This window comes from Rhinopithecus roxellana, chromosome 10, assembly GCF_007565055.1.
Source record: "Rhinopithecus roxellana isolate Shanxi Qingling chromosome 10, ASM756505v1, whole genome shotgun sequence".
Lineage (NCBI taxonomy): Eukaryota > Metazoa > Chordata > Mammalia > Primates > Cercopithecidae > Rhinopithecus > Rhinopithecus roxellana.
Window position 1 is genome coordinate 5,059,539 of NC_044558.1, and position 72,089 is coordinate 5,131,627.

Here is a 72,089-nt window from a genome sequence, read left to right on the forward strand (position 1 = left end):
CTGAACAGACTATTAAAAATTGCAAACCCCGTTCCTGGCATTCCCAATTCTGCCCTCTGCTTTGTTTGATACCAAAATACTCTACATTCCCTGACACAGTCTAGGTTTTCCTTATTTGTTTATTCTCCACCTTCCCCAGATAGAATGTAAGCTCTTTGAAGACAGAGTTGTTGGGCTCTTCTGGTCACAGTTTTCCCTGTGTCCTCAAATGATAGCATCTGGCACTTAGTATCTGCTCAGTCAATATCTGTTTAAAAGGTGACTATCACATAGACTGACTTGATCAACTCAACTAAACGACTCAAAACATAGTTTTAACACTTGCTTCTCATTCAGGAACTTAGAAATGTAATTGCATACATTTTATTGCGAATTATGAGCTCATTCTACAATAGGTTACGATGATCTGCAAACCTGACGACAGAAACTAAGGGAATGATCAAGACCTTCGGAGTCAGGAGGAATCCTGGCCTCACCATGTCCAGCTACGTGAACTTGGGCAAATTAGTTTACCTCCATGAGCTTTAGTTTTCTTCTCAGCTGAAAAGTGGACGTAGCAATATCTATTTCAGAGGATAGATGTGGGCATTATGTAAAGCACTCTTCAATAAATAGAAATGTATTTATTACAGTGTTCTTGGAGTCATGTTAATATCACATAGCTCAAACCACAGCAAGGAAGCAGGTGCTAGTCCTGCCCTGACAATAGCAACTATAAAGGGGGTGCCTTGTAAATGAATGATTATTTTCCTGAAAGTTTCTTAAACCCACACTCACTGTCTGTGATTACCTCCCATATCACTGGGACAAGAGTTAAGAGTTCTGCAGCCAAATGCCTGTAAGATACGCCTGCCAATGGAAATTTTATGCGGAGTGGTGACAGTAAGGAAGACCCAGCCACGTACCTTGAGGGTGCCTCCAGATTTATCTTCAGGCCATGCGACACTTTATTGCTATCAATTCCTTAGATTCAGGGTCTCCATTTTCATCAGCACGGCTAGATGGCCTGTAAGGTCTTTCCTTTTTCAGGACACTTAGGAGTTGGAGCAGGAAGGAGCAGGGCAGAGCCTTCTAAGCAGGTGCTGCTGCATGCCTGGAATCCCACTGTGGCTTTATTCCTTAGTGTGGGTACTCTCTTAGTCTGCAGGGACTCCTGGGAAGTTGACAGTCATTTACATCTTAATGTGAATAAGTTTTTTTTTTTTAAAGCTCCTTTCGTAAGAGCAAGTGAGATGAGGAAAGAGGGAAATAAGAAAGAGAAAAGGAGAAGTAACTGAGGAAAAGCTGCCAGCCATGAAGAAAACAGCTGATGAAAGGGGCTCAAGCTAGCTTCATTTCGTGCAGGTCTAGTTCTAAGTCTAGGGGCAGAAGTCTTAGATTTGGCTGGACACCCAGCCTCCTCTGTGACCTGTCAGGATTTTTAACTTCACAATAACTCCTAAGCGGACTGCTGTCCACTGGCCACAACTTACTGAAACTTTCTCCATATTCAGCATTTATTAAAGACTGGAGGTTCCAAGGTAAGTGTGGAAGCAGAAGAAACTGTGTCCGTAAGTTGAAGCCTTACGTAAACAAACAAAACACAGAATGAAGGGAACAGTATTCTGATCCAGGGTATACAGTCTGTGTGAACTTGACTGCTGCTGCAGACACAGTTTCCTTGCAATTAGATTTCAGTGCAACCTAAGAAAAACAAATTTTTAATCTATAGCTTATAATAATAATTGTACTGTGCAATCGAGTGTAATGTAATGAATACTTTTGACCAATAATTCATGATTTAATTAATTAATTAATTATACGTCAAACATAGGGCAGGTGCCTGCTTCAGCAAGCAAGCCAGACAAGACCCTTGCTTTCCTGGAATTTGAGGCTGGGGGCAAGGGGATACAGATAGCAAACAAGTAAATATAAATATGAACATTTTAGAAAGTAATAAATGCCATCAAGAAAATAAAAAGTACTGTGATGGGGAGGGCCTGTGTGTGATGAAGCAGGTCAGGAAAATCTTTTCTGGGAACATGACATTGGCTTTCATACCTGAATTATGAGAACGGTCCAGACATGTATGCACGGGGGAAAGAGCAGGCACAAAGGCCCTGAGGCAGGAAGCAGTCTAGTTGGTGTCACTGAGGACTTGAAAGGTCAGTGTACTCAGGATCTAGAGAAGGAGGTGGGAAGCAGCAGAAGGTGGGGTCAGAGGGGTGGAGCAAATTGTTAAGACCTTGTCAGCTATTAGTAAGAAGTGTCACAGACAACGAGACGAGAGTAAGTGTTTTTAGAGTAAGGGAATGAAATGATGTTCCTGTTTCACGGAATATGTCCCAATTTCACAATGAGCTTGGAAAAACAATATATTCCAGTTTGCTGGTTCCTTTGTTTTAAAGATGGTTAGTAAATATCTGTTGAGCTCATGAACACGTGGATGAATGAAGGAACTGATCACAAGAGTGGCAAAGTTAGAGTGGAAAGGGCATTGCCCTCCACCTGAAGTTAAACAAGGCAGTGGTACCACTTGCTGGTTAGGTGGCCTTGGGCAATTCACAACCCAGTTTTGAACCTCAACTTCCTCGCTGGTAGAATGGGGTAATACCTCCCTGAGCTGCTCTCCAGAAGTGTGACAAGGATGAAATGAGAAAATGTGCAAAATGCGTATACAAAGAGTGATGGATGATAAGGGAGATGAGCACCACAGTTTTTGGGTTGTGTTAAAGCCACAGCGACGTGCCTCGATTTTAACCTGGAAGCCCCTAATATTCGTGAATTGTCTTCAAGTTTTGTTTGGAGCCTGTTGCACTCCTCAGTCTACACTGTTCTCAGTTGAGTGCTTTGCTGCCCTCTGTGTAAAGCGATGCTGCATTTATTTACTCCTTAAAGCCTCATGGGAGAGACCCCAGCTCCTGCACACAATAAAAATCCCTTATCCTCGCCTTGGCACCAAACAGTTGACAAATGCTTGCAGAGATGTTATCTCCTTGTATGCTGGCAAGTCCGTAAAGGAGTCAGGTCACGTTTGATTTCGCCTGCTAGAACTCCCCATCAACCCCGCTTCATTTCACGAGACTCACATCCACAGTCTTTCCAGGTTGAAAAGCCTGAAACCTTCTGGTTCGTCCTCCTAGGGAGACTCTTCCTAAGTAGGGTGATGGGATTATATTTCCTGGGAAAAAGTTTCTGTAAACTCTCCCTAATTACCTGCTGAGTTTGGCAACTTGTCAGGAAGCCCTTCTCTAATCTAAATCCTCCGGCTGTAATTGTAGCCTCTGACCCCTGGTTCTGCCTTCAGATGCAATCTGGAACCGCATCGCCTCTGGCACCAACATATCTGTGTCAACTTACCTTGCAGGTTGTCAGGATGAGAAGGAGACTTGGTGACCAGGGAACCTGAAGCTAGCAGGATGTGGCCCCAGAGTGGGGGACCGCTGAGGCTCCTTCAAAGGTTCATGGCAGTATTGTATACCACCGCGTCCTTCTCAACTTCACCACTTACTCCCCAAACCCCCAGGACCAGTGTTTAAGGACACGGAAAACTTTCAATGCCAATAGTAGGGTCTGAACCAGAACTGATTTGCAGGGTAACTGTGAGTGGACCCTTGTGGATTCCTACTAGTGTAGGGCTTCAGAAGGAGGAAGCTCAAAAGAGCCACTAAGTGAAGCAGAGCCTGGGCTGGCATCTTGGGGCTGAGCAGTTTGCTCCCTAGGGTGTGGGGCAGTGCAGTGGCAGATCTCTCACTTGCAAACTGTAAGGCAGGTGCTGCCCCTGTCTGAGTGTTGATGCTCTCATCTGCTAAATGGGGATAAGAATCATGGGTGATTTCGGAGGATTAAATACACTTCTGAGTGGTGCCTGGGCTCCCCTCCCTGCTATTGCTTTGGGTTCTGCCTCTCCAACTTCCAGCCAGAGTTGGAGTTTGGAGTAGATGGGCTCAGAAGATGACGAAAGAAAGGCCTCTTAGAAAGCAAATGGCTCTCACAAACCAGACTTCGCTGAGCTATTTTCAGTGAATCAGGCCCCCATGAGTTACATTACTCTTGAAATGCAGAAAGGTGTGAAAATCAAGGCATATGATGAAGGCAAATACTTCTTGGGATCTGCCAGCTCAAGCTCCTGCAAAAAGTAAATCCATGAGAGACGCTGGACCAAACCCCATCCACTGCAGCTCAATTGGCCTGTGGACATGCAGGGGAAAGGCAGGACTGCCTTCACCAGGCGCTCCTGGTGCCCCACACCCATGGCTACCCAGGGTCAAGATGTACTAGGGGAGATGAGGTTTCACACTGTGCAAAAGGGTCTACAACACAGTTCCTCTAAATATACATCTGCCAAACGATCTAATTTTCTCAAACATTGATTTATCATCTTGATCAGTAGAGATGCATGTGCATCCCTAATCGGGGGTCACAGCCTTAGTAATATTTAAGAGTTTTTTGTTTTTCTTGGTGCAGGTAGGCAGTGGACCTACCTTCAACTCCTTTCTTCAAGCTTTCTTCAATGCATTTGCATTCCCTGAGCACACACTTATTTTGTGAGAGGTAGAATGGGGATGGAGAATGGACTAGAGGCCAGTGCTGAGGACAGAGGGGAGTGGAACTGGCATATATGCAGAACAGGTGACATGGTGTCTCAGGGCTGGGCAGATGGTTTACGTGTGCCCTGGAACCTTGGAGTGTGCAGGTGGCATTGACGGGAGGGCACCATGCTGCACTACACGGCTCTCCATCTTGGTTGCTGTCCAATGCGGCTCCCTGCATCTGCCCTCACTCACGAATGAGCACGGGGGATGGCAGGAGTACCCTTTTCCCGAAGCTTAGGTACTTAGGTTCCCTAATGGGGCCTAGGCTTTGCTGGGATATACAGATCACCGTGAAGTGACTGAGAGACTTTGTGGCTTGCCTGCCACGGTCCTTCCCCGTTCCGGTTTAGAATTGCTGGCACTCACCTCACAAGGCTCCCAGCACTCACATTTCCTCACCCCATGCTTATGATAGATTCATTCACATGAACAGTGTGGGGTGGGCAGAGGGGAGGGGAGAATGTCTTTGAGAGTATTCAGAGAAAGCATCCACACTGGGTGGGTGTTGAACTCACCTGCGCGGTCATCCCATCTTCCCCAGGCCAGCTTCTCTCCATGTCCTGCCCGGTGGTTAAGTTAAGGCTTTTGAATTTTGCTATCACAAAAGCAATGCCTCCTTAAAGGACGGAGCAAGGGCTATTTAAGGTAGTCCAGTGCATCCTAGGGTGAGGATTTTGTAAACAACCCAGAGTCAGGAACGACAGAGGCTGACGGATAACCACGCATTAGGTTCCCAGCGGAATCTTGCACTCCTCCCTTTTCCTCCCCGCTTTCCTCACCTTCTCCTCCTCTGTGCAGCCTTTGTTCCAAGCTAGCCCAATCTGTGTCCCCTCCAGTGATTCCGGGATCATAAGATGGTGTGAGAGCCCTTATAGGAGATTCAGCCTCGCGGGGCCTCTTTCACCAGAGGGGCAAAGCCTGAACAATCTGTTACATGAAAGATGGAGGCCGGGCGCGGTGGCTCAAGCCTGTAATCCCAGCACTTTGGGAGGCCAAGATGGGCGGATCACGAGGTCAGGAGATCGAGACCATCCTGGCGAACATGGTGAAACCCCGTATCTACTAAAAAAAAAAAAAAAAAAAAAAAAAAAAAAAAAAAAACTAGCTGGGCGAGGTGGTGGGCGCCTGTAGTCCCAGCTACTTGGGAGACTGAGGCAGGAGAATGGCGTAAACCCGGGAGGCGGAGCTTGCAGTGAGCTGAGATCCGGCCACTGCACTCCAGCCCGGGCGACAGAGCGAGACTCCGTCTCAAAAAAAAAAAAAGAAAAAAGAAAAAAAAAAAAATGGAAAGACTGGCCTTTGTTCATTGTGTTACGGAGTCTTAAGAGAACATCATTTGCAAAGGGGATGAGAAATCCCTTTTATCTTGGCCTGTTTCCCTTAAGCAGTTCTACCACTTTAAGGATACTTATCTACCACTCTAAGGATACTTACCTGGTAAAAATATAAAGAATGCCCACTACCTGCTTCCTGTCTATCTGCAAGAGACAGGCTTCTTCTCACCGCTACCCCCACCCCTACTGAGTGTTCTATATTCTTGCAAATAATTGCTTGCCTACTGGTCCAGAAAATGGAAAACTGTAAGCTAGGCTGATGGCAAAAATTAATTTCATGTGACACCCATGGTAGAAAGCACAGAGCTGAGCCATGTTTGTGTGGACAAGCATATCCTGAAAAGTTAGAAGCAAGCACAGTGGTAGAAGAACAGTCTTTGGCATCAGCCAGAACTGAGTTCAGATCCCGTCTCCATTACTTAAAAAGCTATATGCCTTTGGGCAAATGATCGTCTTTTAAAATATCTTCTTTGCATATTTGTTGTAAAGATTAAAAATAATGTATGTAATGGACCTGAAACATAATACATACTAAATAAATAACAATTAAGACAATCTTGATTGAAGTTGTTTGCAACACATTCCTCAACTGGTTGTTACTATGTATGTGCTGTTAATTAATTCATTTAGGCAGTCAATCAACAAATACTGATGTATAAGAAACACATATTGAACAACAACAATAATATGAATAAGTAAAGAGCTATGCCAGGAACCCAAACTTGTAATTTTGGATGAAAACACTGACCTAGATGTAGACTAAACAGCAATCATTTGATTCATACTATACAGGCCTCCACTGCAGCTGGTGATGGCAAGGGCAAGTTTCAGGATGGAGAAGGCACCTGGTCGTCCTCTCGGGGAAAAGCTCCCGTTAGCACCTCCATTTAGGGGTCATTGGTTTCAGCTATGCATCCAGTGACCTCTAATAATCTAAATTTCCTGAGAGCAGGAGCTCTTATGAAGCCACTGCTTACAGTTCAATGGGTACTGACTGCTCAGAAAATCTGCTCTGCTGCTGAACAGACAGAGGACAGAGAGAAGTGGGAAAGGACTCCCAGTTCTCACTGTGGGCCCTCTGCTCTCTGCTCTCAGATTCGCTCCGATTTGAGTAGTTTAGTATGAAGAGTGGGGTCCTGGCTTCCAGGACTCCCTCTCCCCTTGGCTTACCATGTACCTCGGGGGAAGCCCCTCATCTTCCGAGCCTCAGTGTCCCGGGATGGAAGATGAAGGGGTTGGCAAGGTCATTGCTGTGGTCTCTTATGAGACAAACATTCTGTGACTTACTTTCCAGAGTGGATGTTCATGAAAGGTATGGTTTTGGACACTTACTAGTTGGACTTTTTCTACTATCGATTCCAGGAGGCCAGAGGCTTCTAGATAATGAGTTCTTCGCAGGGAAGTGAACCTGTCACTTTCAGGTCACGCCTTGGGTGTTAATGACGTAAACAAGGCCAGGAAGTCATGGCCTCTTAGCTTAGGTACTCAGTGCCACACAGTGGACCTACAGCTACTGAGCCCGCCAGGACTGAGCGGGGAGGAGTCAATTTCCTGCTTAAACGTGTGATGCTCTGTACCACCCGGTGATCTGTCTCCTTGGGCAGCTCCTAGGAAGCCATAATTCATCTGTTGCTTCTCTCCACTTGTCTACAGATCCCTGAATATGTAGGAATTCAGTTATCACCTTACCCTCATTACTACAGAGTGCCTAGATGGGATAGGCTAGTAGGAAGCTAGCTCCACAGCTGTGCCTCCACACAGCTTCATGCTTGCTCTCCAACCATTCATTCCTAGCACACACCTGACTCCGTGTCACGTGTGTGCTAGGCATCGGCAATTCACTAGTGAACAAAACCAGACACAGGCTCTGCTGTGATGGAGTTTACAGTCTAGCGGGAAGGCAGATATGAATAAAACACATAAACACTGAATCTAAGGAATGGGTAACTGCGAACTAGGGGAAGTGTCATGAAGGGCAAGGAACAGCTCCATGAAAGTCGATGCGGCAGAGGCTGCTGGTTGCTTCCTCAGTATCCAGTCTCCTCTCTTCTTTCTTCATTGGATCCCTATTTGGTTAGGGAGAAAAAGGGGTCCAGCTAGAATGCTACGTTGTTCTTACCCTCCCCTGGAGCAGTTATTGAGCTCATTTGAGGTGAATAAGCTATAGCAAAAATCTTTTCTTTTTCTTTGAGATAGGGTCTCATGCTGTCACTCGGGCTGGACTGCAGTGACATGAACATGGCTCATTGCAGCCTCAGACTCCCCAGTCTCAAGCAATCCTCCCACCTCAGCCTCCCTAGTAGCTGGGGCTACAGGCCTGCCCTACCATACCTGGCTGATTTTTTTTTTTTTTTAAAGAGTAAAATGTTTGGAGCGGGACTTCTGGGGAAGTTCTCTACTAGGGAGTGAATGCAGTGCTGGCCAGGGCCCCAGGAAGGTGAGCCTGAGAAGGAGACCTCTGCACAGGGCACCAGGTGGGCCTGCCTCCGCTGCCTACCTCTGGGCTGCTAGCCTCCTGAGAGAAAAGAACTCCCCCACTGCCGCCTGGTGCTCCTACCCATTTTGGTTAAGCCACCATTGGGAAAGGAATCTTAATTGCTCAGAGATGAATGTAACTCCCAATTGATGCAGTGTTTACATGGAAACCTGACCTAGATGGAGGTGTGAGGGGAGGGTGTCGAGTATCAAGGAGGAGTGGGGGCAAGTGGCCAGGTGCTGGGGCAGAGGGCTGCAGGGTTTGGAGCGGGGGTCAGCCTAGGTAGAGGCCCCACGGGGACAGCAAGCACAGTGTGGAACAGACACTGGAAGCCCAGTGCAGGGAGGATGCAGATCGGAGGGGAAGGGTGGTGTGGAATGGGGCTGGGAAGGGTGGTGTGGGATGGGGCTGGGAAGGGTGGTGTGGGATGGGGCTGGGAAGGGCCGGGCCCCCACCATGCAGGACTGGGCAGTCATGTTAGGGACTCTGGGCATTTTCTTGGAAGCAACAAGAAGACACGAATGAGTCAAAAGCAAAGGGGAGCATGATCAAAACATCACTTAGTGTCCATGATCCTATGTGAGAAGTGAACAATATTGCTCCCAGGAAAATATCCCTACAGAATACTCAACTCTCAGATTTGCTATGAGGATTAAGATAACATACGTAAAAGTACTTTAAAAAAGAAAGCATTACAAATTCAAGTTATTATGCTTTCTATTAATAACAAAACAAGAAAACTTTTTGGACCATCTCAGCTTTTAGCAACAAAAATTAAAAATTGCATTTACTACTTATTGAGTGCTGAGTACCAGATACTGTGCTACACAAATATGATCTATTTTTAAATGTCACAGCAATCTTTAAGATATATATTACTCTCTCCATTTTTCAGGTGAGGAAACTGAGAGTTGAAAAGAACATGTAACTGTCCCCTAGTCACTCAGCTAGCAAATGATAAAAACTGGATTTGGACCTGGGCTGATTTCAGATTTTTTTCTTTTTTTTTTTTTCGAGATGGAGTCTTGCTCTGTCACCAGGCTGGACTGCAGTGGTGCAATCTCGGCTCACTGCAACCTCTGCCTCCCAGGTTCAAGTGATTCTCCTGCCTCAGCCTCCCAAGTAGCTGGGATTACAGGCGCCTGTCACCACGTCCAGCTAATTTTTGTATTTTTAGTGGAGACGGGGTTTCACCATGTTGGCCAGGATGGTCTTGATCTCTTGACCTCGTGATCCACCCGCCTCAGCCTCCCAAAGTGCTGGGATTACAAGTGTGAGCCACCGCACCCGGCCAGATTTCAAATTCTTAAGCAATGCCCCGCAGAGGCACCCGAGTCCCAGATCACCGCCTGGTCATACTGCGTGTGACACTGTCATGTCTTCTGCGATCTGCATGCACACGTTAACTTACTTTATTTTTCAATGGCAGGGCTGTGCTTTTCAGGTGGAACTGATGTCGCTGGCGCACTTGTGAGGTGAAATTGTTTTTCTCATGTGATACTTTCTCACCTTTCCCTGACACTGCTTTTCTTTCCTTCCCAGCACTAAATGCCACTGGCGATTGTACTATGTCTACTTATCTATCAGTTTATGGACGGGTGACCCAACTGGAAGGTGAGCCCCTTCAAGGCAGCTGTCTCCTCCATCTTGTTCCCCTCCTGTGCTCTCCAGAGAGCACCACAGGCACGAGGGGGCACACAGTATATGTGGGTCAAATAGAGGAACAGACAAGGAGGACGTGGGTTTGAAATCATTCATGCATGTGATTTTATCTGTCTCCTTGAGCCTAATGGCCACATCTGCCGAAAGGGACGGGTGAGAGGGACCCCTCGGACTGGAATATGCTCTGTGAAAGTGCTTTTCGTAAAGCGGGGGGAACACCAGAATTCCTCGTGTGGATTTTCCAGAATAAATGGCCTGCCCAACCCCTAACCCCAATTCTCCCCCTCACTTTCTCACCTGTCTTTCTTTTTTCTTTTTTGTCTTTTTTGAGACAGAGTTTCACTCTGTCGCCCAGGCTGGAGTACAATGGGTGCGATCTCAGTTCACTGCAACCTCCACCTCCCGGGTTCAAGTGATTCTCCTGCCTCAACCTCCTGAGTAGCTGGCATTACAGGCATGCGCCACCACGCCCAGCTAATTTTGTATTTTTGGTAGAGATGGGGTTTCACCAGGTTGGTCAGACTGGTCTCGAACTCCCGACCTCAGGTGATCTGCGCGCCTTGGCCTCCCACAGTGTTGGGATTCTAGGTGTGAGCCACCACACCCAGACCTCGCCTCTCTTTCTAACTCCTCCATGGGACTGGGGACTTTCCGAGGGCAGGGAGCGCATCTCGGTCATAGCTGGTGTCCCAGCCGCAGTACTTCTGCAGGCACTCGATGACTGCACAGGAAACAGTGAATGACACCCATGGTCCTGGTGTCTTTGGCATGATGCTCCAACACCTGGGCCAACTGTGGCGCCATGTACAGACCTGTGAGAACCAAACCTGGCTATATCAAAGCTGGCTTGAAGGCAGAGTCAGGTCAGGAAAGACGGAGTGCTCTCCAGGCTGGGCTGACAACTTCAGCCATGCAGGGCCAGGAGGAGAGGGAGGACTAGCAGGGAGGTGGGGAGGGTGGGAAGTTGGGTCCGCCAGGGGGAAGGCTGCAAGCATCCCAGGGTCCTGCCCATTGCTGTCACCCAGGAGTGACAGAAATTCTACCACATCTAACTTCCACTAATACCTAGTTAGGGAGAAGTAGATTAGCAAGGGAAGGGATTGAAGCGGGATTCAAACTAGGTTTGGATTTCCCTTGTACTGCATACCGGCAAGTTTCTTGGCTCACCCAACTTCAGATGCCTCCTCTGCAAAATGGAGACAGCAATACCTTTTTTTGTTGTTGTTGAGACGGAGTCTCGCTCTGTCGCCTGTCGCCCAGGCTGGAGTGCAGTGGCCGGATCTCAGCTCACTGCTAGCTCCGCCTCCTGGGTTTACGCCATTCTCCTGCCTCAGCCTCCCAAGTAGTTGGGACTACAGGCGCCCGCCACCTCGCCTGGCTAGTTTTTTGTATTTTTTTTTTAGTAGAGACGGGGTTTCACCGTGTTAGCCAGGATGGTCTCGATCTCGTGACCTCGTGATCTGCCCGTCTCGGCCTCCCAAAGTGCTGGGATTACAGGCTTGAGCCACCGCACCCGGCCAGCAATACCTTTATTGAGTTGTTATGAAAATCGAATGAGATGATTTGTATAAAACACTGAGCACTGTATCTGAGGCTTAGGTGCACTCAAAAGTCTGTATTAAATTGCGTCACAAACTATAAAATTCTGTGCTAATGAAAGGGATTATCATATAGACAGCGGGAGGCCACCCAAGGACAGGGAAAGGACCCCTCCCCACTCATCTCACTCCTGCCCTACCCAGTGCTTGTCATTACAGCCTCTGGCCCTTTGGGAGCTCAGGTTTAAATGCAGATTTGATCAGCTAGTGTTTAAAGGCATTCATTTAAGTTATTAGCACCTCCACTCTAATCAGATTAACCTCTGCTGCAACAGGAGTCTTGGGCCTGGAAACGTGAAGTGAGGGAGAATGGCAGCGGTAGGGATGCACACACACACACACACACACACACACACACACACACACACACACACACAAGGTCCTTAACCCTTAGATGGCCGTGGAGGACCTGGAGAAGCTGTAAGCGTGGCAGGCAGTGCGTGTAGTTTGAAGAAGAAAGAGGACTTGAATATAGATGGAGCAACGTTGTCTTCAATGGGTGCTGATGCTGTGGGGATGAATAAACTATTGACTTATTTATTTGTCTATTTTAAAAAGCTTTTAGGCATTTACAGGGTCTTGCTCATCCTGTAATTTCTCAATCAAAAGATCTTAAAATGTTAACTTCTCTCCTGGGAAGGGGGAGGGAGATAGAGAGGGAAGACTTATATCTGTGTGTAAGAAGGTCTTTTTTTAAATTAATGGATTTTATTTTTTAGAGCGATGTTACACTTACAGAAAAATTGAGCAGAGAATATGAAGAGTTCCCATACACTCCCAGTCACTCACCTCAGTTTCCCCTATTATTAACATCTGGCATTGGTGTGATGCATTTGTTACAAAGATGAACCAATATCCATGCATTCTTGTCAGCTGAAGTCCACAGGTCCACAGTTAACGTTAGAGTTCACTCTTTGTGTTGTGCGGTCCTACAGACTCTGCCTAATGCGTAATGTTATGTACCCACCATTACAGTCTCATTCAGAAGAGTTTCACTGCCCTGAAAGTCACCATGATGTTAGGGGCCCTCATCCTCAGAGGCTGGGAATCACTGGTTTAGAGCTGGGGCCTTGTTTGGGGTAATGGATTTGCGAGAGAGCCACACGTGGGGATGCAGCTCCTGGAGAAAGATACAGCCCAACTTGTGGGCTTTTGCAGGGCTGGAACTGGGGCTGGTCTCAACACTTGTGGGGTGAAAGAAACAGTTCTGTCCTCTTTTCTTTTTCCTTTCTCCCTGTCTCTCTTTTGTTAATATTTTTTCCTCTTCAGGTTTCAAATCTTTTGATAGGCCCTTTATAAAAGTCTTAGAGGTCCTTTGGCTTTGGTTCCTAACCTTAAGTGTGCATTTGAAATACATACAGCAGTTTAAAAAAATCATGAGTGTAGCGCCGGACACCTCTAGTCCCAGCTACTCGGGAGGCCAAGGTGGGAGGATTGCTTGAAGCCAGGAGTTCAAGACCAGCCTGGACAACATAGTAAGACCCTGCCTCTACAAAAAATTAAAAAAATAAATTAGGTGAGCATGGTGGTACACACCTGTAGTCCCAGCCAAGAAGCAGGCTGCAGCAGGTGGGAGGATCACTTGAGCCCAGGAGTTCGAGATTGCAGTGAGCTATAATTGCACCACTGCATTCCAGCTTGGATGATGGAGTGAGACCCCATCTCTTAAAAAAAATCATCCTGATGCCTGGAACCAACCTTGGTGGAGTTAAGTCAGATCTTCTGGAGATGAGACCCAGGCATAGATGTTTCTTCAGAATCTTCCCAGAGGATTCTAATGGCAGCTAGTGTGGTGAGCCACTGTCCTAGCTCATGTTCCTGCAGTGACTTAGATTCTTGGAGGTGTTGAGGTCCAGACACCTGGGCCTTCTTCAAGGGTCCTACTGTAGGGCAAGAAGAGCTCACAGGTGTCTCTATTGTATAAGCAGTGATAGAGAGAGTATTTTGCATTCTCACACACGTTCACAGAGAGGCAGGTACAGCATGTTGAGGGCTCCCTTGCTCAAAAATACTGAAAAACCAGAAAAACCTGAATCTGCACTAATAGTAGATGATTACATAAAAATGATAACTCCATGCTCTAGAACAAGACACAGCAATGTAAATGAAGTGGGACATACCTGTAGGTATTAGCATGCAGGGTGATAATCAAAGTCTGCAACCAGCCAGGTGCGGTGGCTCACACCTTTAATTCCAGTACTTGGGAGGCCAAGGCAAGGAGGATCACTTGAGCCAAGGGGTTCAAGACCAGCCTGGGCAACAAAGCAAGACCACGCCTATAAAAAATTCACCAGGTATGGCGCTGCATGCCTGTAGTAGCAGCTACTCAGGAGGCTGAGGTGGGAGTATCATCTGAGCACAGGAGGTCGAGGCTGCAGTAAGCCATGATTGTGCTACTGCACTCTAACCTGGGTGACCGAGCAAAACCCTGTTTCAAAAACAAAAACAAAAACACCCCCAAATCCTGTAGCTCCTGCTTGAGCAAGACAAGTCAGAACAGACACCCGACCAGCAGAACAGAACCTGGCCCCACTGACCTACCGGTGCACACAGAGTGAAGATCAGCTTTGCTGACACATGAAAAAAATCTCCAGGGTGTTGTTAAGTGGAAAATGTCAGTACCAGAGCAGCACAAGGAGTGTGATCCCCTTTAGGTAAATAAAAAACAAGCCCTAAAAATAGGCGTACATATACATATTTGACAGTAAATGTAGAGAAAAACAATCCGAGAAGGAGAAGGCTGCAAATACGATGACCTCTTAGCTGGGAATTAGTTCTGGGAGTGGGTTGGGGGTGGCAAAAAGGCTCTGTAACATTTTGCCTTATTTAATTCCATATTATTAAAAACTTTTTATGGTGATCACATGCTCATACAGTGTAAGTGCAATGAAAAAATGAATAATGTTTTTATGAGAAGAAAAATGCCTGTGGGGGCCAAAGTTCCAGGCTGCAGTCCTGGTTTTGTTACTTATTAACAGGCCTTGCGCCTAATCTTCTATATCTCAGTTTCCCCATCCGTGAAATGGGGACAATGCTGTTTCCTACTTCACACGGTTGCAGTAAAGGTTAGGTGAAGGGAGATACATGGTCTTGGATATGGTTAAAAATGAGTAACTAAAGAGCATGGAGAAGGTTAACTTATTCCACCAGATACATGTGGAAATAATTCACTTTTCAGCAATTCCCACTGAGAATGAGTGAAAATGATGGATATGAAAAGCATGTAAATTAGAGCTCTATACCAGAGAGAGGAATTATTAACCACACTTCCTATTTCTCATTAAGCTCCTCTATTCCTATTCATTTATTCATTCACCTGTGAATCCATTCATCAAATGTAGATGAAGCAAGTGTTACAGGTTGAATTAGGTCTCCCAAAAAGTTACGTTGAAATCCTAACCCCCGGAACCTCGTAATGTCACCTTATTTGGTAATTAGGGTTGTTGCAAATGTGATTATTTAAGATAAGGCCACACTACAGTAGGATGGGCCCTTAACCCTATATGACTGGTATCTTCGTAAGAAGAGAAGAGCCTGTAATCCCAGCACTTGGGGAGGCCGAGGCGGGAGGATCATGAGGTCCAGAGATCAAGACCATCCTGGCTAACACAGTGAAACCTCTTCTCTACTAAAAAACACAAAAAATTAGCCAGGCGTGGTGGCGGGCGCCTGTGGTCCCAGCTACTTGGGAGGCTGAGGCAGGAGAATGGCGTAAACCCGGGAGGCGGAGCTTGCAGTGAGCCGAGATCGCGCCACTGCACTCCAGCCTGGGCAACAGAGCGAGTCTCCGTCTCAAAAAAAAAAAAAAAAAAAAAAAAAAAAAAAAAAAAAACAGAGAAGAGACACAGAGGCATTGATAAACAGGGAGAATGCCGTGTGATGAGGGAGACAGAGTGAACTCTCTGCAATTGCAAGGCAACAAATGCCAGAGATTACTGGCCGTCCCCAGAGCTAGGAAGAGGCAACGAAGGACTCAACCCTACAGGTTTCAAAGGGAGCACAGCCCTGCGAGCACCTGGATTTTGCTCTTCTTGCCTCCAGAAGAGTGAAACAATAAATTTCTGTTTTCTTAAGCTACCCAGTTTGTGGCCATGTGTTGCATCAGTCCTCGGAAACTAATGGAGCAAGCAACGTGGGGAGGGGCATGAGCATATTTGGGCTTTGGAATCAGAGAGATCTGGGTTTAAATTCTGTGTCCATCATACTAGCTGTGTCATCCCAGATACACTATGTAAGGTGGCTGAATCCTGCTTTCCTTATCTGTAGGGATGGAGAAAAGACCACCACCCATATGTCACGGAATCATATGGACTATTAAATGAAATAGCCGGGCGCGGTGGCTCAAGCCTGTAATCGCAGCACTTTGGGAGGCCGAGACGGGCGGATCACGAGGTCAGGAGATCGAGACCATCCTGGCTAACCCGATGAAACCCCGTCTCTACTAAAAAAATACAAAAAACTAGCCAGGCGAGGTGGCGGCGCCTGTAGTCCCAGCTACTTGGAGGCTGAGGCAGGAGAATGGCGGGAACCCGGGAGGCGGAGCTTGCAGTGAGCTGAGATCCGGCCACTGCACTCCAGCCTGGGCGACAGAGTGAGACTCCGTCTCAAAAAAGAAAAAAAAAAAAAATTTGAAGTTACATGCAGACAGTACTTAGCACACTCCTTGGTACATAGGAGACACTGAGTAAAATGTTAGTTCCCCTTTAAACGTTTACTATAGTCCAAGCCCTGAGTTAAATATGTCACAAAGTTTAAAAGAGTACCATTTGCACCCTAGAAAGAACTAGAGTTGGAGAAAAGCCAAATAAATTGATTTTTTTTTTTTTTTTTTTTGTCTCTCCCTGACGTTTCCCGTCTATATGTCTGTTAGGGATGGTGAAATCCTCCGCATGGTGTATCAAGAGAGGAAACCAGCACGAACTCTGTTAGGCCAGACAACTTACATGGCAGCCCCGAGGTGGGGACTATTTTATTCTCATTTCCACCACACGGACATACATAATTTCTACTACAGTCTAACCTGGATTCAGGATTCACTGCAGTGTGTTCCCAGCTCAAGTCTGCCCCAGCCTCTAGATGCACCACGACCCTCCAACAATGCTTGGGCAAACCCTGTGTTCAGATGCCCTTCCCATCTCAGGGCCTTTGCCCCTGCGGCCTTTCTACAGTCTACGGAACGCTCATGTGCCATTTCTAATTCCCTTGGCCTTTCCTCTTCATCCAGCCTCTGCATGGTGGCCATCTGCACAGGCTTCCCACAGCCTCGTTCCGGTTCCCATTACAGCATCTCACGCAGCTGACCTGTGCCTCTGTTTCCCCTTCTGGGGCCTGGGCTTCCTGGGGAATCTATTCACTCAAGCACAACTGGTGGGGCCACCCTCGAGCTAAGGGATACAAGAGATTGGGGATAAATGCTTCACCCTGCGTTCTCAGGTCCGTGGGTCAACACACATTTCATAAACTCCTCAGAGGAATCCCACGGGATCTAGCATCCTTTGCCCTTCCTAGTGGCCAACTAAATAAAGCATTCTTGTATAAATGTTCCCTTCTTCTCTGCTCCCTAGAATCATGTTTTCAAACAAATATTTGTCTCAAACTCTGCTTTCAGGAAATCCCGAAGAAAGACACAAGTTGCTGTCATTTTTCAAGGCGTAGGTCAAATATCCAGAAATGGAAGCCATCACCCCAACCCACTGCCATTTCCACGGCACACGGTACAGAACACTGCAGAGACGAGCTCAGTCTCCAGGTCTCAGGAGGCTCCAGAGTCTTGGGCGCTCAGGCACTCAGGCCTTGCGGCTCCACCTTGCACCCTGTGCACTCCTTCATGGAGCCTTCACCACACTCCTTTTTAACTGCACCTAGTGAGTTCCACCAGCAGAGCCCATCCAAAGAAGAGCCGGTATCGTATTCATTGTTGATTCCCAGTGCCTCATCCAGCAGTGTCACCGCAGGCACTCAAAGAGTCTGCTAAATGTATTCCTTGGGTTATAATAAAAAACTTGGGGTGTGCCCTCAGTAGCCTTGGCTCTGGTTTAAGCCCTCTGAGGCCCCTGCCTTCCCCTTGTGTGTCCCCTCCCCTCCCCCAACCCCCACCCTCAGGGTCTTGGGAGGTTCCGACACCCAACCTCAGGGTGATTGTTAATGTCTTCCTTCTACTCCACCACTTGGCGACTTCCACTACAGAATATCTAGTCACCTCTGTTTCTCTGTTCCTATCAGGGACTACACTTCACAAGAAGGGCTCCTGAGAGTCTCCAGCTCCTTTCTTCCATGAGCTTGAGTCAGAAACTTGGAAGGGCTTGTGTTGCCTGTGAAAGCATTTCTTCCTGAGAAGGTGCTGCCTACATAATGTAAAATGAAATACAAGTATCAACATAATTCCAGTTGTTCATGATATAATGTTAAAGGAAATGATGAACATACAAAACCATACATGCATACATGGTTTCATCTTTTTTTTTTTTGAGACAGGGTCTCAATCTGTCGCCCAGGCTGGAGTGCAGTGGCACGATCATGGCTCACTGCAGCCTTGACCACCCAAGGCTTAGGTGATCCTCCTGCCTCAGCATCCCCACCCACCCCCAACCCCTGCCCCACGGTAGCTGGGACTACAGGCACATACCACCACACCTGGCTAATTTTTGTATTTTTAATAGAGACAGGGTTTCGCCACCTTGCCCAGGCTGCTCTCAAACTCCTGGACTCAAGCAATCCACCCACCACGGCCTCCCAAAGTGCAGGGATTACAGGCATGAGCCACAGCACCCAGCCCATGGTATGATCTTAACATACCTACTGCTAAAAAATTACATGTGTAGAAAAAAACTTTTTACAACTCCTGCAAAGTGAACATAAAATAATAAAATAATAAAATAACAAAAATAAATAATAATTACTGGAAAATAATCACATCAAAATGCTGTATTTGGTGGCAAGATTATGTGTTTTTCTTCCTTACTGTTTTGATATTTTCTATTACTTTAAAAAATAGGTTCTACATGTTTATGGTACAAAAAATAGATATTTAATGAAAAGAAAGTCCCCCTTCCATCCCTCTTCCTCATCTACCTGGCTCCTTTCTTCAGAGGCAACCACAGTTACCAGCTGCTTGATACACACACACACACACACACAGACACACACACACACACACACACCATGCATTTATACACAGTATATTTTATACAAGTGGTAGCATATTATATACATTGTTCTGTACCTTGTCTTTTTTATTTATCTTAGCAATTTTTCTGAATCAGGACAAAAAGCTGGTATACAGTTTTTAATAGACCATGCGTACTATTCCATTGTATGGCTATATCAAAATTTAATTAAATGGAGCATGGCAGCTCACACCTGTAAGCCCAGCACGTTAGGAAGCTGAGGCAGGCAGGTCTTTTGAGCTCAGGAGTATGAGAACAGCCTGGGAAACATGCAAAAGCCCATCTCTACAAAAAATACAAAACTTAGCTGGATGTGGTGGTGGGCACCTGTAGTACCAGCTACTTGTGGGGCTGAGGTAGGAGGATGGCTTGAGCCTAGGAGGTTGAGGCTGCAGTGAGCCGAGATCACATCACGGCACTCTAACCTGGGTGACAAAGCAAGACCCTGTCTCAAAATAAAACATTAATTAATGTTTCTGTAAATAGTAATTTTTCGTATGTGCAAGCATATTTGCAGGATAGATGCCTAGAAATGAAACTCTTGACTCAAAGGATATGTGAATTTGTGATTTTGATAGTTTGGCAAATGTCCCTGCATAGAGGATGCATTGATTTATACTCCCATCAACAGTATGTGAATGCTGTCACACGTTTTTTTGTTTTTGTTTTTTTTTTTCTGAGACAGAGTTAAATCTTGTTGTCCAGGCTGGAGTGTAATGGCACAGTCTTGGCTCACTGCAACCTCTGCCTCCTGGATCTCAAGGGATTCTACTGCCTTAGCCTCCTGAGTAGCTGGGATTACAGGTGCCTACCACCACACCCAGCTAATTTTTTGTATTTTTAGTAGAGATGGGGTTTCCCCATGTTGACCAAGCTGGTCTTGAACTCCTGACCTTAGGTAATCCACCCGCCTTGGCCTCCCAAAAGTCCTGGAATTACAGGTGTAAGCCACCACGCCCGGCCCACATTATTATTAGTACAGTAGGTTATCAAACTTTAAAGGAAATCCTTACCAACTTTACAGGTGAAAAAAACGATGTTTCTTTGTAGCTTTAATTTGCCTTTGTTTTAACGAGGTTGACATCTTCTCAAATGTTCAGGAGCTATTTGGGTTTCTTTGTTGTGAACTATTCCTGTTCTTTGTTCATGTTTCTATTGGATAGTGGCTTTTCTCTTATTTTTAGTTCTTTATATGTTAAGGAATGTAGCATTTTCCTATTGTATGAATTATAAATATTTTTCTCAGTTTGTTCTTTATCTTTTGACTTTATTGAGAAATTATTATTAGTATTATTTTATTTTTGCTTTCCAGAAGTTGTAAAAGGTTTTAATAGGTTAAGATTCATTATTCTTTTTTTAATGTGTTGGAGTTTTGTGCCATACTTTCGCTCACATGAAGTTATAAACTCTTCTCATGTTTTCTAGTAATTTTATGATTTCATTTAAATCTTCATCTATCACAATCTCCTTTGGCACTAGATTCTTCAGATGGATATCCAGTTGAACCAACATTATTTATTGAATATACAAAATTCTCACACATACTTAAATCTATTTGTGAATTTTCTATTTGGTTTAGTGGTCTTTCTACTCACCTTGTTTTTATTATTGAGGACTTATAATAGGTTTTTATACATGGTAGTTTTAACTTTCCTTGTTACTTTCATTTTTCCAAAATTTTCCTGACTATTCTTGGTAATTTTTCCACATGAAATTTAGAACCAGCTAGTTTAGTTCCCAAAAAATACCCTTTTGGTATTTTTATTGGGCTCACATTAAATTTATAGATTAACTGTCTTTGACAGCTTTATGATGTTGAGAATCTAAGAACATGATGTTTCTTTGCATTGTTAAGCTTTCTTTTGCGTCCTTCCGTACCATTAACATTTTAAATTACAGGTCCTGCATATTTCTTAAGTTTATTCTTAGGAATTTTATTTTTTGTTGCCATTTTAAAATGGGATCTTTTCATTCTTTATATCTTCTAACCAGCTATTTTTGTAGATGTGAGTGCTTTTTGATTTCCACATGTATAAATGGAATTTATTGAATTCGGTTTGAGTTTTGTAATGGTTTTATTTGATTTTTTTTTTCTGAATATACCAGGGAACTGTAAACTATAGCCTATGGGTCAAATCCCGCCATGGCATGTTTTTATACAGCCAAGAACTAAGACTGGTTTTTACATTTTAAAAGGGTGGTTAAAAAAAAAGAAGAGGAAGGCCAGGCGCGGTGGCCCACGCCTGTAATCCCAGCACTTTGGGAGGCCAAGGCGGGTGGATCACAAGGTCAGGAGATCGAGATCATCCTGGCTAATATGGTGAAACCCCGTCTCTACTAAAAATACAAAAAATTAGCCGGGCGTGGTGGCGGGCGCCTGTAGTCCCAGCTACTTGGGAGGCTGAGGCAGGAGAATGGTGTGAACCCAGGAGGCGGAGCTTGCAGTGAGCCCAGATCGTGCCACTGCACTCCAGCCTGGGAGACAGAGTCAGACTCCGTCTCGGAAAAAAAAAAAAAAGAAGAGGAAGAAGAAAGACATGTGACAGCAACCATAGGCAGCCCACCAAGTCTACAGTCTTTGCTATTTGGACATTTCAAGTAAATGTCTGACAACCCTTGACATATACAATAATGTCACTTACAGGTAATGATAGTTGATCTCTATCTTTCTAATTTTATGTCAGATTTCTGTTTCTTCTTTAATTACCTTTTCTGGTTCCTGGATAGTGAACATCCTTGTCCTGTTCTGAGATTAATAGGATTCCTTTTCATATTTTTGCACTTAGGAAGATACTTGACTTTTAGGTGTGATAGATGTATGCTCTCATATAAAGAAAATACTCATTTATTCTTATTTTCTTAAGCATTTTACAGAAGAAAAGATATTTAATTTTATTTTTCAGCATCCATGTAGAATTTTATCTTTTAATCTATTAAAATGAAGAATTATATCAAAGATTTAAAAATATTGAATTATCCTTACAAATTCTGGGATCAACACTTTCCTTAGATATTCATAAGTGAAAATTGTTTGCTGATTTTTATTTAAAGGTTGTCAGGTTTACTTGATCCATAAATATAATTTGAAGGCTTTTCTTTCTAAAAGTCAAAGATACAGGTACCAATAATTTAAAGAGGCAATTAACTACAAGATTTATTATAAGAAAGAGAACTCCCTGTTCCACTTCCTGTCTCATCTCCTAGTCCCTAGAAGCAACAACTTTGATTCTTTCGGTAAAGCCATTTCTTTCAGTATTTACTTTCACATATTTAAATAGTAGTTTATACTTCCATCTTGAATTTCTACTTATGAATTACTTATTAAATTCTTATAATAGAAGGTGAGAAATTAGCTTTCTTTTTACTCCGACTCTACCACAACACTTTTGGCTTCACTACCCTTCCAATACAGTTACAATTTTCCTTAGATCAATATTCAAAATGAACATCATTATATATTATGCATTCATAGTTTAACCATATAACACTTTATGACCTAGTTTACTTTTATACATATTTTTTGTTTTGTTTTTTCAATAGTTATTAATTGCCTTTTAGTTTTTTTCTTTGTTTAGTTTTCTGTGTACCTATTGCTAATTTACCCCTGTGCTTCTCAGCCTGTACAAATATATCAGGGATTTCATCAATTTCATCTTCTGGAAGACATTGCTCTCTCGGAGCCTTCTAACCAGTTCCGCAATTTACTGGTTACTTTTTAGGCTTGGTGCACAGGTATAATCCTAGGATATGCCTGCAGAAGCATCCTGGGAATTTCCTTTGACTTTCTCTTTTGGTGGATTCCCTCTTTCCCTGATCCAGTGAATATTTGTTAGAATACAAGTTGACTTCTATAATTGGTAACTAAAATAACAGTCAAATAAACAAGATAGAAGTTTATTTCTCTCTTATGTAATAGTCTGGGCATAAGCAACTCAGGACTGGTAGGTGGTCTGTTTTACTGTTCCATCTCAAGGCTGTTGCTCTGACACATATGACTCAACATGTCTCACTGACTTGTTTTTACTTTAGCTTAGTAGAGGGAGAGAAAGAGAGGACATGGAGGGCATAGCCCTTTAAGCTCAATACTTAGAACGTAGCTCACTTCATATCCATGATCATATCTCATTGACAAAGAACCTAGTCACATGCTACATCTAGCTGCAAGGAAGCCTGGGAAGTGTCATCTTTATCAGCACAGCCGGATGCTCTGTTTAGACATAGTGAAGTCTATTATTACAATGAAAGAAAGAAAGGTATTGAGAGAAAAGTGACAGTATTTGCCATGGTACGCTTTCCTTAGTTTACTTTCCCTTTTTAGAGCACCTCCTAGTATTTCTTGAGAAAGAACACAGGGGAAGTAAAGGTTTTGAGACCTTGCATGTGAGAAATATCTTAATTATTTTCTTCACTTAATTGATAGTCTGGATAGATATAAAATTCTTGGTTGAAAATTATTGTTCTTCAAAATTATGAAGTCATTTTTCAATGTTTTCCTAAATTTCAGGTGTTGCTCTTGAGAAATCTGATGTTAGTCTTTTTATTGAGCCTTGGTTTGTAGTAATCTGTTTTTTTAATTTCTAAAAACTAAGGATATTCTCTAATTCCTCAGGAGCTCTGAAATACAATAATATAACTTGCTGTAAATTTATTTTCGTCTATGTGCTAGTCACTCAACAAGACTTTTCAATATGGAAACCCATGCCTTTCAATTCTAGAAACATTTTTCTAGAATTATTTCTTCGATAATTTCTTTTTTTTTTTTTTTTTTAATTTTTTTTTTTGAGACGGAGTCTCACTCTGTCGCCCAGGCTGGAGCACAGTGGCCGGATCTCAGCTCACTGCAAGCTCTGCCTCCTGGGTTTACGCCATTCTCCTGCCTCAGCCTCCCAAGTAGCTGGGACTACAGGCGCCCACCACCTCGCCCAGCTAGTTTTTTGTATTTTTTAGTAGAGATGGGGTTTCACCGTGTTAGCCAGGATGGTCTCGATCTCCTGACCTCGTGATCCGCCCGTCTCGGCCTCCCAAAGTGCTAGGATTACAGGCTTGAGCCACCGCTGCCCGGCCTGATTGTTTATTTTCTATCTCCTTCCTTTAAAAGGCAAGGAAAATGAGGATAAGAATTTTGTGTTTGTTTGTTTAGCACTATATTGCAACACCTGGAATAGTGTCTCTCACATAGTAGGTACTCAAGTATTTCTTGAATAAGTAGTTATATACATAATTACTTCTCATGTTAAATGTATTTCCTTTTTTTCCTGTTTTATTGACAGATAAATTTCTTCAAATGCCTGTTTAGTATCTATGGGAAAGACAATAGTTATCCTTTGATCTATTAATATGGTAAACTGCATTAGTAGATATCCTAATTTTGAACCATCCTTACATTTCCTAAATTGACTCTAGTCGTAGTACAATATATCTAGTCATGGTATAGTATATTTTTAATGTGCTTCTAGTTTCTATTCATTAATGTTTCATTTAGAATGTTTGCTTTAGTGTTCATGATATTCACTGGTAAGATTGGGTTTGAGGTTTCCTTTGTTGTGCTTAGGAGTTAGATTTTCTGTATCTATCGAGATAATCATGTTTTTTTCTTCTGTTAATACATTTCTGTCTTTTAATATGGTAAATTATATTCACTGACTATCCATGCTGAACCAGCACTGCATTCCTAGTATAATCCTCACTTGTATTGTAAAATGTTGTATTGTTAACCCTTTTATATATTGCTGAATTTGATCAGGATTTTCTTATCTATGTTCATGAGGGATATGGGTCGGTAGTTTTCTTGAAATTCATTTGTCTGATTTTGGTATCAGAATGATGTTGGGCTCGCAAAATAAGTTGGGAAATGTTTCTTTCTATTTCTGGAGAAATTGTGTAGAATTGGTATTCTCTAGACGTTTGATATAATTCAGCAGAACAATCATTTGGGCCTAAAGTTTTATATCTGGGAAGGTTTTTAAGTACAAATTCAATTTCTTTAATAAATATAGGACTATTCAAGCTGGGCACGGTGGCTCACTCCTGTAATCCCAGCACTTTGGGAGGCCAAGGTGGGTGGATCACGAGGTCAGGAGTTCGACACCAGCCTGACCAGCATAGTGAAACCTCATCTCAGGCCGGGCGCGGTGGCTCAAGCCTGTAATCCCAGCACTTTGGGAGGCCGAGACGGGCGGATCATGAGGTCAGGAGATCGAGACCATCCTGGCTAACACGGTGAAACCCCATCTCTACTAAAAAATACAAAAAAAAAAAAAAACTAGCCGGGCGAGGTGGCGGGCGTCTGTAGTCCCAGCTACTCGGGAGGCTGAGGCAGGAGAATGGCATGAACCCGGGAGGCGGAGCTTGCAGTGAGCTGAGATAGCACCACTGTGCTCCAGCCTGGGCAACAGGGCGAGACTCCGTCTCAAAAAAAAAAAAAGAAACCCCATCTCTACTAAAAATACAAAAAAATTAGCTGGGCATGGTGGCAGGCACCTGTAATTCTTAGCTACTCGGGAGGCTGAGGCAGGAGAATCACTTGAACCTGGGAGGCAGAGGTTGCAGTGAGCTGAGACCATGCTACTGCACTCCAGGCTGGGCAACAGTGCGAGACTCCATCTCAAATAAATAAATAAATAAATAAATAAATAAATGGCTATTCAAGGTATCTATTTCTTTGGGGTGAGTTTTGGTAGTTTGTGCCTTTCAAGAAATTTGTCATTTCTTCTAAGCTGTAGGATCTATGGGCATAGTTTTGTTTGAAGCATTCCTTTATCATTCTTTGAGTATCTTCAGAGTTGTGGTGATATAATTCCCTTTTCCTTCCCAATACCTGGTAATTTATGTCTTCTCTCATATTTCTTTTTCAGTGTGACTAGAGGTTTATCAATTTTATTGATCCCTTCAAAGTATCCATTTTTGGTTTTTATTGACTTTCTTTTTTTGTTTTCAATTATACTGATTTTGGTTGAGTTTATTATCTTCTTCTTGTTAACACATGCATTTAAATGCTATACATTTCCCTCTGAACACTGCTTTAACTACATCTTACAAATTTAGATATGTCATATTTTATTTAGTTCAAAATATTTTCTAGCTTTCCTTGAGATCTCCTTTGATCCATATATTATTTAGAAATATATCAATTTCCAAATATTTGGAATTTTCCAGATGTCTTTCTGTTATTGATTTCTGTTTTAATTCTGCTGTGAACAGAGAATATCTGAGGCAGGCAGATCACCTGAGCTCAGGAGTATACATGACTTACATTACTTTTTTAAAGCTTAACAGTTTTTCTTTATGGCCTAGAATATGATCTGCCGTGGTGAATGTTTCTCGTACATTCGAAAATAATGTTTATTTTAGATTTAGTAGAGTGTTCTATAAATATCAATTAGGGTAAGTTGGTTCATAGTTTGCTCAGTTCTTATATCATCTTGCTGATTTCCTGTTTGTTTGTTCTATTGATTACTGAAGAAGTAGTTTTGAAACTTCTAAATACAGTGTGGATTTTACTAATTTTCGCTCCCCCCTTCCCTCCTTCTTCTTCGTCTAAATTGCACTCTAAATATTAGCATGTAGTTCTGTTGTCTTCTGACCTGAACTATTTCTTTCTTTTTTTTTTTTTTTTTTGGAGACGGAGTCTCGCTCTGTCGCTCAGGCTGGAGTGCAGTGGCCGGATCTCAGCTCACTGCAAGCTCCGCCTCCCGGGTTTACGCCATTCTCCCGCCTCAGCCTCCCGAGTAGCTGGGACTACAGGCGACCGCCACCTCGCCCGGCTAGTTTTTTGTATTTTTTTAGTAGAGACGGGGTTTCACCGTGTTAGCCAGGATGGTCTCGATCTCCTGACCTCATGATCCGCCCATCTCGGCCTCCCAAAGTGCTGGGATTACAGGCTTGAGCCACCGCGCCCGGCTGACCTGAACTATTTCTGACAATAAGTGATCCCTCTCCTTTCCCCCTGACCCCACTATCTGGTTCTTTTGAATATTTTCTCTTTTTCACTGATTTTTAGCAATGTAATTATAATGTGCCCTGTGTGGTTTTATTTGTTGTTGTTGTTGCTGTATGTTTGTTTTTGTTTAGCTTGGAGTTTGCTGAGATTCATGGATCTGTGAGTTCATACTTTTCAACAAATTTGGAACATTTTTGACTATTATTTCTTCACATACTCTTTCAACCTTTTATCCCGTCTGAAACTCTAGTGTCAGGCTTTTCAATATGGTGATGGTGTTGGTCACTGAGGGTCTGCTCCTTTTTCGCCAGTGTTTTAAAATCTTTATACTGATTTTTACTCAGGGTTGTTTTTGGTTTTTGTTTTTTTGTGTGGGTTTTTTGTTTTGTTTTTGCTGTGCTTAATCTGTGTTTAAGTCTCTCCAGTGAATTTTTATTTTCAGATACTGTATTTCTAAGCTCTAAGCTACACAAGTTACTTAGTTCGTTTTTATGCCTTCCACTTCTTTTCTCATTCTGCGTATCTGTTCCTTTAAATCTGATATTTAAAATAGATGCTTTGATGGCCTCAATGGCTAATCTCATCATATCTGCTGTTCCTGGATCTCCTTCTACTGACTTATTTTTTTCCTGGTTATGAGTCATATTTTCTTGCTTCTTGACATGTGTAGTAATATTAGATTGAATAGGCACATTGTGATGACAAAGTCGTTGAGTGCTGGATTGTGTAGTCCTCCTTTAAGAGTGTTTCAGTTAATTTTGTCGGACAGTTTAGTTATTTGTGGATCAGCTTGATCCTTTCTGGACTTGTGTTTAAGCTTTGATAAGGTAAACCTGAAGTAGCCTTTTCACTAGGACTAATTTAACCTTACTACTAAAACATGACCCTGCTGGGGATTTTACTGGAGGTCTCAGGTATTAAATGAGATTTCTTTCTTTTTTTTTTTTTTCTTTTGAGACTGAGTCTGGCTCCATCGCCCAGGTTAGAGTGCAGTGGCATAATCTTGGCTCACTGCAACCTCCGCCTCCCGGGTTCAAGTGATTCTCCTGCCTCAGCCTCCCGAGTAGCTGGGATTACAGGCGTGCACCACCTCACCTAACTAATTTTTCTATTTTTAGTAGAGATGGGGATTCACCATGTTGACCAGGCTTGTCTTGAACTCCTGAACTCAGGTGATCCGCCCGCCATGGCCTTCCAAAGTGCTGAGATTGCAGGCGTGAGCCACCATGCCCTGCCTTCAATGAGGTTTCTTTTTTTTTTAATTTTTATATTTTTTATTTTTTTGAGACAGAGTCTCACTCTGTCACCTAGGCTGGAGTGCGGTGGTGTGATCTCGGCTCACTGCAACCTCTGCCTCCGGGGGTTCAAGCAGTTCTCCTGTCTCAGCCTCCCGAGTAGCTGGGACTTGGGACTCCTGGCACACACCACCACACCCAGCTATTTTTTGTATTTTTAGTAGAGACTGGGTTTCACCATATTGGTCAGGCTGGTCTCGAACTCCTGACCTCAGACGATCACCCGCCTTGGCCTCCTAAAGTGCTGGGATTACAGGTGTGAGCCACCACGCCCGGCCCTAAATGAGATTTCTTTACCCTTACTGGTAGAGGCTTAATGTCCCCCAGCTCTGAATGGGCACTGAGACTTATCGGCCCCCGGTTCCAGTAGTCATTCTCTCCTGATGGTTTTCTTTATCTGGTCTCATGAAGTTTTGTTCTGTGCATGTACAGCTTCGTATTCAACCAAAGACTCAAAGGAATCGCTATGTAGATACCTGGAGTTCTTTCTTTACAGAACTTCTTCTTCTCAATATTGTGCCCCACAAACTCCAGCCCCCTCAACCTCCCCAAACCCTGTTCCTCTTCTTTGTGCTGTGGTTCAGATAGAAACCAGGGAAACTGTAAGGCTTACCTCATTATTTTCTTCCTCTCAAGGATCACAGTCTTGCACTACCTGTTGTTTAATATGTGAAAACTGTTGTTCCATACATTCAAGCTAGCTTTCTAGCTGCTTATGGAGATGGGGCCAATTTGCTTCCATGCGTTCCATCACGGCCAGAAGGTCGAAATCTCTGGAGATGTTATTGGAATCATACTAAATATGCATATCAAATCTTCCAGCCCAAGGATACTTTCTGTCTGTCCACACATTTGGTATTTGTTTAGTGTTGTTTATTTAAGAGCTAATGCATAAAGACAAGCGCAGTGGCTCATGCCTGTAATCCTAGCACTTTGAGAGGCCAAGGTGGGCAGATCACCTGAGCTCAGGAGTTTGAGATCAGCCTGGCAAACATGGCAAAACCCCATCTCCACTAAAAATACAAAAAAATTGGTCAGGCATAGTGGCATTCACCTGTCGTCCCAGCTACTCTGGAGACTGAGGCGTGAGAATCACTTGAACCTGGGAGGTGGAGGTTGCAGTGAGCCAAGATTGCACTACTATGCCTCAGGAAAAAAAAAAAAAAAAAAAAAAAAAAAGCTAGAGCTAATGAACACAAACATCAGAAAGCATTAAAATGTATAATGTGAAAGGTTTCGCTCCCATTTATTCTCACAAATTCCCTTCTACTCCAAATTGAAAACCACTGTTATTAGTCTTCTTTATATCCTTCCAGATAGCAGTTTTAATGTGAAAACAGGAAGACACAATACCCACTCTTCTGCACGGTGAGTTTTTTTGTATGACAATGTGTCTTGGCATTCTTTCTATAGAAGTACATCAAAATTTTCCTTATGGTTTGTTTTATCACAGCTGATTGTAATTCATATTAATGATACTTCACGATTTGTTTTAGCAGTCTCTTATTGATGGACATTTATTAAAATTAATAAGAATTCGCAATACTGCAGGATAATAAATTAATATACAAAGTGATTACAGACTATTATCATCATTTGAAAGGTTTTTGAAATACTATCTAATTCATTATTTATCTATCTTATCTATCATCTATCATCTATCAATCACCTAAGAATTATTGAGCTGAATTTCAGCTCTTCCATTTTCTCAGCCTCTCTAAACCTATTTATGTTATGTTATTTTATTTTATTTTATTTTATTTTGAGATGGAGTCTCACTCTGTCGCCCAGGCTGGAGTTCAATGGCATGATCTCAGCTTACCGCAAACTCCGCCTCCCAGATTCAAGCAATTCCCTGCCTCAGCCTCCCGAGTCACTGGGATTACAGGCGCCTGCCACCATGCCTGGCTAATTTTTGTATTTTTAGTAGAGATGGGGTTTCATCATCGTGGCCAAGCTGGACTTGAACTCCTGACCTCGTGATCCACCTGCCTCGGTCTCCCAACATGTTGGGATTACAGGCATGTTTCCCACAATTGCCTGGACAAATTGTGTTCCAGGAAAATATTTGATAATGATCTAAATTGATAGGTATCTCAGCAAATTTACTGGAATTATAGGATTAAGGATTTTTTAAATCAGAAAAATGATAAAAATAATAAATAATATTATGGGCATCCAAATTGAGGAAATTACTATCAGGCTGGCTGAGACTTCAACAAAAATTCTTACATTAGAGGAAAGTGAAGCAAGGTCTATAAAACCTCAAGGAAATGGTGTCACACAAGAACAGTATCTAGAAAGAGCTGTCATTTCATATAAAGGCACTGACAGATATTTTTAAGCATATGCAATTTTGTAAATATACAAAATATATACCAAATCCAAAAATACACTATCTAACAAACCTTCTTGAATATCTATTAGATTCAGCATATTAAATAGGCATTTTTCTGAGCAACAGTGGTCAAATATCAGCAATTTTATATGGTTTCACATAATATTTATTCACAAAAAGATAAATGAAAGAGCTATGTTGAAAGAATTTAAATACAGAATGACAATTTTAAAAGTACCCATCCTGGCTAACCCGGTGAAACCCCGTCTCTACTAAAAAAATATAAAAAACTAGCCGGGCGAGGTGGCGGGCGCTTGTAGTCCCAGCTACTCGGGAGGCTGAGGCAGGAGAATGGCGTAAACCCGGGAGGCGGAGCTTGCAGTGAGCTGAGATCCGGCCACTGCACTCCAGCCTGGGCGACAGAGCGAGACCCCGTCTCAAAAAAAAAAAAAAAAAAAAAAAAAAGTGCATGAATTGTGGTTTCAGAACAGAATGTAAGTGCTATCAATTTGACAAGGGGGAACTACTAAAGAGCCAGGTGCAGTGGCCTGTAATCCCAGCACTTTGGGAGGCCAAGGCAGGTGAATCACCTGAGCTCAGAAGTTCGAGACCAGCCTGACCAGCATGGAGAAACCCCATCTCTACTAAAAATACAAAAAAATTAGCTGGGCATGATGGTGGCTGCCTGTAATTCCAGCTACTTGGGTGGCTGAGGCAGGGGAATCGCTTGAACCTGGGAGGCAGAGGTTGCAGTGAGCTGAGATCGCACCATTGCACTCCAGCCTGGGCAACGAGAGCAAAACACCGTCTCATAAAAAGAAATAGTAATAAAAGTAATAAGAAATGTTGAGATGGAGGTAAGAAGAAGTTTAATTGTACCTATTCCTTCATCATTAATATGGGAGGCAGGGAGGTCTACAGTCAATAGAATCTGTTTATTTGACCACTGTTGCTCAGAAAAATGCCTATTTTAATCTAATAGATATTCAAGAAGGTTTGTTAAGAGTATATTTTTGTATTAGCCTTAGTCCGTTTTGTGTTGCTATAAAGGAATACCTAAGGCTGGGGAATTTAGGAAGGAAAGAAGTCCACTGGACTCACCGCTCTGCAGACTGTAGGAGGCATGGTGCCAGCGTGTGCTTCTGGTGAGGGCCTCGGATTGCTTTACTCTTGATGAAAGGGGAAGGACAGCAGGCATCAACTGGCAAGAAAGGAAAAGATAGAGGGGAGGAGGTGCCAGGCTCTTTTGAACAATCGGATGTTGTGGGGACTGGTAGAGAGGGAAGTCACTGGTTACACTGAGGATGGCACCAAGCCTTTCAACAGGGATATGGGTCATGATATTTGGGTCATGATAAAAATAATAAATAATATTATGGGCATCCAAATTGAGGAAAATACTATCAGGCTGGCTGAGACTTCAACAAAAATTCTTACATTACAGGAAACTGAAGCAAATATCTATGACCCAAATATCCCCCACCAGACCCCAACTCCAACATTGGGAATCACATTTCTTTTTTTTTTTTCTTTTTTTGAGACGGAGTCTCGCTCTGTCGCCCAGGCTGGAGTGCGGTGGCGCGATCTCGGCTCACTGCAAGCTCCTAGCGCCGCCACCACGCCCGGCTAATTTTTTTTTTGGTATTTTTAGTAGAGACCGGGTTTCACCGTGTTAGCCAGGGTGGTCTCCATCTCCTGACCTCGTGATCCACCCACCTCGGCCTCCCAAAGTGCTGGGATTACAGGCGTGAGCCACCACGTCCGGCCGGGGATCACATTTCAATATGAGATTTGTAGGAGACTAACATACAGATTGTATCAGCCCTCAGTTATCTGTAATCCTCTTTCTTTAATAGAAGTTGGAGAGCTAAAATTGTAGCCATCTCAACATCCTTCACAACTAGGAAGAGTAGGACAGTGCCGTTTCTACCCAATGAGATATATGTGCAGATCTGCTTGGAGAGGATCTCTTTTTTGAATAAAAAGACAAAGCTACAAAAGGTGAAGAAAACGGCTGTGTTCTTTCTGCCTAGATGTAGACAAGACCCCAGGAGCTGCAGCAGTCATCTACTAACACTGAAGTTCGCAGAACTAAAAGACGGAAGGAGCCTGGGATGCTGACGCAATCGTGAAGCCACTGACACAACCCTGGACTGCCTATCTCATAGCTTTTATTTAAGTCTTCTTATTTAACAAGTTATTGATTATTAAAGCCAGACTCTTTCTTAACTGATCCAGAGTTTGGTGCCCATAGGTGAGGCACACGGTAAGCAGCAGAGTCCAGTGCATAGAACTGGCTGAAAGGAGAGCACAAATTAACCTTTCATGGTACAGGTCTGGAGGTAGACAAACCTGTGTTTGTGTCCTGGCCCTGCCACTAACTGGCTTTGTACCCTGGTCAAATTACTTAATATAAGACTTCCTTTCCTCATCTTACATCTGGATCATGAAAACATTATTTTTAACATTATTTTGTACATTAAGAGAAATGCCTGTGTATTCCACAGTGTCTGGCACATAACTGTGCCAACTAGTGGTAGCTTTTTAAAAGCCACGGGTAAGCTGGGGCCACTCTACCTTTCTAAGACATGATTATATTTGGCTTGAACCCCTATTTCACAACCCTGTGAAAATCCAGACCTTACCTGTGACAGGCAGACTTCCAAGGTGGCCCCAGTGACCCCTGCCTCTTGGTATTCCTGCCCTTGTACATAACTCCCTCCCCTTGAGTATGAGCTGGACCTATTGACTTAATTTTAATCAATAGAATACGGCAAAGTTGAAGGGACAGCACTTTTTTGATTAGGTTACAAGAGATTTTTGACTTCTCTCTTGCTAGTGGACTCTACTGGGTGGGTCCACATGGCAAGGAACCAAGGGTAGCCTCTGGCCAGCAACCAGAGAGAAGATAAAGATCTCCAACAATGTATGAGTTTGGAAGAGGATCGTTCTTCTGTAGAGTTTTCTGGTGAGACCCCAGCCTTGGCAACATCTTGACTGTCTCCCTGTAAAGGCACCTTGAGACAGAGGACTCGGCTCAGCCTGCTTAGACTCCTGACTCACAGAATCAGTGAGAGACAAAAACAAACTGTTTTAAGCCACTAAGTGTTGAGGTAATTTGTCACACAGTAGATAATAAACTTCCATAGAATCTTGATATCGATCCTATTTCTCTTTGCCTTCACAATCGTGTGTCTGTGCCCCTACCCTGTTTTCCACAAAAATATCCACACAGACCCAACTATTTTTCGAGTGAGGTATTTTTCTTCTTTTGAGACGGAGTCTGGCTCTGTCGCCCAGACTGGAGTGCAGTGGCCGGATCTCAGCTCACTGCAAGCTCCGCCTCCCGGGTTCACGCCATTCTCCTGCCTCAGCCTCCAGAGTAGCTAGGACTACAGGCGCCGCCACCTCGCCCGGCTAGTTTTTTGTATTTTTAGTAGAGACAGGGTTTCACCGTGTTCGCCAGGATGGTCTCAAACTCCTGACCTCGTGATCCGCCCGCCTCGGCCTCCCAAAGTGCTGGGATTACAGGCGTGAGCCACCACGCCCAGCCTCGAGTGAGGTATTTTTCATGAGAACTTTAAGGCAAGCAGAGACTTCATCCCCTCTCCTCTCTTTTCCTTTCCCCTGAGCAATGGACAATAGTGTATTATTTCCCTTGACCTGTGACAAACAGTTCTACCTATATTCAGGCCCAAGCACCTGTCAAAAACTACAGTTTCCCTAAAGGAAAACTAATCATTAGAGTAAAAAAGACATCTGCACTCATTTGTTTATTGCAGCACTATTCACAATAGCAAAGTCACGGAATCAATATAAGTGTCCAGCAATAGATACAGAAGATGCAGAAAATGTGGACACAAAAAATGTGGTGTGTGTGTGTATATATTATATATATATATATGTATTTATTTATATATGTGTGTGTATATATATGTATATACCACAGTGAGTATTCCATGGTGTATATATAGTATTAATATTAATATTGGTACCAATATAGTAGTATTAATTAGGATTACTATACTAATTGATGGTATATTGCTAATACTAATTAGTACCAATATTAATATTAGTATTAATATTAATTAGTATAGCAATACTAATTGGTATAAAATATATAGTACCTATATTATAGTATATAGGATGTTATATATACTATTTATATATAGTATATACATAGAATTAATACTAATACTTTAGTATACTAAATAATTAGTAGAATTAATATTAGTACTAAAGTATAGCATTAACTCTCTATATAGTATTAATATAGTAATATATTAATAATTAATTGATAATTGATACATATTAATATATACTGTATTTATATATCACCATATATTTGTATACTGTAATATATGAATATATTTTAATATATATATTTTAATATATTTTAATATGTTCACATATTACAATACTTACCATTAATACCATATAAATAGTATATATTATATATCATTTATTATTTATTTATTAATAATTAATATGTCAGTACTATATATGGTATAACTACTACACACACACGCCCCTTGGAATACTATTCAGCCACAAAACAGAATGAAATCATGCCTTTTGCATCAACATAGATGAAACTGGAGGATAGTCTCCTAAGTTAAATAACTCAGAAAGTCAAATACTGCATATTCTCACTCACAAGTGAGCACTAACACTGGGTACACATGGACATACAGAGTGGCATAACAGACACTGGAGGCTGCAAAAGGTGGGAGGGAGGGAGAGGGGTGAGGGAGGAAAAATTACCCATTGGGTACAACGTACACTATTTGGATGATGGCTACATTAAAAACCCCGATTTTGCACTATGCAATATATCCATGTAACACAAGCGCACTTATACTACCTACGTCTATTTTTTAAAGTACAATTTCCCTCCTGAGAGAAATTCTGGAGAACTCAAGTTTTTCTATGTTGTTACGTAGCATTAGTATTGCCGTTCACGGACCAAAACTAAATTGAAAGGAACAATGGGCAATAGGAGAATAGAAGTAGAAGTCTGAGACAGACATGGCGTGAATTCTGAGAAGAGCAAGAAGAAACTCCTGTGTGCAGAGAAAAGATGAAAAAAAGGGGCCAGGTGCGGTGGCTCACACCTGTAATCCCAGCACTTTGGGAGGCCGAGACGGGCGGATCACGAGGTCAGGAGATCAAGACCATCCTGGCTAACACGGTGAAACCCCATCTCTACTAAAAATACAAAAAATTAGCCGGGCATGGTGGCAGGCACCTGTGGTCCCAGCTACTCGGGAGGCTGAGGCAGGAGGATGGCATGAACCCGGGAGGCGGAGCTTGCAGTGAGCCTAGATGGAGCCACTGCAATCCAGCATGGGTGACAGAGCAAGACTCCAGTCTCAAAAAAAAAAAAGAAAAGAAAAAGAAAAAAAGAGCATGCATTTCCACTTTAGCAAGAGACAGAGGAGCCAAGATCTCTTTCCTGCAAGGCAGTGAGCTGCGTTTTCACTCATTCATTTGTCTGGAATCTTTAGATGTCGCCCCTTCTAGAGGCCAGAGAATGATGTCAATCTGGAGGCCAATAGATTCTCCCCAGCCATCTGAAGAGCACGGTATTATTCTCAGTCCAAATGGGAAAGATCAGAGAGAATATCTTCTCTGGGCTCACTCAGCAGATAGCATTGCTTTCAGTCTGAGTTTGCTGCCTGACCCTTGTGATGTCCCCTAGACCTTGCCACCTGACTGGGTTTAAAAGGTAGAGGCCAGAGGAAAACGACTCCTTATTTTCTGTCTAACATTGGTAAGAGAGGATGAGTATCAGAATGAAGCCAAATCCTGGAAATGAAAGCTTTGGGCATGAACAATAGAGAACTACTGCTACTCAGTATATGGGAGTGGTAACGTCCTGGAGACTGAATACTTTCAGAGAAAACTGTTGGAGACCGGAATTGAGAGGCGGAGATGAGGGCCAAGTACTCAGCACTGAAGATGGTGTGGAGGCTGTGGGTAACAGTGTGCTCAGGCACACAGACATCCACATGTACACCTCTCCTTTCTTTTTCTTTTTTCATTTTTGAGACAGGGTCTCACTCTGTTACCCAGGCTGGAGTGCAGTGGCGCTATCTCGGCTCACTGCAACCTCCACCTCCCTGGCTCAAGCGATTCTCCCACCTCAGCCTCCCAAGTAGCTGGGACTACAGGCATGTGCCACAATGCCCCTGGCTAACTTTTGTATTTTTTGCAGAGATATGGTTTTACCATGTTGCTCAGGCTGGTCTTGAACTCCTGGACTCAACTGATCCGCTCTCCTTGGCTCCCAATGTATGGGATTACAGGCGTGAGCCACCATGCCCGGCCCACACCTCTCCTTTTATTTGGCATAGTCCTCCTGGCCCCTCATGCCCCGATGTGTTTATCTTCAATCCAGGTTAGGAAGTGGTAGGGCTGGGATTCTACTCCGGCTTCCTGATTCCAGTTCAAGACTTTTTCTGGGGTAGGCTTGGGGTAGGAAGGGGTAGGAAGTGCTACATACCCTGTGGTCTGTCGCTTAGAAATCCAGTTGTCCTCTGAAGGAGAGAAGACGGATTACTAGAACCCACAGAAAGTCCCAAACTTACCAGTTGTAGGAACTAGAGCAAGACAGTCACTTTCTCTCTAGGTGTTCACAAAGATGATTCACTTCCCCTCAACTCTCAGGATGCTTCTATTTCCACAATTACTCTCCACTGGTAATGTCAACTCTGATTTCAGAGGGAAGACACAGAAGCCCTCAAACGGAGCTCACAACCTACTTGCATTCCTCCTCCCTCTTCCTTCCAAAGGTCTCTCCAGTCTAAGGTGATCTCTCCCCACATGCTTGAGATTCTACCCTCTCCTGCCTTCTTAACCTTAGGGCTACTGATGCTTTTTCTCCTCTCTTATTTCTTCCACTTCCTTCTCCCTCTAGAAGGACTTCTCATACAGAATAAAACATGTTCAAAACCTTCCCTTCATCTTGCACCCTCTTTCAGGTCTTTTCTTTCTCTTCCCTTCACAGCCAGAATCTTCGAAAGAGCTGTCCAAATGCGTGTATTTCTTCTCAAGTGTTATTTTCTCCTCAATCCTCTGCAAGCTAGATTTCATCCTACCCGCTTCCGTGAGACCGTGGCCCCTAGGATCACCGTGGATCTCCGTATCACTGACTTCGTAAGTACCTTTCAGTCCTTATCTTACTTGGTATCTCTTCAATATTTGACACGGCAGTCCACTTGCTCCTAGAAACAAAAGCTTTCCTGGGGTTCCATGAGATCACACTCTACTGGTTTTCTTCCTTCTTTTCTTTGATCTGCTTGCAACTTCTTCACCTCTATTCACTCCTAAAGTAAGCTCTGTGCTGGGCTGTTTTCTATTCTCACCTTGCACTCTTCCCTTGGGGACCGCAAGCTCCTTCATGGCTTTATTATAACCTGCTGATGACTCCAAAATCTAGGGTTTTTAAATTTATTTATTTATTTATTTATTTATTTTTGAGACATAATCTCACTCTGTTGCCCAGACTAGAGTGTAATGGTGTAATCTTGACTCACAACAACCTCTGCCTCCCTGGTTCAAGTGACTCTCGTGCCTCAGCCTCCCGAGTAGCTGGGATTACAGTCACGTGCCACCATGCCTGGCTAGTTTTTTTATTTTTTTATTTTTTTATTTTTTTTTTTATTTTTTTTTTTTTGAGACGGAGTCTTGCTCTGCCACCCAGGCTGGAGTGCAGTGGCCGGATCTCAGCTCACTGCAAGCTCCGCCTCCCGGGTTCACGCCATTCTCCTGTCTCAGCCTCCCGAGTAGCTGGGACTACAGGCGCCCGCCTCATCGCCCGGCTAGTTTTTTGTATTTTTTAGTAGAGACGGGGTTTCACCGTATTAGCCAGGATGGTCTCGATCTCCTGACCTCATGATCCGCCCGTCTCGGCCTCCCAAAGTGCTGGGATTACAGGCTTGAGCCACCGCGCCCGGCCTAGTTTTTTTATTTTTAATAGAGACGGGATTTAACCATGTTTGCCAGGCTGGTCTTGAACTCCTGATCTCAAGTGATCCGCCCACCTCCGCCTCCCAAAGTGCTGGGATAACAGGCATGAATTACCGTGCCCGACCAAAATCTATTTTTTAACACATATTTCTTTTACTGAAATCCAATTGCCCACTAGAAATTTCCACCTGGATGTGTCTCCAGCCCCTTAACTTCAACATGGTCAAAATGGAACTCAACTTTTCCCAAATCTGCTTTTTCTTTTTCTTTTTTTCTATCTTGTTGAATGATGCTAAAATACACTCCATTGTCTAAGCCAGAAACCTGGACATCATTCTTTTTTTTTTTTTTTTTTTTTTTTACTTTTTAAATGGTTTTATTTTACGTACAAATAATGAACATATGTTGTACCCATAAATTCTACCTTCCAAAATCAGGAGCTTTTTAAAAGAAAACCACATAATAACTTTTAAAAGGCGCTGGGATTCCTCTGCTTCTAGATCATTGCTGGGCTAGAAAAATAAAGTTTGTTCTACCAGGAATCACAAGTGAGAACTGAGTATTCTCCAAAGTGGAAATTCTAGAGTGTAGTGTCACTCCAGGCAAAGATTATTCAGTTCTCATCCCCAACATCCACAGCTACCTATCAGAAGGGTTAAACCAGGTCAAAACAGTCCAGCATAATTTAGGTTTCATCAAACAATGTCATTATGCTCTTCTAAGATGCAAATAAACCAAAACAGGAAATACTAAAACAAAAATAATACCTGATACTGCCATACAAATTGTTAGTTCCTTTTTGTAACCCCCCTTCTATAACATTAACAAAGGGAATATTTTACTGCAAAGAATATTTTATTTTATACATCACTAGCCATGAATTTTTGCCATTAGTTACTATACAAATGCTGCCTAGTGCCATTATCCAAATGGCATAACCATTTTACATCCACAATTCACTTCTATAGTTATAAGTAGAATTTTCATGATTTACGTAAGTACATCTATCAGTGAAGATTTAACACTGAGATGCAATCTAACATCCGTAATATCTGATGTTATGTAGAAGGCAATGTAGGAAAGATGTATTTTAATTACTTTTCATTTAAGTGACCTTATGTAAAAAATAAGATAATTTAACAGTTCCAAGTATCCAAAGGGTATTTTCAAATGTACACAAAAGAAATGGTTACAGAGATTTTTAAGGAGCATCTTCCATGTCCACATCCTCTTGTAACTGCTGTACCATTTTCTCTTCCAACTGCTTCCCTTTGCCTACAAGAGGGGCTCGGATAAGATGGATGTTTTGCTTGACGTCTTTGATATCCTGAACTTTCTGTAGCTCTTTATTTTTCTTCAATCTGTTCATTATAAATTTAGCTTGGCGTTTCTGTTTGATCTCTTCAACTCTCTTCATTGCATCAATAGTTTTATTCCAAAGCTCTCGCTGGTATTTGATAGGTTCATTTCTACGTTTTTCAAATTCAAATGAATTATCCACTGTAAGCTCTTTACCAGCTGCTTTCCGGAATGCTTTGGTCCACCTAACTTTGCGAGGATTGCGCTTCTTTTTAAAGTTTTTATGACATTTAGATTTGCAAAATCTGAACACCTTGCAATCGTTGCGGACGAACATCATGCCGTGTCCAGGGTAGATGGGCCCCGAACAGAAATAACACTTCTCGATACGCATGTTGAACCCGCGTGGGACCCCACCAAACAAACGCCAAGCCTGAGAGGGACATCATTCTTGACTGTTCTTTTATTCCTCACATTTTTGCATTGAACCAAACACCAAGTCCTGCGATACTATATCCGGAGTCTCTCTTGAGCGAATTCATTTCTACCCTCCCCTACTGCTACCACCTGAGACCAGACCCCTACATATCTCACCTGTGTTATCACAATCATTTTTTAAAACTGGTCTTCCTCATTACCCTGCTGATCCCTTCCCATTGATTCTCCAAACTGCAAGCAGAATAGTCCTCCTGTATATAAAGCTGATCGTGGTTTTTTTTGTTTTTTTTTTTTTCAAATCCTCCAACGTCTTTTCATTGCCAGTTAATCTCCTTAACAAACCTTGAAACTTTTCTCATTCTCTGACCTCTACCTTAGCTCACTGCTAGCCCACTTCCTACCTCACGTTTTACATCCATTCTAACCCAGTGCTCTCAAATTGGCTACCCCTTGGCCCATTAAAACCTACAGGTGTGTTTTATTTGGCACAAGCAGTATATTTTTAAAGTTGAGCCAACATTTAAAATCAGGGAATTTCTCATAAAAATCCAGGTTTTCAGTTTCTTTTGAAAAATTGGAACAGGCATTAACACCCCTCCCCCCACCCTTCTTGCACGGCCACAGTCTGTTGGAGCTGAGTACATTAGCTCTCCAGTGTTCACCGTCCCCGGCTTCCTAGTGCCTCTGTGACGTTCAGGCTGGACATTCAGTGAACGTTGCTTTCATCGTTATTCGGTTTTCTCTGTCTGCAATACACTCGTTCATTTTTCCTTCCCTGACTAGCTCCTCATTTTCCCTGGATCTCATTATGATCATCACTTCACCAGGGAGACCTCCCTTAAGCCCTAAGGTCTTATATACATGGTCCTATAACACAAAAGCAAGGAACCTCTCCCACACCAGGGACTCAGTATTGGCCAGGAAAAGAAGGAAGGTAGGCTCTGAGGTGGTTAAGGGAGACTGTAAGTAGAGCACAGGACCAGCCATTGATTCTGGGGACCACATCCACGTCCCTGAGCAGAAGGCTGAGGCAGGCAGCCTTCACAACATGACATGCTTTCCTAGGTCGTGTTGAAAGTGGCTTCCAATGCATTGGTTTGTCATGTATTTCTTCTGGGTGCTATTCTCGTGCTTCTTATGATACGGAGAATAAAGTCAATTAAGAGTTGATATGTGCCTAAAACGTACTATGCGTTGTACTAGGAATAGGACACGTATACATAAATAATTCACAGTTTTGGCCGGGCGCGGTGGCTCAAGCCTGTAATCCCAGCACTTTGGGAGGCCAAGACCGGCGGATCACGAGATCAGGAGTTTGAGACCATCCTGGCTAACACGGTGAAACCCCGTCTCTACTGAAAAATACAAAAACTAGCCGGGCGAGGTGGCGGGTGCCTGTAGTCCCAGCTACTCGGGAGGCTGAGGCAGGAGAATGGCATAAACCTGGGAGGCGGAGCTTGCAGTGAGCTGAGATCCGGCCACTGCACTCCAGCCTGGGTGACAGAGCGAGACTCCGTCACAAAAAAAAAAAAAAAAAAAAAAAAAAAAAAAAAAAATCACAGTTTTATCTTGAGAAGAGTACATGATCCAGTGGAGAAAACATGCATAAATACAAATAATCAGAGTAAAATTGTGAAGATAATAAAGGTATGTACATAAGGCATAACAGCAATATGGTTACAAGGAGATTATTTCTGCTGAGGAAATCAGGGAAAGCTATTAAGAGGAAATGCATGAACTAAATGTTGTGGGATTGGAAAACCCACCACAAAACAAAACTGGAAGGAAAGCCATGAGAAGTAGCATGAGTCCATCCTAATTCCACAGTGTTAAACAAAGTTTCGCTAACAGAATTTCAAAACACACAAAGCAAAATCTGACAGAACTGAAAGAAGAAATAAGTCAGTCCTACAGTTATTACTGAACATTTCAGTGCTCTTTTCATACTAATTCATGCCCTGGAGAAATCACTCAGCCTTTTGCAGACTTAGTCTGCTCATCTCTAGAGGAGGCATAATGTTATGTTATGCTTATGTTTTAGAGTTGTGGGAATGAAACGGCATGGAGGAAATTAGCAGTCTTTTACGAGCTGTACAAATGTAAGATTTATCACTTTTCTACTATTCAAAATCAATACTTTTCTCATCATTGTACAGCAAACAAATAGGTTGATAAACTCTTGAATATTTACTTTCTGCCAGCCACTAGGCTAGACACTAAGCTCAAGAAGTCTCAGAAAACGCTAGTAGCCTGGAGTGGCTCACAGTCTAATACAGATGACAGGCACTGATAATTGTAGGTTGTATACTTACATATTGTGTGTATATATGTATATATAATTATCTATTATATATACTATTATATATTATATATAATTATATTATATATATTATTATATATAATAGGTATTATATGTTAATATATATTTATATACTATAAATAATACTTTGGCTAGGCACGGTGGCTCACTCCTGTAATCCCAGCACTTTGGGAGGCCAAGGCAGGTGGATTGCTTGAGGTCAGGAGTTTGAGACCAACCCGGCCAACATGGTGAAACCCCATCTCCACTAAAAATACAAAAATTAGCTGGGTGTGGTGGTGCATGCCTGTATTTCCAGCTACTTGGGAGACTGAGGCAAGAGAATCACTTGAAGCCGGGAGGTGGAGGATGCAGTGAGTCAAGACCACACCACCGTCCTGAAGCCTGGGAGACAGACTGAGATTCCAACTAAAAAAAAAAAAAAACCCTTTGGATTATTATGAAAGCTTTAACATAGAAGGAAGCAGAGGGCACCAGGTGTCACAAACATCTAGCATTTCTTCCTTTGCTGATGTATTCTGATGTGAACTTCCTGGGCGCCAGGCCCATCCTGCAACTTTACAAACAGTGAGTGACACTGGCCAAGTCTCTGCCTGTGGAACTCATGTGCTTGTGAGCTGGGTGTGTGTTCAGAGGGGGTTTGGGGGCGGGGAGGAGATGATGGTAGCACTCCAGATAATAAACGAGTAAATAAATAAGTAAACAAAATAAGTAGACAAGATCAAATAATGACATTCCCATAAGGAAATCAACAGGGTAATATAACAGACATTGAGCAGGGCAATTTTAGATACTACGGTTGGCGAAGGCCTCTTTGATGGAGGCCGGAAGGGTGAGGAGTGAGCTAGGTGAGTGGTGATAGTGATGGGTGTGTGTGTGTGTGCAGGGAAGAGGGGAAGAGAGCATTTGTGATGGGGAACCACCAGTTTGGCTATATTCGTTATTTTCTATTAGTTGGTAGTTGGGTGACTCCAACTTGTACAAAGGGTACCCAGCACAGAATAAAGCTATGTGCAAACATTTTTAGAGGAGGGATCCCAGAGGACAGGGACATTATGCCAGTAACCCAGATAGGAGCCCACCCTCTGGTTGGGGTCTCAGGAGAAGCAGGGAAGGAGTAGACCACCCAGCTTTCCTGCAAACCCTGCACAGTTTGAGGAGTGACTTGGAGAGAGAGAGAGCAACTTTCCTTTGCCCTTTCGGAGCCTGAGCCTCACCCCCTACTCCATCTTCTCCTTGTCCCATTGCCCTGAGGGTATGGGGGCATGTGCCATCCTTTCAAGAGGTACTTGCATTTAAGCCAAAATTCCTGGAAGACTGGAAACCCAGAAGATCCCAGAAGAATTTAGGTCATGTGGGAAATTCGGACACCACTTGAAGAATCACAGCCACTATGGACACTATGTTCTCTTCCGGCGCCACAGCCATGCTCCCGGTCCCAGGCAGACTGGGGGCCCTGAGGATGGTGCCTCTGGTCTGTTGGCCCCCTGGTCCCGTGGCAACTCTGAAATTCAGGTTTCCGTTGCTGCCATGAGGAGGAAATGGGGGAAGAAAACGCCTTTGCCTGAATTCATGCCTTTTGGTTGTATTGGGGCTGGAGTGAGTTAGGACGGGTACGGGGGGGGGGGGGGGCGGGCTGGGGTAGGGAAGGGGGCGAGTGTGCCTGCCTGAGTACAAGCCGGGCCCATGCGAGGGTATGTGTGCAGCTCTGTGTACGAGATTCTAGTTTGATGGGACATTTTACATAAAGTGAGCTTCTAGCCACGTTCACTTCCTCTCCCGTCTGCCCCTTTCTCAGAATTGCAGCGCCTCTTCCGTCCATGTCGGGCCCTCCTGGCTGTCACTGCGTCTCTCCTGGATGGAGAGAGGGGCGCGGGGAGCCGGGCTCGGGGAGCGGCCTGGGCGGGAGCGCTGGGGCACCCCTGGGCTCAGATGCCGCGCAGATGAGGTCACATCCTCTCCCTCCCGGCTCCTCCGCGCGTGAAAGGCGAGAGGAGACTGAAGTGCATGTGGAGCGAGCAGGCCCAGGCTTTGCTTGGCCGGGGCTGGAATGACCTCATAGTGATGTGCGAGATCGGGGCCCACCTTCCAGCTCTCCCCGTGGCGGACGGGGAGGCGGGGACCGCGTGCGTAGCCCGCGACGGTGGGTCCTCCAGGCTCCAGGGAAGGGGACTCGGGGCGGGGAGACTGGGACGCAGGGCGCGCGGCTCCGCTGGAGGGAGGCGAGGCCCGGGTGCCGCTGTGGGAACTGGGGGGCGGGGACTGCGGGGAAGCCAGGGGACCCCGGAGCCGAGAGGCAGGAAGAGTGAAGAGAGGAGGAGCAGGAGAAGGCGGGGTGAGGGGTGGGGGGTGAGCGAAGGAGACTGCTCACGGCTCCAGGCCCATTCCCTGAAAAAAAAAAAAAAAAAGGCCCCTGCGATGGTTGTTACCCAGGCAGGGAAAATGATGACAAATTCGCTGGATAGGAGCATTCTCTTGAAACGAGTGAGAAAGTGGGGGAAAGAGAGAAACTGGAGGGAATGGGAGCGTTGGTGTGTCTCATGCCCTGGGGACTAACTTGAGAATGGGAGCAAGGAGGTGACCTTGGGACTTGAACCAAGGAAGTCGCCCTCCTTGAAGATGCACAGAGAGCCCTAGGGAGCCGCTGTCCTGGGGAGCTGTCCTGCGGAGACCTGATGGGTGGCCATCGCATGCCCCTAAGACCATTTGGAACATAATTTTGAAAATGACCCATCAAGCATCTAAAATGTTTTATCATAAGTTTAAATACTTGCAAATGGTGTGACTTTTGCCATATTGACATTTTATTGACATTTAAAACTGTACCCTTATCTCACTCTGAAATGTCTCAAATGGAATCTACTGACTTCATCTTGATCACCATTCATTTAAAACAATTCATGTAAAAGCCCTTGAAAGCTGGAAGTTTTACTAGTTCCCTTGTCTCCTTCAGCTCCACAGAATGGTATCTAATCATATTTTTTTGGATTGAAAATATTTTATTTTCCAATCTCCTGAGAACAGGAGCTGGAGACCAGCCTGAGCAACATGGCAAGACCCTGTCTCTATTTTTAAAATCCAGAAATTAGCTGGGCGTGGTGGTGCACGCCTGTCGTCCTAGCTACTCGGGAAGCTGAGGATCGCTTATGCCCAGGAGGCAAAGGCTGCAGTGAACTGTGATTGCATCACTGCACTTCAGCCTGGGTGACAGGGTGAGATCCTGTCTCAAAAAAAAAAAAAAAAAGAAGAAGAAAGAAAAAAATATTTTATTTTATTCATTTTGTTATGTTTCTCTGCCACGAAAATGTGTGTTTATATTGAAATAAATTTTTCTTTGACTTTACATAATATTCATACTTTTATAAATAATTACTTAATAAAAGATAAAATGTTACTACAAATGCATTTTCAATTAGGCCATATGTCCATGGATGAATATTACTTACATGATTCAAGATCAATTTCATTCTGATTTTTCATTTTTATGGATACTTTGCTCACATTAAAAGTAGATGGCAAGAGAAGTTTTACAATGGCAATGTCATCCAATTCTTTGAACTACTTCCAAATTATTTGCTAAAAAGTCACATGGTGATGTATTATCAAAACTATTTTTTTGTCAATTGATAATATATCAGCTGATAACTTGAGTCTTTCTTCAATATGTTGAAAACAAAGAAACAAAAGTCATTTGACTTACAAATGATTTGTTACTCAGGTAATAGTGTCATTCCTTGCCATTTCTGGCAATTCAACTAAGAAGGCTTTACCCAGGCTGGGCGCAGTGGCTCACACCTAATCCCAGCACTTCGGGAGGCCGAAGTGGGCGGGATCACCAGGTCAGGAGATGCAGACCATCCTGGCCAAACGTGGTGAAACCCTGTCTCTACTAAAAATACAAAAATTAGCCAGGCATGGTGGTGCGTGCCTGTAATCCCAGTTACTTGGGAGGCTGAGACAAGGGAATCGCTTGAACCCAGGAGGCAGAGGTTGCAGTGAGCTGAGATCACACCACTCCAACCTGGGCGACAGAGAGAGACCCCTTCTCAAAAAAAAAAAAAAAAAGAAGAAGGCTTTACCCAGGCATATTAAATGCCACTCTTTCACTTAAAGGCAGCTTGTTTAACCAGATGTTCTCAGGAAGATTTAGGGAAAATAGAAATATTCATTAATTTTACTTATATCTTTGTATTAACATGCTTTTATCAATTGCTTTAAATATATATATCATAGAAACCTTAGCGGTACCAAAGTGTTTCACTCAATTTGTGAAAAATATTTAATGGATAGCCAATCAGCCAAGTTAGACTTAACTTCTGTCAGAAAGAGCCTGCCTTCCTTTCTCAATTCAAAGAAATGTGTTCATAGGAAGGAACCTTTTTGACAACCTTGTCAAGGAGGCTTGCTATGCATTTGTCACCTGGGGGGATATAGAAGCCACACCTTCCATATTCCCAGTGAGCCTCTCTGGGCTGTGGTCTCCTGGACTGTCTCCCAGAAGCTACACAACCTTTCACAAGAGTGAGATGGAAAAGGTCATTCCATAAAAATCATCATCCTTCCACCTCCATTCTACAGCATCACTAAATTGAAAATTCCCAGGACAGGCCAAATTACCCCATTTCTAAGGCCAAGCTTTGTCCTTAACAGAAATATGTATACACCAGAAAGGGAACCCCAACCTCACTGACACTGTACCCCAGAGGGATAAGTTTAACATATGATGTGTTGCCCTGACAATTAGCTGAGAGAAAAAGTGGAATGGAGTAAGGAGAATGGAGAAAGCGGTTTTGCCAAAGGTGACCTTCACCTGCTATTTGTCTCAACTGTTTTCTGGGTCTGGCTACTTTGATAATGTAAATGAGCATCATGATGACAGAAGGAAAGCCTTCCATACAGGAAATTATGGCCACCCTGTCCTCTGTCCTACCGGTTGACAGACTGTATGATCATGGAATATCTCTCCACTGGGTTCCACACACAGCAGGATTAGGGGGCAGGCCAGGCAAACCGTTGGGAGGGGCAACATTGTGTAGGGATTTTAAAACATGAATGTCATGTACCAAAATTAAAACTTTAAAACAAATAGGTGGCTGCGCATGGTGGCTCATGCCTGTAATCCCAGCACTTTGGGAGGCCGAGGCGGGCAGATCAGCTGAGGTCAGCAGTTCCAGACCAGTTGGCCAACATAGTGAAACCCTATCTCTACTGAAAACAGGAAAATTAGCTGGGCATGGTGGCACATGCCTATAGTCCCAATTACTCAAGAGGCTGAAGCAGGAGAATCATTTGAACCCAGGAGGTGGAGGTTGCAGTGAGCTGAGATCACACCACTGCACTCCAGCCTGGGAGACACAGCAAGACTCTGTCTCAAAAAAACGAAACAAGCCGGGCGTGGTGGCTCACGCCTGTAATCCCAGCACTTTGGGAGGCCGAGGCAGGCAGATCACAAGGTCAGGAAATTGAGACCATCCTGGCTAACATGGTGAAACCCCGTCTCTACTAAAAATACAAAAAATTAGCAGGGCATGGTGGTGCGCACCTGTGGCCCCAGCTACTTGGGAGGCTGAGGCAGGAGAATGGCTTGAACCTGGGAGGCGGAGCTTGCAGTGAGCCGAGATCACGCCACTGCACTCCAGCCTGGGTGACAGAGGGAGACTCCATCTCAAAAAAACAAAAACAAAAACAAAAACACAATAACACCTCTTACAGACAGCAGTATACATGATTAGAATACTTTGATAAGCTATTTGATGGATATTTGTGTAGGTAAAACCCCAAAGGGCATACTCAGGTAATAACTAATAATGCCTTCAGTAATTATTTAGTTCTTGTTTTGTTTTTTCGTTTGTTTGTTTGTTTTGAGACGGAGTCTCGCTCTGTTGCCCAGGTGGGAGTGCAGTGGTGTGATCTCGGCTCACTGCAAGCTTTGCCTCCCGGGTTCATGCCATTCTCCTGCCTCAGCCTCCAGAGTAGCTGGGACTACAGGCGCCCGCGACCGCGGCCGGCTAAATTTTTTGTATTTTTAGTAGAGACGGGGTTTCACCATGGTCTCGATCTCCTGACCTCGTGATCCACCCGCCTCGGCCTCCCAAAGTGCTGGGATTACAGGCATGAGCCACCGCGCTCAGCCTATTTAGTTCTTGTTGAATAGGGGTATGCAAGTATAGGCCAGAGCTGAATTGATCAGGGCCATGAATAGCATCTTTGCTGCATCCCCCACCAGGAAGCACCTAGCATCTCTAAACAAATGTTGAACATGTTCTGGAGAAAATGTGATCTTATCTATTCTTGCCAAGCAGTAAGGATTTCAGAGCAGAATCTAGCATCTGCTAGGAAGGTCTGTAGCCCAAATGAGTCAATTCAGTTCTCAGTCAGTTATTAGTAAGCTTATGTGGAATGATTTAAATCGTGGCATCTAATATGTCAGCATCAGTTATCAAGGTAGAATTTTGATATGCATCTATCTGAATCTGGTATGTATATCTCTATTAAGAACTAGAGCAGGAAAAGGGGGTTTTATATATGGAGTCCCCACATTAGTTTCCTAGGGTTACCATAACCAATTACTACAAAATGATTGACTCTAACAGCAGAAGTGTATTCTTTCACAGATGTGGAGGCCAGAAGTCTGAAATCGAAGTGTAAGCAGAGCCACACTCCCTCTGAAGGCTCCTTCCTCGGTCTTCCAGTTTCTCTTGGTGGCTTCTGGTGTTCCTTGGTTTGTGGCAGCATCACTCCAATCTCTGCCTTGGTCTTCCCATGGCCTTCTTCCTTGTGTCTCTTCCTCTGTGTCTGTATGTCTCAAATCTCCCTCTCCTTTTTCTTATGACATCAGCCATTGGATTTTAGGGTGCATTGCAAATCTAGGATGATCTTATCTGGAGATCCTTAACTCAATCACATCTACAAGGAACCTATTTCCAAATAAGATTGGAGTTGAGGTTCAGACATGTTATTTTGGGAGACATAATTCAGGCCATTACACTCCCTAGACTCAAACATCTCATTAATGAGCGAGACTACTGAGAAATGCATCCTGACTGTCATTTGTGGAGCACATGACATGTGTACATGGAGGCTTTGGATGTGTCCAGAATGCAGGCTGCTAGGCATTTGCAATTGGGACACTCAGGGCTTTGACCTTGGCAATTGATGGCAGTGCTTGCATGACGCTGTGTAAATTGTTTTGACTGCTGTGCTTTTTTAAAAAATTATCTTTTTTTGTTTTTGTGGAGATGTGGGTCTCACTATGTCTCCAACTCTTGACCTCAAGCAGTCCTCTTGCCTTGGCCTCCCAAAGTGCTGGGATTACATGAGTGAAAAAAATTATCTTTTTATTGATGTACACGTATCATAGGTGGACAGTTTGATGAATTTTTTTTCTTGTTTTTTTTTTTTTTGAGACAGAGTCTCACTCTGTTGCCCAAGCTGGAGTGCAGTGGCGTGATCTCAGCTCACTGCAATCTCTGCCTCCCCAGTTTAAACGGGTCTCCTGCCTCAGCCTCCCAAGTAGCTGGGACTACAGGCACATGCCACCATGCCCAGCTAAGTTTTGTATTTTTAGTAGAGACGGGGTTTCACCACGTTGGCCAGGATTGTCTCGATCTCGTGACCTCGTGATCCGCCTGCCTTAGCCTCCCAAAGTGCTGGGATTACAGGGGTGAGCCACCGCACCCAGCCTAGTTTGATGAATTTTTACAAAGAACACTTATATAACCAGCACCCAAATCAAGAAACAGAACATTACCAGCACCCCAGAAACCTTCCATGCCAGTCCCAACCTACCAACTAATAGCCTGGATTCTAATAGCGTAGGATTTGTTTTTGCTTGCTTTTATAATTTATATGAAGATCATCACACAGTATCAACTCCTCTGTGTCTTGATTCTTTCACTCAATTTTATATTGCTGGGTATGGTGGCATGTAGCTATAGTCCCAGCTACTCAGGAGGCTGAGGCTTGAGCCCAGAAATTCCAGGCTGCAGTGAGCTATGATTGCGACATTGTACCTCAGCCCTGGGCAGTAGAGCAAGACCCTGTCACAGATAAAAAAAAGATCAATGAGAACGTGTCAGTATACAGCATAAGCTTCTTAAGTATTAGGGAGCAGCACAATTTTACTGTGTTCCTTGTTTTCAAGCCAGGAGGTCAGGACTTTAAACCGAGCCTCTGCATATTTTTCAGAATAGCAGTGAGTGTTAGTGGCAGGTATCTTTAAGTTGTATAAGATAAACTACCCCCAAGTTCTGGTCTTCTTTTGTGTTGCTATAAATTATCTTCAGGATGGAGAGAGGGAACTATAGAGGAACTAAGTTAATTCCTGTAACTGGCCCACCAGTTCAAGAGAAACGCCCACCATGTGACTTCAAATGGTTCTGGAATTGCTACTGATATAAACTCTATCTTAACTATTTTTCTAAATGTTGAGGACCCACATTGTGGCTTGACCCACAAAAGGACAGTAGGTTTTATTAAGAAAAAAAAAAAAAAAAACAAGTAAAAAAGAATGACATTTCTCATCACAGAGAGAATGGTACCTTCTCAGTTTGTGGTAGAGAGATCTGTATTATTGAAAACCCAAGACTGATTGTTCTTAGAGAGGGAAATAGAGATGAGGAACATATTTTAGAGAAGTCTATAATAGCAACAGTGTCTGAATTCCAGTGAAGTCCAATAGAAGAAGAGAAGCTACAGTTCCAAAAAAAACCAGACTGGAATGACTTTCTTAGGAGTACTCAGCGTCCAGGAAAATTTGAGAAGTCCTCCTAGACCTGCCCAGAGCAGGGCTGCTCAGTCAGAACGTTGTAAGAACTATGAGATGGCACCTGAATACTCCCATTGTTAATTTCTCTGGGGCATGTGAAAGTCCAAAGAATAAATGCCTTTTTTTTTTTTGAGACAGAATTTTGCTATTGTCACCCAGGCTGGAGGGCAATGGCACCAACCCCGCTCACTGCTCACTTCCGCCTCCCAGGTTCCAGCGATTCTCCAGCCTCAGCCTCCACAGTAGCTGAAATTACGGGCGCCCGCCACCACGCCTGGCTAATTTGTGTGTTTTTAGTAGAGACGGGATTTCCCCATGTTGGTCAGGCTGGTCTTAAACTCCTGACCTCCGGTGATCTGCCATCCTCTGCCTCTGCCTCCCAAAGTGATGGGATTACAGGCATGAGCTACCTGGCCTGGCCAAGAATAAATCCATTTTTTTTTTTTTTTTTTTTTTGAAGACGGAGTTTCACTCTTATTTCCCAAGCTGGAGTGTAATGGTGCGATCCCGGTTCACTGCAACCTCCGCCTCCCGGGTTCAAGCGATTCTCCTGTCTGAGACTTCTGAGTAGGTGGGATTACAGGCATGTGCCACCACGTTCAGCTAATTTTTGTATTTTTAGTAGAGACAGGGTTTCTCCATGGTGGTCAGGCTGGTCTCGAACTCCCAACCTCAGGTGATCTGCACAACGCGGCCTCCCAAAGTGCTGGGATTACAGGCGTAAGCCACCGCACCCAGCCGAATAAAACCTTTCATAGGATAAAGTTCAAAGAAATGAAAATCTGAAATGAAGTTCTCTTGCCCCTTATAAGTTAAAGTCCAAAATCCCCAAATTGAAATCCTTTCAGAGGTGAGAGATCAAAGAAATTAAAATCTAAAATCAAAGTCCAAAATCTGAAGTTTTAAAATTAAGCTGAAGTTTGAATATGTTCAAACTTCGGATCCTGCTCAGTCTCACAGTGGGATGATAACTAAAGTGCTTACAAAAATGTAGACAGATTTAGAATGAAAGACCAGAAAGATCAGTGTAAAATACTCAAAAAAAAAAAAAAAAATTCATTGTATGAACTTTCTTGTGACCCAGGAAATGCCTGTGCCTAAGGGAATACCTGAGAAATTCATGGAATTTGGTCTCTAAAGGCAAGCACAGGAAAGATGAGATATATTAAAGTGTAGCCAGAGAGGACGAAAACAGAACAAGTCCAGGCCTGGGATCAGTGCTAGATAGATGGAAGACCTCTGGGTGGGAGTTTCCAACTCAGCAAAGGGAAGATGGGCAAGGCTTGGTTGAACAGTGATTGCTTTGAACAGACCCAGAATTAATGATTTTATATCTCTCATTATGGGAAATTCCATAAGAAAAAAATGTAGAGGATTATGTTAAGAAAAAACACTTATTAGAAAAGAAAACTGGTTTTATATGAAATAAATGGACCGACTTAAACAATGGGTTAAACTGATACAAAGCTGGGCCTTCCTGAAAGAAATATGGGAAAGTCAAGAGAAATAAAACACTAGAATAATATTCCACAATTGCAGAAAAAGATGTGACAAGAATAAATCATATTCAAGGGATTGGCACTTTTCAAAATCTATGACAGTGTCTCGAAAAGCAAACGCAGAGAGATTGGTCCTTACCAGGCCCCTAGGGACACAGATTTCAGAAGCAGACACAGCTTTAGTTCAGGATTCTGCCAAAGGGATCCCCTAGTTGGAGGAAATGGGTGATGAACGGGAAATCTTTCTCAGGAGACAGGTTGGTCTAAGCACCTCCACAGCAGAAGACAATGGGATGATACCAAAGATGCTGCCCTGGGACTCAAAAGGAAATGGCTATCAAGAGGTTTGACTATTCTAATTGCAAAAGAAAGACACCTCAAGCAAGAAGACCTTGTGGCTGAAGCTGCCATTATTGAAATTTGCTAAAGTTAGCCTGAAGGCGATGAAGTCTTCAATGCCATTGAGAAGAGACCATTTGCACAGACCTCCCCCCACCTCCCAATACGCACTTGCATAACAACGCAAAGTCAACTCAAGGGGAAATCTGACCTTACTGGGTTGAGGGAGACTCCAGAACCCAGTCTAGCTGGCCTCCTGGCAGAATGGAAATGATTTTCTTGATCACTTTTCTTTCTCTGACAACCTGTGTGTCTCTCCTGTGGTTGGCAGTACCCCTATATTGGTTTGGGAATACAGTTTTGACAGTCAGAACTGCTCCAAGAGCTGGGGATTTGCTGAGTGTGGAGCTGACAAAGCGTTACTCTCTTGGGTTCAACTTGTTAGCTGTTTGGATGATTTTAAGGTGAGGTTTATGAGAGACTTGGCCACCAGCTCTTCCAACGTATGAAAGAAACCACATTCATTTCCACCAGAGAAAGGCCAGACTGCGGCCACTGAAGGAACTTAACTCTACCCAGACACACAGAACACCCTGATCTGATCATGAAGAAGCATCAGAAAACCCAAACAAGGAACAACTCACAAAAAAGGAGGGAAGACTGTACTCAAGTAAAAGTCAGTCAGGCAGGGCGCGGTGGCTCACACCTGTAATCCCAGCACTTTGGGAGGCTGAGGCGGGTGGATCACGAGGCCAAGAGATCAAGACCATCCTGGCTAACATGGTGAAACACCGTCTCTACTAAAAATACAAAAAAACTAGCTGGGCGTGGTAGCGCGCACCTGTAGTCCCAGCTACTCGGCCGGCTGAGGCAGGAGAATCTTTTGAATGCAGAAGGCGCAGGTTGCAGCGAGCCAAGATCATGCCACTGCACTCCAGCCTGGGCGACAGAGCGAGACTCGGTTTCAAAAAAAAAAAAAAAAAAAAAGGCATAAGAGGAAAAGAAAGGCCGTGGAAATCTTCCAGACCTGCACCATCGAAGATGGTAGCCATTAGCCACATAAGCACGTGTCACACTCCCTCATTTCATAGCTAAGGAAATTGAAATGAAGATCTAGAAAGGTGAAGCAATTACCCAAGGAGATAGAACTATTTAAAAAAATTAATAGACAAAATTTTTAATCAGTTTTAGATTTACAGAAAAATCGAGTGGAAAGTTCACAGAGTTCCCATATACCATCGCTCCCAATTTCCCCTATTATTAACATCTGGCACTGGTGTGGTACATTTCTTATAACTGATGACCTAACATTGCTACATTATTGTTAATTAAAATCAGTGGTTTACATCAGGGTTCACTCCTGTTGTTCATTTTATGATTTTTGACAAATGTATGGTGACATATACACCCTTACAGTATCTAATGGCATAGTTTCACTGCCTTCAAAATCCCCTATGCCCTCTATTCATTTCTCACCCCTCCCCACAAATCCCCAGAAAATCTTTTAACTGTAGTTTTGCCTTTTCCTGAATGTCCTACAGTTGGAACCATACAGTATATAAACTTTCAGGTTGACTTCTTTCATTTAACGGCATGATTTGAGGTTCCTTCCTGAGGTTTGACAGCTCATTTCTTCTCAGCATTGAATAATACTCCATTACATGGATGCACCATTGCTGGTTGCTCCACTCCTCTGCTGAAGGATATCTTGGTTGTTTCCAAGGTTTGGCAATTAAGAATAAAGCTGCTGGCTGGGCACGGTGGCTCACACCTGTCATCCCAGCACTCTGGGAGGCCAAGGTGGGTGGATCACCTGAGGTCAAGAGTTTAAGACCAGCCTGGCCAACATGTCAAAACCCCTGCTAAAAATACAAAAATTAGCCAGGCGTGGTGGTGGGCATCTGTAATCCCAGCTACTCGGGCAGCTGAGGCATGAGAATCGCTTGAACCCAGGAGGCAGAGGTTGCAGTGAGCCGAGATCATGCCATTGCACTCCAGCCTGGGCAATAGAGCGAGACTCCGTCTCAAAACAAACAAGCAAACAAACAAAACAGGGTGCTATAAATATCTGTGTGCAGGTTTTTGTGTGGTCATAAATACCAAGGAGTTCAATCAGTTGTTGACTTGTATGGTAAAAGTGTATTTAGTTTTGTGAAAAACTGCCAAACTTGTCTTCCAAAGTGTCTGTACCATTTTGCATCCCTGCCAGCAATGAATGGAAGTTCCTGTTTCCTCCACATTCTGTCCAGCATTTGGTGTTTTCTATGTTCTGGAGTTGGCCATTCTAACAGGGTATAATGATTTCTCATCATTGTCTTAATTTGCATTTCCCTGATGACATATGATGTTGAACATCTTTTCATGTGCTTATTTGCCATCTGTGTATCTTCTTTGGTGAGATATATTCAGTCTTTTTTATTTAAGAGGTGGGGTCTTGCTATGTTGCCCAGGCTAGTCTCAAACTCCTGGGCTCAAGCAATCCTCCAGCCTCAGCCTCCCAAAGTGCTGGGACTACAGATGAATCACCACATCCAGCCTATGCCAAGTCTTTGGTCTTTTTTAAAAAATCAGACTGATTGTTTATCTCATTTAATTTTCACAACAGCCTTTTGAAGTTGCCCTGAGATGAAATATTATCTCAATTTTATAGGTGAGAGGGGGACTGACCGGGCGCAGAGTTAAATGGCTTGCCCAAGGTCATAAGTAGACACACCTAGATGGCTGGCCTGCTGCTTCCTGGTTCTGTGCTCCTTTGGCTCATTCACCAGGTGGCCTATCCCCGCCCCCCACCCAGTTTTGTTGAAAGCAGCTGAGGACAAGATAGCAAAGTTCTGATAATCCCAGGCAGGCTTCCTGGAATCAGTGTGGGGGAGCTGGGGAACACCCCAGAATAGCGCAAAGACCTTGCTGAGGACTCCACCCACAGGAAATCCCCTGGTCTGTGGCGCCTCTGATGACAGTTTTGACCAACTGCCCTGAAGTGTGTGATACAAGGCCTGCTCAGGACTGTTTCCTGGGTGCTTCTTGGGGCTGGGCCTTGGGCTGGACGGGAGGCAGTGGGTGGAAGTGGGGTGGAAATTCTACTAATTGCTATGGCTTTTGCTTCTGGGGAATTCCACTCTCACCCCGTAGCCCTCTGCAGCCATCACAGTAAGACTGCTTTCTTTAAAAGTAGGAAGTCACTGACGCTTGTCACTTAGAATCATGAGAGCTCTATTCCCCTTACGTCTTAATTTTCCCATTTCTTTCCCCATCGAACTCAGGAGCCGTAATCAAGAGTTACCATGAAAGACCTTGTTAGTTCCAGATGAGTAGAACTAGATGTTTCTAGATGAGTAGAAAGCATTGCAATTTTTTGTTAGGTTTTAATTAATTGTTAAGTACATAAACAACGTAAAACTAATTCTCCCTATAAAACTTGGACCTTACAGTCCAAGGACCGCAGGACCAGGCTGGGCGCGGTGGTTCACACCTGTAATCCCAGCACTTTAGGAGGCTGAGGCAGGGGATCACCTGAGGTGAGGAGTCCAAGACTAGCCTGGGCAATGTGGTGAAACCCCGTCTCTACTAAAAGTACAAAAATTAGCCAGGCGTGGTGGCAGGCACCTGTAATCCCAGCCACTCGGGAGGCTGAGGCAGGAGAATCACTTGAACCTGGGAGGCAGAGGTTGCAGTGAGGTCAGATCGCGCCACTGCACTCCAGTCTGGGTGACAGAGGGGCGCCCTGTCTTAAAAACAAACAAATAAACAAACAAACAAACAAACACTCCTGTAGGATCAGACAGCACCTACTCTATCTCCTGGTACCCAGGCCTGCCTCTAAAACAGGACCAGTGGAGGCCTCTTGCCTTCCCATCTTCTCTTCCCACTGCCCCCTCCCTGGATCCAAGGGTGCGCACAAAGGCAACAGGTGTCAGGGAAATGGATCCAGAAATGTAGTAGGCTCAGGAGTCTTTGGGAAGAGAATTCTGGGGTCCCCATTTCCAGGGACTGCGATCTGGAAAGGGGAGTGCCATTAAATGCAGAACTTTTTGGCCCAAGGGAAGGATCCAGATGGAACCAGAGTAGGACATCACTGACCTGGGTTTAAGCGCAATGTTGCTGGGATCCTTCTCCCCTCTCTCAGTCAAGTCGAAGGTGTTACCAGGTTTCCCTCTAATTTACTGACATATGTAATACACTGTTTTTCTGCATAGAGAATGAAAAGCATCGTTACAAAGGTTATTTCCCTCCACTGCATGAATAACATCATACTGTACGTATTGTGCTTCATCTTGCTTTTGTTCACTTAGCTCTGCAGTGGGGATTTTTCCACAGAGCTCTATGTTTTTGTTTTTCACTATGGCTTAGTGTCCTGTGGGTGTGATTACACTCTAGTTCAGTTAAAGATAAGCACTATTGGTTTAGTACAGGTTATGTGCTATAACATAATACATATATTCCTGAAAAACTTTGCATTCTGTAAAATTGCACACTAAAAATAACAGGCTAAAAATGATAGGGTTGGGCAGGCCCGCGAAATCTATGCAACTTGGTAACAGAGCACTAACAAAAGCAGTAATTGGTGCCTTCAGAGAAAACCTAGACAGCCCAGGCAACAACTCTACTTCGGAAAGTTGCCTCTGGGGATATCAAAGCTTGCACAAAACTATAGAGTGGTACTATTTGTTGCAGGTGCTGAGCTGGTGCAGATGGAAGTGGACTCTGGGCCAGGTGGGCATAGGAGGAAGTGCAACCTGCTTCCTAGGATGAATCTTTCTGGGGAGCAAACCCCAGGTGCAGGCATGCATTTGTAATTTTCTTAAAATACAGCTGACAGGGCTCTTACCTAAGCAGAAGGCAAGTTGAAGGCTTTTCCCTCTCTTGTCAAAGATTAGAATTCTACTCCTGCTACTTTAGCTCTCCTTCCTAGGAAAAATTCCGTATGAACCAACCCACTTTCACTTTACAACCACGTAATTTCCCTATGTATTAGCTGTGGATGAGTTACTATAGGAGCATGTGTTGTAGAAGAAAAGACGGTAGACTAGAACATAGTATATGCTTTGTAAATATTTGTATAGGAAAACAGGAAAGGAAGGAAAAAGGAGAAAGGAGAAAGGAAAGAGGGACGGAGGGAAGAAGGAAGGAAGAGGAAAAGAAAGAAACGAAAGAAAGAAAGAGGAAAGGAGGGAAAGACTAAGAACAATTTTTTTTTTTTTTTTTTTTTGAGACAGAGTTTCGCTCTTGTTGCCCAGGCTGGAGTGCAAAGGCACGATCTCTGCTCACTGCAGCCTCTGCCTCCTGGATTCAAGAGATTCTCCTGCCTCAGCCTCCTGAGCAGCTGGGATTATAGGTGTGTGCCACCATGCCCAGCTAATTTGTTGTATTTTCAGTAGAGATGGGGTTTCACCATGTTGGTCAGGCTGGTCTTGAACTCCTCACCTCAGGTGATCCACCTGCCTCAGCCTCCCAAAGTGCTGGGATACAGGTGCGAGCCACTGCGCACAGCCAAGAGTAAGAATAATTTAAGAAAATAGATAATTGGTTAAGAGTGCCTACTTGACATCTTCAACTTCAGTCACTCCTAAATGAGAGGCCATGATGGATTTCTGAAGGCTCTCAATGACATATTTCCTGGTCTGAGAAAAAAGAAAGACTACGCATGTGGGTGGAAAATGTTTGTTGAAGGATATCTTTATTCTGAGATTATAGTTTGCTTTTTGTTACTAAAATGTCCTTTTGTCTAATATCCAGCATCTGTAAGAACTTAAACAAATTTACAAGAGAAAAACAAACAATCCCATCAAAAAATGGGCAAAGGACATGAACAGACATTTTTTTTTTTCTTTTCTTTTCTTTTTTTTGAGACTGAGTCTTGCTCTGTTGCCCAGCCTGGTGTCCAATGGTGCAATATCGGCTCACTGCAAGCTCCGCCTCCCAGGTTCTCGCCATTCTCCCATCTCAGCCTCCTGAGTAGCTGGGACTACAGGCATGTGCCACCATGCCTGGCTAATTTTTTTATGTATTTTTAGTAAAGACAGGGTTTCACCATGTTAGCCAGGATGGTCTCAATCTTCTGACCTCGTGATCTGCCCACCTCGGCCTCCCAAAGTGCTGGGATTACAGGAGGGAGCCACCGTGCCCAGCCTGAACAGACATTTTTCAAAAGAAGACATACATGCAGCCAACAAACATATGGAAAAAAAAATCTCAACATCACTGATCATTAGAGAAGTGCAAATCAAAACCACAATGAGATGCCATCTCACACCAGTCAGAATAGCTACTATTAAAAAGTCAGGCCAGGAGCAGTGACTCACGCCTATCATCCCAGCACGTTGGGAGGCCAAGGCGGGTGGATCACTTGGATCATTTTCTCCAAAATGGAGAAACCCCATCTCTACTAAAAATAGAAGATTAGCCAGGTGTGGTGGCGCATGTCTGTCATCCCAGCTACTTGGGAGGCTGAGGCAGGAGAATCACTTGAACCTGGGAGGCGGAGGTTACAGTGAGCTGAGATCGTGCCATTGCTCTCCAGCCTGGGCAACAAGAGTGAAACTCCATTTCAAAAAAAAAAAAGTCAAAAAATAACAGGTGCTGGTGAGGTTGTGGAGAAATGAAGAGCTAAAAACAGAACTACCATTTGACCCAATAATGTCATTACTGGGTATATACCCAGAGGAATAGAAACCATTCCACCATAAAGACACATGCACGTGTATGTTCACTGCAGCACTATTCACAATAGCAAAGACCTGGAATCAACCTAAATGCCCATCAGTGACAGACTGGATAAAGAAAATGTGGTGCATACACCAGGGAATACTATGCAGCCATAAAAAGAATGAGATCATGTCCTTTGCAAGAACATGGAGGAGCTGGAGTCCATTATCCTTAGCAAACTAACGCAGGAACAGAAAACCAAATATCGCACGTTCTCACTTGTAAGTGATAGCTAAATGATGAGAACTCATGAGTACAAAGAAGGAAATAGATGCTGGGGTCTACCTGAGGGTGGAGGGTGGGAGGAGGGAGAGGAGCAGAAAAAAAAATTATTGGATACTAGGTTTAATACCTGGGTGATGAAATAATTTGTACAACAAACCCTTGTGACATGAGTTCACCTATATAACAGACCTTCACATGTACCCCCAAACCTAAAAGTTAAAATTAAATATATACGTACATAAATAAAACGTCTTTTCTTTGTGGAACAACAGTGAAAGCAAACAGTATTTCTTTACCTCTATCTATCCATACACAGATCCTTATCTGGCAAAATACAAAATTGCCAGCCTTTTATTGGTCCTTAAACCTGTGTGTGTGTCGAGTTGTGCTGATCTACCAAATGGCAAAAGTCTCGAAACCACTGAGTTTCAGGCTATCTCTGATTTTCAAGTAAAATGGTCCCCAAACCATCCTGGAAAAATGGAATCTAATCTATCCTTCAGATCCTGAACTCCTTCAGGGCTTCCCAGGGGGGAAACCTGTCCTTCAATCTTCCAGCCTCAAGGTTAAACCTGTATAGGATGTTCTCTCTCAATATAGTTCTGTTTCAGAAAGAAAGGTTACTTTAAGTCTTCTTTGAATTTCATGCGTGGAAGCTCCTTTCAAGTATAACTTTGAATTTTTTACCATGTAAATGGGGGAAATTTGGAGGATCAAGACCCAGAGAAGGGAGTGGACTCCTGGGCGTACTGCGGAGCCTGGCTCACTAGCCCCCGGTTCTCTGAGGCTCTCTTTTGCTCTCCCTGGACTGGCTTTATGGGAACTTTACCTTCACAAATGGGAGGCCAGGGGAGAGGCTGGAACCGAGGCTCAGGTGCTTCTCCACATGAACTTGGTCTCTATGGGCCAAGGGCACTCGCCCAGATTTCTCTCTGATTAAGAGGAACTGAAGCCAGGCCTGGGGTTCTCCCTAATAGGCTGTGGCCCAGGGCACTGGGCTGAGGCACTCTGGGCTGACTGCCAAGATCTGCCACCATCTGTGGGCTCACCCAACTATTCTTGGGGGTAGTGCTGGCAGCAGTAGTTTAATGAGATCCCCTCCCTTCTGTAGGCATCCGTGTATTCACCTGCAGTGGAAGAGGCTGATCCCATGATCTCTAAGTCTTCTTCCAGCATTAACATCCCCTGGCCCCAGCTTCACTCACCTTAACTAAAGACTGTCACCCAGGGATGGGCTCCGATAAAAACACAGGACTTTAAAAATCCAGTTTCAAAGTCTTGCACATGTAGAGAAAGAGAGGGAAATAGACTTCAAATGATTAATGAAGTCTAAAAGCGAAGTGCAAAACAATAATATGCTACCATTTGGGGTAAAAGATGATACAAAAAATATTTATACATATTAGAATGTATATGCGGATCTGGGCAAGGTGGTGTGTGCCTTAGTCCCAGCAGCTTGGGAGGCTGAGGTGGGAGGATTGCTTGAGTCCAGGAGCTTGAGGCTGCAGTGAGCTATGCTCGTGACAGAGTGAGACTCCTTCTCTACAAAAAGAAAAAGAAAGAACGTACATGCAAAGAATAAGTTTTGGAGTGATATGTCTGATGTATCCTGGTAGCCTCGAGGTAAGGTGGCCGTCTTGAGGTAAGACTGGGGGACAGGGATGGGAGAGAGGTTTTTCATTGTATAAACTTTTTTTTTTTTTTTTTTTTTGAGATGTAGTCTCGCTCTGTCTCCCAGGCTGGAGTGTAGTGGCGCGATCTCGGCTCACTGCAAGCTCTGCCTCCCAGGTTCACGCCATTCTCCTGCCTCAGCTTCCCATGTAGCTGGGACTACAGGCGCCCACCACTGCACCCAGCTAATTTTTTGTATTTTTAATAGAGACGGGGTTTCACTGTGTTAGCCAGGATGGTCTCGATCTCCTGACCTCGTGATCCGCCCGTCTCGGCCTCCCAAAGTGCTGGGATTACAGGTGTGAGCCACCGCGCCCGGCCCTGTATAAATTTTTGTACATGAATTTTGAACCAATAGAATTATCAAAATCAACTTACAAAAGGTCCTGGCTCAGCCATTTACTAACTACGCATGTTTGGGCCAGTGATAGAACTTCTGATTTTAGTTCCTCATCTAGAAAATGAAGATAAATGTCCCATAATGTTGTAAGTGAAAATTAAATGAGAAAATCATATATAAAAAGCTGAGCACAATGCCTGCAGCATCATAAGGATTCACTGAGTAGAAACTAATTAGTCATGAGACATATAGGATTTCAGCTCCCTGTCTTGAAGAAGCTCAGAAACAAATTGGGAAGACAATGTCAGCAAGGAACAATAACCTTTGTGTAGGGCATGGAAGTTTACAAAGGGATATCTTCCGTCTTAGCCCACTTCCGCTGAACAACAAGCCTGGAGTGGGCCAGGGGAGGTTTGGCACCCTTGTTCTACAAATGAGGAAACTGGAGCTGACCTATTTAGGGTCACACCTGTGATGGCAGAACAGGTCTAGAATTCGGATCTTATAATTTTCTGACTTGACCTCTTTGTGGTCATGCTTCCCTGGTATGAAGACCATTGTGCGTTGGCTGTGGAGTCAGGTTGGCAGAGACGCCTGGAACCTCTCACAAGGGCAGGTCTTGTGGCAGGCGTGAGACTGAAGAAGGCAGACAGCAGCCCCCCACAGGGATAGAGAAGCAGTCAGTGCTTCATTCCTTGAACCCCATTCAGGGGCACTCTCCCTTACTCGGGGTCCACTCTCATCATTTGCATTTCCGACATGTGGCCCCTCTCACTTCCTATTTCCACTCCGGGTGGAACCAACTCTGGGTGTTACATAACCAGTTTTCTCAACTTTAAAAGAGGAGTGTTGGATGAACCAGATTGTTTGAATCCTGGGATGCTAGGCTGCAAGAGTATGGAACTTCCCCTTCAATATGACTCCATCTCCAATATTACAGAGAGGAACATGGAGGGCTGGGGAATGAGTGATACCATCAAGGGTCAGTCAGCACCGCTTACTACAATGCTGAGACTTGAACCCAGAGCTTCTCTCTAGGACGAGTAGCAATAGAGGTTCTCAAGGTTTTTAGCTTCAGCAAATAGGAAGGGAATGTTTTCTGTGGATTCGTTTGTGTCTCTGCACACGTATATACAGAGGGAGTTGGGGTCAACAGAGAAGTGTTGGTGTGAACTTGCCAGGCAGGGTGCTAAATACAAGTCATTGAAACCTCACTAAGATTCAGAAACGTAAACACCATTCTCCCCATATAGATGAGGAGATGTAAACTGCCCAGGGTCTCACAGCTGGCAAGAGATAAAACCAGAATTGGAACCACATCCATCTGCTTTCTTCACAATAAAGCTCAGAACTGGAAACAGAACATGAAGTTTCCCATCAAACTCTTCTCACAGGCTTTGCACAAGAAATCACTGTGTGGGGAGGCGAGTGGAACAGGTATCTTTTTTTGTGTCTGATCGAGACATCACGAGTCAGTCTCTGAGCCTGGGGACTGCCAGCGAAATTCCCCTTGAAGGTGAATGCACAGAGTTCCTGGATTCATGAAAGATGAAACTAAGAGCTGGTTCTCAGAATTGAGTGTGAGCCAGTGTGATCTAGGATGCCCTGAGGACCACAACTCACTTGTCACAGGCAGCGCCTTCCACAGCCAGTGGTCATGTCCTGTGCTATGAGTTCTGCCATTCAGGCTGCAGAAGGCTGGCCAAGGGATTGGCACCCAAGCCAGAAAGAAGTCTGGCTCCTTTGAGGTGGCTTGGCAAAACACTCTGTTCCACAGGGGTCTTCCCCATGAGACAGTGACACAATGACTCCATCGGACACTTTCTCTTGGAAAGTGTGAGTACAGGATGTACACTGAGAAGTGAGTCATTGTCGCTTGGAGCTGTGCCCTGAGAAAGGATGAGCGATGGTGGTGGGTTTCTAGGTGGGCTGGTCTGCAAAGTACTGGCTTCAGGGGAACTACTAAGTACAGTTGCTGGGTCTCATAAATCCTCATGTAACTCAAGACTCCCCCATTTCTTCAGCCTTCAAGGAGCATGATTTGTTTTCGTGTCCTAGTAACATCAGCTGGCATCCCTATCCCCTGTAGCTGTAGGGACCCCCAGCGTTTCCAAGGAGCACCCGGGAAGGCTCACACATGATGGTGCATGATACCTCTGCCAGCTGCCTCATGCTCCTCGGCTTGTATCTTGCTGTGGTAAAGCAAGAAAAGGTAAGGAATTGGGAGGTGTACAAAGGGGTGATCACGATGACTGGCCATGAAATTGACGGTGGGTAGTAAGAAGGGGAGAGGGAGTGAGGCCAGTGAAGAAGAGATGAACATCAGTGGATGGCAGGATCTGGTGAGGTCCAAGGCTAAGTGGAATTGAGGTTCTAGAGGGGTAAGCTGGAAAGGCAGGAGGTGGAATGAAAGAGTGGCATGCCTGGCCAGGTGAGGCGCCTCACACCTGTAATCCCAATACTTTGGGAGACCGAGGCTAGTGGATCACAAGGTCAGGAGTTCGAGACCAGCCTGACCAACATGGTGAAACCCTGTCTCTACTAAAAATACAAAGAATGCGCAGGGCGTGGTGGCGGGCGCCTGTAATCCCAGCTGCTCAGGAGGCTGAGGCAGGAGAATCGCTTGAACCCAGGAGGAGGGGATTGCAGTGAGCCACTGCACTCCAACCTGGCGCCAGAGCAAAACTCTGTCTCAAAAACAAACAAACAACAACAACCAAAAAAACCCCAGGAATTTAGGTTACAGTGGGATTGAAATTATTGGTAATAACAAGGTCTATTGTATGGCAGGTGGATATGATGTGGCAGGGGAAAAGAGGTGTTCCAAGAAGCGTGCTTACTGTATTTTAAAATCTCCAAGACAAAAGATAGGACCGGAGAGAGTGACAGTGGGCTTGGAGCTGAAATCATGGAGAAATGATGGAGCATGAGCCAGGCCAAGAATTCACACATGCCTTAGGAATAACTCTCTTTTCTGAATTCTGATTTTCAGATAGATTGATAGGAAAGGCATGGACTTGCCATGTGCTTATCTCCTGGATGAAATAAGGTGACTACCTGACAGTTCACACTGACAGCAGCTTGCTGTGCTCTCACAGGTCTCTCCTTGAGACAAGGCCTCTTTTGACTTTTGTAGGAGGAAAGAAGGAAGGTGGTTAAATAGAAATTGTCAGCATTCCTGCCCCTGCTCTACGCCGTATCTGCATTAAGTGTATCCCATGGCAGACAAAACACTCCCGTTTCCACCATGGAGCTTCAACCTTAGAATAAATATATGTCAGGCAAGAAGAGCCTTAAGTAAAGAAGGCTGCTCTTTACTGATGCCAAGGTTTTGTTTATTCCCTTGTTTGGGGCCCCAGACTGTTTATACCCGGGACATAGTAAGACGCAGGATGGGTGAGAGGTGCATTTTTTTCTGGAAAGTGAGAGAACAATCGTGAGGTGGGACGGCAGGCAGATCCAGACAGAAATGAGCACTATGGAAGCTGAGGTCAGGAGAGGGATACCTTGAAACTGCCCGGGCTGGCATATTTCTTGGCAAATGTTTGAAGATCACTGGCCTATTTGGCACTGGTTTTCTGGGTCTCAGTTTTCCTTTCTATAAAATGAAGAGGTGCAACTCTGTGATCCCTAAACTGCATTTCAGCTTTCAATATTTAATTCCATCCATTAGCCTGGGCTCCTGGCTAACGTGTGCATCTGCTGCGGTCATTCCTGTCTCCTAGGCAAGTGTGAACAGACTGGGCAATGCCCCCACTTCTCAGCGTGTTGGATCCCACCTGTCTCTTTCCCTAGTAGCAGGTTTTTTTTTTTCTCTCTGTCTCACAATACCACCAAGCGGCACTACCACTTCGTAGCCTGGTGATGTTGGACAAATTAGCCTCTCAGAGCTTCAGGTAACAGTGTGCATTCAATAGGAATTCTGCTGCACAGACTCACTACAACATAGGATTTTTAAAAATCCTAAACTATTAAAAGAGGTAGCTTTTGGAGGATGAGATTCTCGAAACTATGTCTTACATTTCTGTGGTGTCTGAAGTTTTGCTGTGAACCTGTGCCTTGCTTTCACAGTAAAATGTATATTTTAAAATGTTGTGAATTTGTGTTTTTGACTTAAATGGTGCCCACTCAGTATTGCATTACGCTTAATATGCAGCTCGCAGTCTTTGGCTGTTATGTACGTCTTTTATAATTTTTGATTTATTTTGTTTTATTATTATTTTTTGAGATGGAGTCTCGCTCTGTCCCCCAGGCTGGAGTGCAGTGGCGGTATCTCGGCTCACTGCAACCTCCACCTCCCGGGTTCAAGCAATTCTCCTGCTTCAGCCTCCCGAATAGCTGGGATTACAGGCGCCCGCCACCTCGCCCGGCTAATTTTTTGTATTTTTTATTAGAGACGGGATTTCGCCATGTTGGCCAGGCTGGTCTCGAACTCCTGACCTCGGGTGATCCGCCCGCCTCGGTTTCCGAAAGTGCTGGGATTACAGGTGTGAGCCACCGCGCCCGGCCGTCTTTGATACATATTTGAAGTGAAAGAACTGGTTCTTATGTAATACATAGAGTGAGGATACGAACAGGAGTCAGAGTCGATAAGAAGGCTGGGGTGTCCGCTGTGCTCGAAGGGTGTGCCTCCTCCGCAGTACCCACGGTTTTGACTTCTGCCTGGGCAGTAGGAGAGGGAGGAGCAGAGTCCTTGAGGTGGTGCCAAGGGTGGGGCTCAGGCACAACCATCAGTGGGGTTCAGGGCTTGGGCTGGGAAGGGCGAGGCAGGAGCAAGCCCTAAAGACAGGAGTGCTTAGCTGCACTCAGCGCTGGAGGGAAGGAAGCAGCGGGAAGTGGGTGGTTTTCAGTTTTACTTTCAGTTTTCACTCAAAGTCATTTCAGGATGAAACTCCTTTAACGGTCAGATCGCTCAGTCAGATTTCTCAGCAAACCTGTGCTCCACCCGACCCAGGTCCTTCAGGTGGAGCTTGGGGGTGGACGGGGGACGGTGAGCAGCAAGAATAGAATGTTCCGCAGTGCCTGGCCTGGACCTGGGAGCTGTCCGTCATCCGCATATCTGCAAATCGTCCCCCGTGGGCTGGGATCAGCTCTACTGCTAGATACAGGTGAATATGGGCAAGACATCGCTTTTCTGTACTCCAGAAATGTGGCCCGCACTCTTCCAGGCGTCTCCTCAAGTTCTATCATGGTCTTTACCGTGGCCCAAGGGCAATGTTTCTGGGACCTGCAGATCCCCTCCCAGAATCCCTTGAGGTGACTGTCCAAATGCAGACTCCTAGGCCACCCCCGACCCACTGGACCAGTTTCCAGGAGTGGAGCTGAGCACCTTCCTTTTTGATAAACTTTCACCTACTTCAAAGGCTGAGATCCTCCGTCCTAGCGGGTAGAGCTTTTCCCTTGGCAGGTTCTATTAACAAGCAACCTGAGCTCAATGGTGAAACAGGTGCTCCCACCTTCGTCCCAGCACTTTGAGAGGCTGAGGCAGGCAGATCGCTTGAGCCCAGGAGTTTGAGACCAGCCTGAGCAGCATGGCAAAACCTCGTCTCTAGAAAATACAAAAAAATTAACCCGGTGTGGTGGTGTGGGCCCATAATTCCAGCTACTTAGGAGGCTGAGGTGGGAGGATCACCTGAGCCCAGGGAGGCTGAGGCTACAGTGAGCTGTGATCACATCACTGCACTACAGCCTGGGTGACAGAGTGAGACCCCATCTCAAAAAGAAAAGAAAAATCTGAGCTCAAGACACGAACTGCGCTGCTCAGGATCTGCCAAGGAACAAATTGTAGAGACTTGATTCAAACCCAGAGCTAGGGAGATAGGTGTCCCACTTTGCCTGGGAGAATCCCGGTTTATGCCTGTTGGCATACATCATTAACAGTAGCCATTTTCACTTGCAAAAGCATCCTGGATTGGATAATACATTATATGTCTTCCCTATTCAGAGCCCCTAGCCATGACTGTACCGCACTACTGCCCCTTCAGAAAGGTCAGCTCTTGTGGTCCCGGGAACACACGGATGAAGGGGGCAGAACCTGGCTGGGGAGGTAGGTCAGGGGAGACACCTTAGCTATGGATGATTCTCAAATCCCCTCTCTGCCTTTACGACAGCATTATAGGCAATGGGTACTCTTAAGAAGAACACTGATGCATAACTGATCTCCGTCTCCACTGAAAGCTGCGACCGTCGCAGGGATTATGATAGTATCCGAGACTCACATAGTACTCACTATGTGCCAAGCACCATTCTAAGCACTTTGCATATGTCATGTAGATGAGCACAGACCCCAAACAGCAGCCAGAGGCATTGAGCTGGACAGTAAGAGCCCTTGCGTGGGAAACTTGTGATGACAATGCACCATTGACCGAAGGCCCAGGAGTCCAGACAGCCAGCCAAGTCACAGGGCAATTTCGGATGTAGCCTTTGTAAACTGTGACCTTTCTGGATGATCTGGAAAAAGTCAACACCAGGATCCTGAGCCTAATCTGCAGTGAAAAGGAGCCCGGTTTTCCTTCCCCAGGGACCTTTGAGAACAGAGGTGCCTGTACATCTTGACTCATTCACATCCAGCCCCACCAGGAAGCAGGAGGATGGAGATGACCTCTGAGGTCCCTTTGAGCCAAGAGGTCTGTGATCATTACAACCACATGTCAAGACCCGGAGACATTCCCGCTTCCGGCTCTTTCACCTGGGGACCCAGGCTGTGGGGCCCCATTGGCCTGTGTATTTAGGAGGTCATGACCTTTTCCCTGGGCCTCCCAGTCTCCTCTTTGGCATTCACTCCCACCCATCGGCAGGCCCCTGAGCTCTTTCTCTTCTGGGGTCTTCTCTGAGGAGCTTTGGGCAGATGCAGAAAGTAAGCCCCTCACCTTCTCTCTACTTCACCCCAACACACATCTGGACTTCCCCAGCCATGCCTGGGGCTTTTGCGGCAACCAAACCATTTTAGGGACGTGGAGCAGAACTCACTCTCCCTAAAAAAGAGTCAAGGTAGCCTCCAAACCTGTCACCTGGAAACATGCATCCTCTTCAGGGCAGCAGAGACGGTAGCCATGATGGCGGAGGGTGTTGCCCAAACCGGAGAGGCGCTGCCCAGCCAAAGGCAGAGATTCTCCAGTGTGCTTCTGAACCCAGGAGGCTAGTGAAGGGAGTCCCTGGAAGACACTACCCCACCCCACATTTCTTATTTCGATCATCCTACATCAGGCAGCTGGAGGAAAGGCACTGGCCAAGGGCCCGGCTGCTTGGCTGGAGCAAAACTGACACTTCCCTTTTTCCCCTCTAGTCGGGGAGAGAGAGGGGGAGAAAGACTAGAGGGGAAAAAGAGAAGTGAGAAGCGAGGAGAGGACAAGGAACAGAGTGAAAGGAGAGAGGAAAGGAAAACAGGGTGGAAAGGAAAGGATGAAGACGAGAAGAGAAAAGTGGGGGAACAGGAGAAAGGGGAGAGTGATGCTGCCAGATCCACCAGCATCAATTTAAGGAAACAGATTTTAGGGTAGGGGGTTCATCATGGGCCTATAGGAGATCAAAGGGTGGGGGCAGGGTTGGGGGTGGGGAGGAAGTTACAGTGAACTGTGCTCAGCACAGTTGACTCTTACAGTAGGACCTCAACCCCTCCAAAACCCAGCTCTTTGGGGGACTCTAGACAGTCTCTGCGAGGGGGTTCATTGGGTGAAGAGAGAAAGAAAGTGTTATAACAACCCACAGGCACTGTGCATTCAATTTAGTTCATACTTTTAAAAGTTATTTATTCTTACAGACAGGGTCTCCCTTTGTGGCCCAGGCTGTAGCGCAGTGTCACCATCATAGCTCACTGCCTCCTTGACTGCTTCAGCTCAAAGGATCCTCCCAGCTCAGCCTCCAAGTAGTTGGAGCCACAGGCATGTGCCATCATGCCCAACTAATTAAAAATTTTTTTTTTTTTTGTAGAGACAGGGTCTCACCATCTTGCCCAGGTTAGTCTTGAACCCCTGGGCTCAGGCAGTCCTTCTGCCTTGACCTCCTAAAGTGCTAGGACTACAGGGATGAGTCCCCATGCTCAGCCTAGCTTATACTATTTATGCACCTACTTTTTATATGCCAAGCTCCATAGTAGGTGCTGGGCATATCACAGGTGAATGAGATGAAATCTCTGGCAACATTCTGGGGAGGATGTGCAGTGTGTTCAGTAGGCTGTGTGTGTGAATATGTGTGATGGGCTGTGGGCACTGAGACTCCTTCCAGAAGAAGAAAATACGTATTTGTTTTTATGTATGAGTTCGGGGATCTAAGAGCTGGATGATCCTTAGAAAGCCAGCTTGTAGGATGGTCCCTAAAAAACATCCAGATGAAAGATTGCTTCTTATACGCTAGCAGAAGCCTCAGAGAGGGCAGTACTAAAGCTGATCTCAGGGACAGGGTAGGAGAGGAGACATTGGCTCTATTGGTCAGACAGGGAAACGCAAGTAGGAGGAGGCTTAAGAGGCCATCTCCTTCCATCCTCTCTCCAAAGCAGTAATCTCCTACTCAGGGGAAGGCATGCAATATTTGCATGCCACCCCCAGGGCCAGGAAGCTTGCTACCTACCAAACCCCCTCCCTGCAATGGTAAAGGCTAATATCCAGAATCTACAAAGAACTTAAACAAATTTACAAGAAAAAAACAACCCCATCAAAAAGTGAGCAAAGGATATGAACAGACACTTCTCAAAAGAAGACATTTATGCAGCCAACAGACACATGAAAAAATGCTCATCATCACTCGCCATCAGAGAAATGCAAATCAAAACCACAATGAGATACCATCTCACACCAGTTAGAATGGCGATCATTAAAAAGTCAGGAAACAACAGGTGCTGGAGAGGATGTGGAGAAATAGGAACACTTTTACACTGTTGGTGGGACTGTAAACTAGTTCAACCATTGTGGAAGACAGTGTGGCGATTCTTCAAGGATCTAGAACTAGAAACACCATTTGACCCAGTCATCCCATTACTGGGTATATACTCAAAGGATTATAAATCATGCTGCTATAAAGACACATGCACATGTATGTTTATTGTGGCACTATTCACAATAGCAAAGACTTGGAACCAATCCAAATGTCCATCAATGATAGACTGGATTAAGAAAATGTGGCACATATACACCATGGAATACTATGCAGCCATAAAAATGGATGAGTTCATGTCCTTTTGCAATGACATGGATGAAGCTGGAAACCATCATTCTGAGCAAACTATTCACAAGGACAAAAAAACAAACACCGCATATTCTCACTCAAAGGTGGGAATTGAACAATGAGATCACTTGGACAAGGGAAGGGGAACATCACATACCGGGGCCTGTCGTGGGGTGGCAGGAGGGCAGAGGGATAGCATTAGGAGAAATACCTAATGTAAATGACGAGTTGATGGGTGCAGCACACCAACATGGCACATGTACACATATGTAACAAACCTGCACATTGTGCACATGTACCCTAGAACTTAAAGTATAATAATAATTTTTTAAAAAGGCTGCGGATATTGTTTCCCAAAGTGTGTTCCTCAGGTTATTGAGTTCTTGGTGTTGTTAATGGGCATTCCTTGGATGGGGAAAAAAGAGTGCCCTGGAAAAATAACACTGGGTTAAATGTTTTCCTTAATATTATTATTATTATTATTATTTTGGCGGTGGGAGGAGTTTGCTATTTTGGGTATTTTTTTGTTTACTTTTGGTTTTCTCAGAGCTGTTAATATGTCCATTCCTAAGACTTGGATAGTATGAAGTAACGCTGAAACTTGCTTTCTCTCATAGCTTTTTTTTTTTTTTTTTTTGAGATAGGGTCTGAGTCTGTCACCCAGGCTGGAGTGCAGTGATGTGATCACAGCTCACTGCAGCCTCGACTTCCCGTTCTCAAGCAATCCACCTGCCTCAGCCTTCTGAGTAGTTGGGACCACAAGCTAATTTTAATTTTTTTTTTTTTGTAAAGATGGGGTCCCACTATGTTGCTCAAGCTGGTCTTGAACTGGACTCAAGCAATCCTCCTGCCTCAGCCTCCCAAAGTGCTGGGATTACAGGTGTGAGCCCTTTCGCCCAGCCTCATCAAACTTTTTGAGTTAACAGTATATCGCGCAACTTACTTTGGGATATTCTGCTCCAGTGATGGAAACA

The 72,089-nt window shown here is 44.3% G+C and overlaps 1 protein-coding gene and 1 long non-coding RNA gene across 3 annotated transcripts; one reads left to right on the top strand and one right to left on the bottom strand.

Annotated features, from left to right (window-relative positions):
* The first annotated feature begins 1,296 nt into the window (after positions 1-1,296).
* On the top strand, positions 1,297-33,525 carry LOC115899908. 2 transcript variants are annotated; one of them, XR_004059498.1, is made up of 3 exons: positions 1,297-1,520; positions 29,361-29,412; positions 32,416-33,525. It is a non-coding gene; the product is annotated as an uncharacterized LOC115899908 (long non-coding RNA). The 2 variants fall into 2 exon arrangements; XR_004059499.1 differs by lacking the exon at positions 1,297-1,520 and adding an exon at positions 17,903-17,981.
* Positions 33,526-38,714: 5,189 nt separating this feature from the next.
* LOC104658976 (probable ribosome biogenesis protein RLP24) lies at positions 38,715-40,103 on the bottom strand. Its single transcript, XM_010359144.2, has one exon. It carries the CDS (start codon positions 40,044-40,046, stop codon positions 39,555-39,557), a length of 492 nt encoding a protein of 163 aa, XP_010357446.2. The 5' UTR covers positions 40,047-40,103; the 3' UTR covers positions 38,715-39,554.
* Positions 40,104-72,089: the final 31,986 nt, after the last annotated feature.

Coding starts and splice junctions, on each gene's coding strand:
- LOC104658976 (XM_010359144.2), bottom strand. CDS start 40,046: ATGCGTATCGAGAAGTGTTATTTCTGTTCGGGGCCCATCTACCCTGGA.